Consider the following 72089-nt stretch of genomic DNA (forward strand, 5'->3'; position numbering starts at 1 on the left):
ATTCAGGTCACTGCCTGTCCTGAAGGTGTCATTATTTCCTTTCCCAGATGTCAAGACAAATGCATTAATTTGGATGCTATAACAGATGTTTACAATATTCTTATCTGGGCTGCATTGTTTTTATGCACACCATTTATTCACTATGCATTGCATTGTTGCTTTGTGTCAGTTACTATACTTGATTCTTGCAAGAGAAAACTAAAATAAACCTTTCCTTGGGGACTTCCTATTTTAATTCTCTATCTGGGCCTATGAACACATGATGACTGCACTGAACTCCTAGTAAGGCCACCAAGTAGGAAGAGTACTGCTTCTGCCAGGGCTTGGAGAAAGGAGCACTTGAGCGGCACTAAAGGGGGAGCAGCATTCCGAGGGAGAAGGGGTTGGGGTGGCATTTTGGACTCCAAGATCCATGCAAAGAACTCCCAGGCAGCAAGTGCTCCACACCCAGGCCTCGTCCTCCAGCAGTGACCAGGCACGTGCTGTAGAAAACACCAGCATACAGGCATGGGCCTTTCTAGATTAGTAACACTGTTGGATTCCAGCCAGCCCTGAGCTCCAGTTCACCCAACCATGAGTCTGGAGTGCATCTTGTGGGTCAGCCCACAGAGGATTCAATGCAGGGAGGGCAATGGGATGGTGTGGAGTGCAGGGGTGATAAGCCTGTTACTAGTTTCTAGCATCTCAAGTACACAAGGCAATTTAAGATTTAATTTAATTCGAGCTGGGTTATAAACTGCTATCTTTTACTAAATCCCTTTGGGAATAGCCTGGGGGGACTGTATTCCTGGAGCACTGCTATAAATTATTTCATCTCCAATGCTGCTACAATTGTGCAAAAGACTTCGTCTGAACAAATAATTCTGAAGGTTAAAGAAAGAAGGACTGACTGAAAAGCATGAGAGGTTTTGAACCCGTAGTGTGATAAGGAGTTGGGTTTCTGAGATAAAGCCTCTGAGAAGAGCATGCGGACTACGTGACAGTACTGTACAGAGAGCAGTCAGGAGACTAGAGGAGACACGGGGACTGCCTCAGTGACTCCTCTGAAGAAATACACAATGAAGAAACCACACAACATTTATTGCAAGTGAGATTTGAGTGCACACACCAGGTGCACTTTTTCCACACAGAAGCCAGCATCATAGCAAAAATATCTCATACTTTGGTCATGACACTCAAAATATATTTGAGAAACATTTCAACATATGTATTTCAAGTCATGAAATCCTGTATCTGTTTTCCACGCTTGTTCAATTGCATTATAAAAACACAATTGTGCTGCTCATTATACTCACTCAATATATTTAAAGCATTTTTGCTGAATTTTTGTTACCCAAAACCTAACATTCATAACTTTGAAATGTCTGCATGTTCCTCGCAGTAGTGCTGCTGTCAAGTGCTCAGGCCACGCCCCTCCACACCCTAGCTGTCACAGCCAGCCAGTATTGTTCCTATTTCACTATGCCAACCATCACTTCACTGATGTCCCAGAGTTTCCGCGCAACAGACTCATCCATAGCTTTGGGTAGTAGCTCTTCCTCTTTACAGTCCCCAAAGTACCTTCCAGACACCCCTTCCACCTCGGGGGAAGAGGCCAAATAAATGGAAGTCTGGGCACCTTCTGCTGGAGTTTTGAAGAAAGCCCAAGACACCAAATTGAAAAGGGGTCTCACCAACAGCGGGATGTGGATGTGCCGCCCGAGGTTGGTCCGCACCACCCCAGGATGCAGTACGTTCACAGTCACGTTTGTGCCTTCAAGCCGGCGGGCTAATTCTTTGGTAAAAAGAATGTTAGCCAGTTTGCTTCGGCTGTAGCAAAAGCTTTTATTATAGCTCTGCTCACTGTTGAGGTCGTCAAAGTTGATGTCTCCATATTTATAAAGTTTGGAAGAAACGACGATGATCCTGCTGGGAGCTGAGTTCTTCAGGAGGCCAAGGAGAAGATTGGTGAGTAGGAAGTGCCCCAGGTGGTTCACTCCAAACTGCATCTCAAACCCATCTTCTGTCTTCATGTAAGGGCACTGGAAGATTCCCGCATTGTTGATCAAGACATCCAGCCTAGGCTCTTCCTAGGTCAGAAAGAGAACAGCACCGTTAGCGACAGAGGCCTTCCACTTCGCAGCTTTCAACAGAAACAGCAATTCCAGAATTGAACTTGCTTTTAGACTACGGACCAGAGAATTGCTTAGGACACTGGCAACTCTTCATTCCGGAGGGAAAGGGATTCCTTTGCAAGACCCTGCTCAGGTAGGACAGTCAGATACGCTGCTTCACTTGTCAGCTCTCATTCCGGTCTATTAAACAAGTGCTTATCTGCCAGGACGTGGCATAAAGACAGAGCCTAAGACTTAATTTCTTAATTTCCTTTTTAACGTATTAGTATTTAGAAATAACTGTTTTTCAAAATTTCCTTAGGAAGTCAGCTATCTGATCAACAACACACCTTTTTATTATTATTATCATTATTATTAAAATAGAAATACAGTCAAGTTGAGGACAAAGCATTCCTGTGATTTCAATACATCCCCTTAATTTCAGCTGGAAATTAAATCAGATAATATTAATTAGGGAATTATGTTAAGGAGGATAACATCATAACAGTGGTACCCATGATATCTTAACAATTTTTACTACTAAAATTCTACAAAATGTTCTTCTGTAAGCTGTTAAGTGTAAGAAAAAAAAAATTAGATACTAAACAAGGATTTGGTCTTGTACTTTCTACAAGTGACCTATCTCCGACGTAGAAATCAAAATACAAAACCCCAAGGTGATCGCAAGGTATCCCACAAAAATCAGATCTAGAAACCTTTAGGTCCCACTGCTCTTATAATTAGTGTGTGCTAGGTTGGCCTTCTACGGTTTCTTTTTAAAGCTACAGAACTACTGTGTACTAGCAATCATACACAGCTCAACACAGGTCAGCACTGTTGACTGCGGCAGCCACGAGGATCAACACCAGAGGCAAAGCAAAACTGACCAACTCTGTAGACTCTGTAGTCCCCCAACGGCAAACAGCTCTACGGGAACGCAAGGACTTCCAAGTACTCCTCAAAACTGGAATACATAATAGACTAGGTCAAGTACACAAAAACGTAAGACTTTCCGCTTGCATGTATCATTCGTCAGAAGTCCTAAAACGTGGACTGTTCTCCCAGGGAAGTCTGTTCACTCTTTAAGTTCTATGAGGTTTGCCTTCTCTTGCTCTTTCTGGGCTCCCACATCTCCAGATGGACAGAAGAAAGCAATGTACACGTGCCAGGTGTGAGGACAGGGATGACCCAGGATTACATTCAGCGGAGGGCAAATTTTAGAATTCATCGGCCCCTTTGCCAAGGGTAGCAGAAAAAAGGTCTTCAATTTCACAACTGCTATCAAAGCGTACCTGTCGGCAGATTAAGCACTTCTCATGTGGCCTGTCTGCGCACCTTCAAGCTTTCCAACAGTCAACTTCAAAAACAGGGCTGGGTTCACCCATAGGGGAAAGGAAGGAGTGTTCCTCACTAATCCTTTGGAAGTGCTTCCCCAATTAATCATTTTGGAGCCATCATTCTTTGCTGGGCTTGTGTTATTTTAAGACTTTATCATTTACTATTCTTTAAATTCTAGGAGATAAACTACCTAAATACCAAGAATACCAAAATGTGGGAAATCTACCACTTCCTTCCCCCCACCCCCGGCTAATTATAGTTACTGAACTTCATGGCCAGCAAGGGTAAATGCTTAGACACAAGGTGGACTTAGTTATCTGTCAGAGGCCTTATCTCTGTTCAAGTTCTTCCCCAAGTATTCAAAGTAACAAAACAGCACAGGTCTCAGGAATGAGGGAGATACGGCTCCACCTGTATTTGGAGACTGGCCCCAACATTGTTCAAACACTGGCTTTATTTCTTAACATAATAATAAAGTATTAGCATATGAAAACAAAACCCCTAACCTGTAGGAGCCAGCAGAGCTGCATGCTGAGGTGCTGTGGGGTACCTGAAATTTTCAGAGGAAAGGCGCAACACCTCAACATCCACTAGCGGTAATTGGCTCACAGCTTCAAGACCACGCTGTGTATTCCTCCGGATGAGGACATCTCTTGGTGGAGCTGAGCTAGCCATTGGCAGCAAGTGCAATGGTAACAAGAGGAAGTGGTGGCGGCCGCCTCTAGCCTGATGCTAATCTTTCAGAAACTGGCACAGGGACCATCAGACATGCATTTCCGATCAGCAATCAGGAGCATGTAAGAATCAAGTATCTTTTCTTTCCTTGACATTGTTAGGATGTGAACGTTGGGTCTTCTGGACCTGTTCATACATGAAGTGGGCCTACGATGGCGACGGAAAGGTTACTGAGAAGGCTGGGCAAGGCGAGCGGCTCTGTCCTCATCAGGCAACTTACATGCTCACCACGGTGGCACCAGTCGATTTTTAATTTCTAGAAAATGCAGCTATGTATCTGTAAGTCAGGAGCAGTGCTACGAAAGAAATCGGCTGGTTCACTCCGCAGTCTGCGTCAGGCCAGGTCAAAACCAAAAAAGTCAGTATCAGAAACTCAATCCAGGCTGCCTCACAGGGGTGGTAGGAATCCAACCTCTTCCGGAAACAGCCCACAGGGCAAATTACTCAGCCTTCCTCTGCCTTGGGTGCCTCCTGTATGCAGGGTTACAGGGAAGGCTAGAGAACTGACACAGCCAAAAAGCACTGTGATTGTATGTAAGCCAAAGAAAAAAGAAAAAAAAAAAGGGGGGGTGTGTGCGGATCTAAATGCTTGGTAAGTCAGCAAACTTATGTTAAGTGCTGGATAGGAGGCTCCTGTGGAGAGCAGGACCAGGAAGCTGCAAGGACAGCACTGTTCACCCCCGCGGGAGGTGACGGGTGAAGAGAGACGCTGGCAAGGGCTGAGCCAGGACAACCTTCCCCTGTGGCAGAGGCTGGGCCAGGGAGCCTACTGAAATAGCACTTCTGGGGCCCCACTTCTTCCAGCCAGGGAAAACCTGAATTCAGCGCCGTCCCCATGCCACGTCCTTCCCTCCGAAGGCCCAAGGTGAAGCTCGAGCCCTCCCACCGGCCCGCCCCTCGCGGCCGCGCCCCCCGGTCGTCCTCTGCCCCCTGCTCTCCGCCTCGACGCCCTCGAACCCACACCTGCAGCATCTCCTGGCAGAAGGCGCGCACGGAGCGCAGCGAGGCGAGGTCCAGCTCCCGGATGACCAGCTCGCCCGCGCCCTCCGGCTCGGAGCCCACGGCCTCGCGGAGCTCGCGGCGCATCTGCCCCGCAGCCTCCTCGGCGCGCGCGCGGTCCCGGCAGCCCAGGATGACCCGCGCCCCGAGGCGCAGCAGCTCGGCGGCCGTGGCGCGGCCCAAGCCGCTGTTGGCCCCGGTGATCAGCACCGTTTTCCCTTTCATGAGGCCAGGGTCCCCGCCTCCGCGCAACCTCCGGCCTCTAGGCCCGACACGGCGCCGGGTTGCCAGCCACAGCGCTCCACCCAGTGCAGCGAGCAGTGCGGCCGCGGTAGCAACTGCCATAGCCGCCCAGCTTCAGGGCCCACCGGCCCCGGCGCGGGGTTCCCGCAGCCTCCGCCTTCCGGCCCGAGTCCCAGCTGCCACTTGTGCGCGAAGAACTCTGGGGCGCGCACTGTCGTCCCGCGTCGGCGCGCCTGGCCTGCCGGGACTTGTAGTTTCCTTCCCGAGGGCACCTGATTGGCCGAGGGACTCCCGCGCTCCGGGTTTGCCCCGGCGGTGGAATATGCCGGCATTCTAAAGCGCGCCGCTTCCAGGTTTTGGGGGCCTTCAGCAGCCATTGAAATTCGAAGTGGTAACTACAGGATGAAAAAGTTTTGCCATGACCAATTATGCTCCGGGTTACAGTTGCCACTGTCTGAGGGGAGTTCAAGCGAGTTTTGCTGGGACTCGGTTCTGTGCCCCAAGGAAGCCTGAGAAAGGTCTCTGCTAGGTGAGACTTAGGACATGAGCCGGTTGGAAATGGGTGGGTCTAGGGGTTCGTAGCCCTTGCCGTGCACCCGAATCCCTGGAGTAGTGGAGGAGCAAATGAAAGGAAAGCACGCAGGGCCAGGCCCTTGTCCTACATCCTGTAGTTCCAAGGCGGAGCCTGAGAATTTACCTGCAGCCTAGTGCTGCTGATCCTGGGAGCGCAGTATGAGGACATGGACGAAGCCCCACTGCGGTATTGGTTCCATTTGAAAAAGCCCTGCTCAGATGGTCTCAGCGCAGTGCTTGAAGCTTCAATTTATTCTAAGGAGATTTCCGAGCACACCCACGCTCAGATGCCTCCTAGACTTCCTCATGCAAAATTCCTGTCTCCATGGAGGGTAATGTGCATTGCACACTGTAAGATGTTTCCTGAATGCTCCACTTGTCTTAGAGACTTCTTCCTCTCTAAGAGCTGTAGTTTATGCTAAGCCTGCTTGTGCAGCCTCATCCATTCATCTACAAACCCACCCCGTGTAGACGCGGTGAGAGTCACAAAGCGTCTGGGTGTAATTTTGGCCCTCTGGGTGCTTACTGTGTAAGCACATAAAGTTCCCCCTGTTCCCAATTGCTGCCCATTCCCGATTCTTCAGGACAACTTGAAGAGATGGCCAACCTGGGAGGTCTGAAATCAGTTCCCTAGAGATTCTCATAAACCACCCTCTGCTCCCCAAATTTGGAAAGGACATCCAATAGACAAGTATGAACAGCGCCCATAAAACAGAGAGTGAAGGGTACATTCCAGTAGCAGTTTTGTTAGGAGTATTGAATGTGGAGCTCCGTGGTGGGACAGAATCCCACACTTGTGGAAGAGTGGACTCAGCAGCCGCAGGCATACGGAAGGGGGTTCTTCAGGGTGAACTCCCAGCGCGTCTGTTGTCTCCTCTTGCTTTCTACACTTCTTACACATCCTGCCAGCCCTTGCCCTGCGGTCTGTCCTGACCACTTCAAACCTGTTACTGGTCTCTACTCCATCAAAGTAAAAAGTGTAATTCTTTTGGCACTGAAAAACTTCCCTCTAGTGTTGGGTATTTGAGTTTGCACCTTTGATTTCTTCTACAAGATTATTATAATTTCAGATTTCCTGAGGGCTGGGATTTATGTCTGAGCCCCGTTGAATTCTTCACACGTTGGAGAGTTCCTAAGCATTCCACAGGGTTCTAGACTGGTGTTCTTTGGACTGGTTTCCTTCAGATTAGGAAGCAGAGCAAAAGATGTGAGATGTGGGTCCCAGTGAGCCTGAGCCAGGGTTGGGTATGTTATGTAGCCAGAGGAAGAGAAAGAAAGCAAGCAGGAGATGCATCCTTAGACATGCTGTGGGATTGTGCTGTGTGGCCTGTGCATGGGACTCCATGGAATGACCAGCGTATGCTGGGTGGGTCCCAAGGCCATGGAATTAGCAACAGTTCTGTTCAGAAGGCCACAGAAGAGAAGATACAGCTATTCGCGTAAATCTGAGATTAAATCCATCTCACAACTTATATTCTTTATTTCCTTGGACAAGCATATAACGTTTTTGAATTTTATGTTATTTGATAAAAAAGGAAGGTAATAATTATGTTTATCCAAACATTTAATTAATAAGACAATGAGGTAACATAACATAAAGTGACCATCTCATGGTCAATACAAGTTGTATTTTAGTTAATAACCAGTTTTGGGTGAAATACAACAAAAATCACAAGACAATAACCATGAAGGGCCAAGATCCTATGCTTCATGTTACATTTTGAAGCAGTGGCCAAGAGGTTTTTAGAGTTTAAGTTTTTCCTTCATAAAGTCATTGGGCCAACCTGTCAAGCCCAATGCCGGAGTTCTAACATGAAGTTTTATGTTCCAGAGGCAGCTAACCCATGCAATAGGCTGTCAAGAAACCTTCCCGGGGGTTTGATCTAGAGATCATCTTAGAAATACACCTTTCAGCATAACCAACTGATTTATTTCTGAATGAGCAGTGTCAAAATTGGTATGTGCGGGTAGTTGGAGTGACCTTTTCATTTAGTATGGGTTAAAAGGGTGGTCATAAAAGAAACAGAATAAAAGAAATCTAGGTTCTAAGAATGCACTTAATCATAGTCCACCTCTGAACACCCCTGTTCTAGCACAATAATGGGTAATCATTTATTCTATTAACAATTAAGAATGAGCAGTGTTATGGCGAAGCTTAGTTAGCTTCTCAAGCAGCCCCTTAAACATTCAAGTATTCAGGTTCTAGAATGATCCTAAAGAGTCATCACTGAGACTTATGGACTTAGGTGCAGTGGCATTCAACATCACCGACAGCTTAAAGGGAAGTAGCTTGAAGGTAACTTGAGCGTTCAAACATGAAGAGAAAACATTTCCAAATGTTTGCTAAGTCCTGAGGTCCAGTCTTCTGAAACACCTATCTAATTAGCATAAATAGCCCAAAGAAGTGGCATCTCTAATACCAGACTGTCAGGTGTTTTATTTCTTCTCCCAATCCCTAATTGCTGCATTTCTGATGAACGCCATAAGGTACATGAGCCACAATGGTGCCGCATTTCTGTCCCCCTTCAGTGTTGAACATCTGGTCGTCAAAAAAGATGTGGGGACGGATCTTCACCAAGATGGGACCTTTGGGGGCTCCGGCAAGGAAAAGAGCTTCGTCTATCTCTAGACCCCAGCGGCGAAGAGTCTTCAACACGCGGGCGCCTGAGCTGGCTGCGCTCCTGGCTGTAACTAGGTAGGTCCTGATGGGACAGAGTAACCGTTCATCTTTGGCATAAAACTTCTTCTGCAGTCTGCCTAAATCTTCCAGAAAGGCTTTCAGGGGACCCTGTAAGAGGAACATACATAAAGCTGTGATCCTGGGAACCAGAAGTCATTGGAAAAAATAGAGCCATACAAGAATTATATAAGAATTCACACACACACACACATACACATATACATACGTGTGTGTGTATATATGTATGTATATGTAATCTTTTACATATTGTGTGCACTGTGAATGAGCCTGGTGACACAGTGCTGAAAATCCATACAGTGCAACCATTCTTTCACTCCTGGAGTAAACCTAGGGCAGTCCTATCATTTATCTTCTAAAACCAGATATCTTAAGAGTGAAAGAATGTTCCAAAAATAATTGAAACAGGACAGGTGATACAACTATTTGTAGTAACTGGGATAGCTGTTCCTTCTAAACAAACTCTAGGCAGTCAAACTGAAGAGCTAGTTTAAAGTTTTCTTTTTGTGCATCGTGCCTTTTTACTGCATAAAGTGTCTTCCCTTACCTAATTCGATGATTTTCTTTGCCTGAATCAAACCTCATCTTATATTTACAGTGCCTCCGTATAACTTCATCTTTTCTGAATACTTAGTGTTAGCTGTATGTCCTATATAGAATATACAATCAGATTTTGTCATTTCTGAAACAATAGTTGAGCTTTTATTCCATATATAGATATTACATATATACTTTATATTAATCTGTTATGTATATATTATAGAGATAATATTGGTTCTGTATTGTGATTTTTTTATTACATCCCTGTGTTTAAAGACTTTATAGGGCTACACATTAATCTGCATCTTTCTTGTGTGTGTAGAGAAGGGGACATGGGTCTTCTGGTGTATAAGAGAACTTGCATTATTTCCTTCAACTTGTTTCTTTTGTAAATGTGATGTTGATTAGAACCCTGTTGATTTATTTTTTAAATTCCAGTCTCTAATTTCCTATTTATTTCATTATCTGATTGTTACCTATTTATCATGTGTTTACATTTTCTTCATTGAATTCTATTTCTGTTTATCAAATTCACATTTCATTTTTTGAATGGTTATTGCAACTGATGGTATCAGCACATTTATACTTCCACTTTCTTTCTCACATTTCTATTTTCATTAGTTACGTGATTTTCTGCATTGTGAAGTTCCATATTTTTTTTTTCAGTGACCCTGACTTCTACAGTGTTTGCGTTTAATGTCTGTGTTTCAATACAGGTATATTCTATGCCTCTCTACCATAGCACATTCACTTATTTGCGTGTTGGTCAAAATTTGTCCTATAATATTTCTTCTTGGAAGAATATCATATGGAAATAACCATCTCAGAGCCATAGTATGCTCTCAACAGTGTATTCCTCTTTATTCCAACTTTTGCCTGGATATGGGATCATTGGTTTCTATTATATTATATGGATTAATATTCTAATAACTTTTGCTATCAAGTGCTGCTGTGGGAAATTTGAGAAATGCTCGATATTTTCCCTAACACACACTCATTTAGTACTTCAGGATCTTTATGAACATAGCTCCCAGATTATTTATCTGTGTAGTTAAATAATGTTACAGGTCCATGTCTCACTGATGACCTTGCTGGGTCTTCTCGACTGCCCATATAGTCCTTTAATCTTAGTTACAGGTTAAACATTTAACATACGCAAAATATCTGATGATTCTGGATTTTTTTAACTTGTATGTTTTTCTAAATGTTCACGATTGCAGTTAACCATACCTTATTTAAATACAATTTCCTTCAGGGAGTCTGCTAATGTGTATGTTTTCTTTACCTGTAATCTGTTCTTGTTATTTGATCTCTAATATCTACTTTAGTGTTTCATTTCCAACACATTTTATCATTTCTTTTCTGATTTTTACATTTTGGGTTAATGGTTTTGCTTTAAGTTCTAAAAAATGTGGCAGATGTTCAGTCCCAATTTTTTTCTGTTTTGTGGCAACATTTTCTAGTTCGCTGATTTTGTTCTTTCTCTCCTTTTTTCTCCTCCTAATATCTCTGCATATGTTCCATGCTGATTCTCTTTGTACAACTCATGCCAAAGTAAGCTGGTTTCCGTTGGACAAATTGCTGATTTCTGAGGGGTAATTGAGGATAATACTTGAAGATGGCCTTGTTTTCAGCTGAAAGGTTGCCTCAATGTCTATTCTACTGAAAACTGTTTTCTGGAAATGATTTGTGTGATCCTTTCTCTGAAGTTGGATTTATAGCAAAAGTAATTAAGTATATTTTCTAAAGATAGAGGCTTCCACATATGTTTTAAAAAGTAGCCCATAGCTTGGTAGTTGGAAAAAGTAGCAATATTGGTGTGGTGTTAGTTGGTGGAACTAGCTTGGCCACAATTTGTCTTTCTGTTAATATTTATTTATTTTTATTGGAAAGGCAGATTTACAGAGAGAAGAAGTACACAGAGAAAGAGCTTCTACCTGCCTGTACACTCCCCAAGTAGCCACAATGGCCAGAGCTGAGCTCACCCAAAGCCAGGAGCCTGGAGCTTCTTCCGGGTCTCCCCTGTGGGTGCAGAGTCCCATGGTTTTGGGCCATCATTTACTGCTTTCTTGGACCACAAGCAGGGAGCTGGATGGGAAGTGGAGTACCGGGACATGAATAGGCGAGCATATGGGATCCTGGTGCATGCAAGGGAAAGTTTAGGCATTGTACTGGGTCCAATGATTTGCCTTTGAAACACAGAGGGAAACAGTTCTTGTTAATTCTGAATAAATTCCAAAGGAAGGAATAGGAATCGCTAAATTTATATCATGTTTCTTAAAGGCAGCCATCAGATTTTCTTCTGTCAAGTTTTATTATGTTTTCTTGTAGTTTATAACTTTGTAGAGTAATATAAATATAAACTTTATCAATTAAAATATAGAAGCAGTAGGGGAAGTTACTAAAAAAATAATGATTTTTAAGGAGTCATTTGAGCTAAAACATTTGGAATTTGCTTAACTAAGCTGTAAAAAGCCAGAAAAATGGTTACTCCCACTCTAAGGAAAAAAAAAAAAGAACATCTGGAAAAAAAAAACATAGCTTTTTTTGAGATCATCGGTAAGATGAGATCATAAGATGGGCAATTAGCATGTGACTTAAGGAAAACAGGCACATTTCAAGGAGAAGAGGAATGGCAGCTCTGGCATCCTTTGGGCACAGCATTAGAGAAAGAAATAGCAGACACTGCACAAGCAAGTATGAACTATTTGAGTCATGGAAAAAATTGATAAGGAAAAGTGTGGGCTGAAGAGGGATGATAGAAGCTCTGGGTTCAATAAACACAAAAGAGTCACATTATCTTTTAGGCTTTTGTCCATGGGCTATGGTAAATGTGCAAGAAAAATATCAGAAAGGTTACAAGATGAAAGAAGTCATGCTTTCTAGTACAACTTGGGTGATATGAGCAGATACCAATGTGGGAAAAGACTAAAACTCCACCTGAAACCCTAAGGAATAAACAGCTTATCCTTTTGGAAGAAGTATCTCACAGAGTTAATGCACTGCACCATGAGCAGGATCCACTGTTATTATGGAAGATGAAATGAAAGAAAAGAGTTCTTGTTAGAAGAAGGGAGAGGAATGTAGTATGTATGTAGTATGAATCCAGATCATTGAACATGCACTGTCACTGTGGGAAAGGAATGATCTCGGGGAGTCTTCCCTCTGTCCACAGGAATATGGGAGAGCAGGTGGAGGTGAGCAGCTGCTGGGAGGGTCAGAGTGTGGCAACCTTCGCTGAGGTTCAGGCAGAAAGCTGAAGGCACAGCCAGAAAACCAATAAAAATCTCAGAAACAAGTTTACACCATTAGATTCAGCTTCAAGCTGGAAAAGTTTGCTGCTTGTGTGCAACCACGGTAACAAAAACCTCAAACACGTTCAAGTCCCGATGATATTGATTCAATCCATCAGAATTTTTGCTAGCTGAGAAGGAGGCGAGTTCATGGCCAGATAAAATACTAATCAAATCCTCTGTATCTACACACTGTGACTGGCAAACTAGTAATGATTTGTGAAACCATAATAAATTCAAATAGAAAAAAAAATAAATTCAAATAGACAAAAATGCCATTTACTTTTCAGAAAAAAATAAAAAAAATTGTATTGGTGCCCTTGATGTCATCAAGCCAACAGAGGAAACTTACAATAAGTATGATTCACCTCGTTCAGCATCTGCTCTAAGGTTAGGCAACATACATGAGTAAAAGAGTGATTTTGGCCAAGACAGGGAAGATAGAAGAGTTGAAAGTAAATGTTGTCCAGTGATGAAGAAATGAAGAATGCCTTTTATCAGCAGTCCACATAGCTGAGGACAGACTTGGTAAACTTGAATGTGGATAAACAGAAATTATACAAATTGAAAGAGAATGGGTAAAAAGAACATAGAAATGAAATACTGTCATACACACATCATAGCCAAACTCCTGAAACCAAAAGAAATGTGCAAAATCTTTAAATCAACTGGAAAAGAAAAAAAAAAAAGAAGTATTACATATAGGGGTTTAAATAAAAAGTTTCCAAAGTGTTATTCCTCAGAATCAAAGAATTAAAAGGTAATATCTATAAAGTGCTGGAATATATTATAGAGTGAAACAGTTTTTGAAAGTGAAACAGCAATAAGGACTTTTTCAGTTAAGAAAAAAGAGGATTCCGTGCCCACAGATTTGTACTATATGAATGTTCAAAAGACCCGGGCAGAAGAAATACAAAAGCATGGAAAATTTTTCATCTATAACAAACAAGGCCTGTCCCTGAGAATGGCTTTAATGAAGAGGGATATATATATATATATATATGAAAACTTTGTCTTATCCTTATTCATTCTAAATACTACAAAAACCAAAACTAGAGGCATAGTATTATGAGTTTATAGCATAGATTAACTACACTTGTGTGACAAAATTAGAACAAAACACAGGAGGGGCAAAGGTTATACTTCATATGACAGGGTATAAAATGCTTTGCTACTAGACGGTGATTACTTGAAGTAATATAGAGTAAGCCCTGCAGTAACTGTTGAAGAAAAGCTTAAATGAGGTATAAGCCAAAAGTGGGGATAAAATGAAACACGAAACATACAATAATAAATCCAGAAGTAAAACACAAGAATAAACAACAGATGGAAGACAGATTTTAATCCAACCAAAGCAGTGACCACATTAAACTGAAATGGTATAATAAACAACACTGCAAGCAGAGATTGTCGGGTTATATAAAAAAGGCAGCACCAAGTCTGTTTACATGAAAAATACGTTAATTATAATGACAATTTAAAGTATAAAGACATGGAATAAAATTATACAAAGATACAATAAAGAAAAAAAGTTAATGAGCCAACAGCAGCTATAGTGATAATGGGAGTCCCAGCAGGAGTGCTGTGTATGGAAAGGATTTCTAGATATCCAGAAGACAAAATGTGTGGATATCAGACAAGAGATACTCAAAATACATGACGCAAAACCAATATCATAGACAAAAATAGGTGAATCCTCAGTTATACTGGAAGACTCAACCTTGTCTTTTCAATGAGAGCTAGAAGTAGACAGAAAACTGCCATTCATATAAAGTATCAGAACAGTAACACGTGTCTTCACTGGCTTAACTTAACTGACATTTATATAGCACTGAATCCATTAACGACAGAACAACTATTATTCTCAAAGACACAAAATCCATTAGCCAAGGTAGATCATATCTTATACATCCCAGCAATTTTTAAAGTTATAATACAAACTGTATTTTTTTTTTTTGTAACAGGGGGGTAAACTCAGATCAGATAATAAAAAAGACCCTCTAGATAATTGGTCATCAGTCTACTTATAAATAACCCATGAGTTATACAGGAAATCACAGGGAAACTTAAAAAAAAACTGAATGAGAATGCCACCATCACCTATGCAAATCTGTGGGGTAATGAGTTTAGAGGAAATTTTGCAGCATTGAGTTCTTATATTAGAAGAGAATGGAAAGGTCTTAAATTAGCAATTTCTGCTTCTATATTAAAAGTGTTAGGGGCAACTAGTTCAAATAAAATTGGTACACCTCCATCCAAACTAAATAAGTATAAAAAAGATACAAATTAATAATCTCAGAAATAAAAGTAAAGGTATATCACTATTACTAAAAGCATGATAAACTATTGTGAAAAAGAGTTTATGCGCGTAAGTGTAATGACTGAAATGAGTTAAGATAGTTTCTTGGAAAATATATTTTCATAAGCAGAGGGATGGAATGAGAAAAGTAACAGAAAATCTGAATAATAAATTGGTAACTGTTAGTATAACTGAGTTATTAGTTCAGTGCTTTCCAATAACAACAATAACAACAACAACAAAAAATCCAAGACCAGATGGCTTCTCTGGAAAAATTCTACTAAACATTTGAAACAGTTTGTATCATATTTTATTAAGTTAGTCTTACTCTGTTTCCAAAATCAGATTAAGATATTTCAAGAAATCTGTGGACATATATTCCTTAGAAGACATGCAGGCAAAACATTTTCAAATCTTCACAAATTGGATCCAGCAATAGATAAATAGGATGATGTTACATAGCAAACTAGAACTACGAGGCAGTGCAAAGCTGCTGCAACACTTAGTGAATGTGCTGATGAATTTACCACTAACTGTGAGAATCTGCATGTTTCCCCTGATAGGTGAAAAAACATATTTTAGTCAAAGTTTAACATCCGTTTATTAGTAAAACTCTCAAAAACTAGAAATAAAAAGTAAACTCTTTCATCCTGACAAAGGGCATCTTAAACTGAAGATAATGTGCAGTATGACAGACTACGTCAGATCCACAAACAAGGCAAGGATGCCTACTTTCTAGCTATTGCTAGACACTGCACTGAATGTACTAAAAAGATGATAAGGTACCAAAGGTTAAAGGTTAACACGTAAAGAGAGAAATAAAACTATCCTTATTGTAATAAAAATTATTGTGTACTTAGAAATAGCTCAATCTATTAAACTGTTATTAAGACTAGGTAATTTGTGTGGTACAGGTTGAGTACCTGAAAAATAATTATTTTTCCATGTGTTAGTGTTAAACAAATAACATTAAGTGTTTTAGAAGTACATTCACAATACTAATTTTAAAAAAATATGAAATGTTTAAGTATAAATCTGTAAAATATATTGTTTTTCAATGTGGAAACAAAAACCAAAACAAAACAAAAACAAAGAGGAAAATTTAAAAAAATGACTTAAATCATTGGATCTATATTCCACACTCCATGAAAGATTCAGTGTTTTTCAGGTATCTGTTCTTTCCCAAATTTGTTATGGATTAAATGCACTTCCAATATAAATTCCAGCAAGATTCTTGCTCCCCAACTGCTTATTAAATCTATGTGACAAGAGAGGTAATTTTAGTAAATACTAAGCACCCAACTTAAAACCTCTACTGAAGCTACAAAAAATCAAGAGTATGTAATACTAATAGAATGATGGATATCTACATTAGAGATATAGGTCAGAAAGACAATCTTTTCACAGACAATGGTGAAGCAACTAAGATTTCCAAAAATAGGAAAAAAAAAAAGAATCTTAAACACACACTTTAGTCAAAAACAGAATTGGCTCACGCTAGATTATAACTCGAAATATGAGAATAAACAAAGTAAAACATAAGAGAGATCCTTTATGACTTTGAATTAGGAAAAGGCATCCTAATATAATACCAAAAATACAATCCATGAAAGGACAACTGGGTAAGCTTAACTTTAACAAGTGTGTTTCTTTTTATTAAGACATTGGAAATATTAAAAGGAAAAAATTATGCAATAAGAACTTTTGCAAAGCATTTCTGATAAAAGATGTTATCCAGTCTAATTCGCTCCCAAAATTCAGTCATTAAAGATATCTAACAACAACAAAAAAACAGCAAGATAGTTCACTAAAGGAGATGAATAATGATCCAAGGCACCAGATAAGATGTTTAATATAATTTATTACTAAAGAAATCTAAATTTAAAAATGAAACTGCTAAAGCCAAAAGACATCAGAGATGTAGAGCAACAAAATCTCTTGATGGTCCTCTTAAGACTGCACAATGTCTTCATTGCTTTTTACACTCTTTTAGAAAGTTAGACATATTGTGACTGTGTAGCCTAGTTATTCCACTCCCACGTATTTATTCAAGTAAATAAATTCTGTTCACATGGAACTTAATATGTTAATATTTAAAGTGGCTTCGTTTGGAAATGCCAAAGACCATGAATGACCAAAATGTCCTTCAACAGGTAAATTTGTAAAGATAATATGTTACAGACACAGAATGCTGCTCAGCAATAAGAGAAGCAAACTGCTGACACATGTAGTGATGTGGGTGAGCTTTAGCAAACCACACTTCAGGAAGATGGCCCACATTGGTGGTTGGCACAGGCTGGAGATAGGAAGATATGTGACCACAGAGGAACTTGAGAGAACTCTGTGATTTCAGTCAAGTGTTGAGTGTTTTGATTTTGGTAGAGTTCTCACAACTGAATGTATTTTTTTTTTTTAATGCTTAGAACTATCCAGTAAAACTGATGATTTTTACTGTATGTAAGTTACACTTCCACAGCGTACTCTCTCTCTCTCACTCTCTCTCTCACACACACACACACACACACACACACAGAGCTGAGACAGAACAAATAAGGAGACACCCCTTGCCTTTCACTGTGCCGTACTGAAGGCACAGGAGCTGCTGCACTGAGAGGTGTCAAATTCTCTTCAGTTGTCCCATTTGCTGGTGACTTTCAGACTTAGCTCCATTTGAGAAAATTGGGACATTGTCATAATCAGGCTACAACACCTGCTACCAGTGAACTAATTTGATACAAAGAAACAGCGGTGTTTTTGTGCTGACATAGCTATTTGGCTGGCAGATTTACTAGAAACCTGTCGGATATTGTTACAGTAACTAGGTTTGACCTTCACATTACTTAATTCAGAAAAAGGTGATTTAAAGAGCAAATATAGGCAAGTGGTATTATATCAAACTAAAAAGTTGTGTACAGCAAAGAAAATAACAGGGTGAACTCAGTATACAAGAATGGGGAAAATGTGTGCCATACATACATGCATATACTTTAAACACAAACAAAACAAACAAAAACCTCAAAAAGGCAGTTAAAAATATACAAAGAACTTGAGTTAGGTATCTCTGTAAAGAAGATAACTATGAAAAGATACTAAATATAACTAATCTCATTAATCACCCAAGAAATGCCAATCAAACCATCATGAGATATATCACACCAATTTAGATGGCTATTAACAAAAGATAAGTGTAAGTGAGGAAGGACATGGAGAAACTGGAGTTTTCATACAGTTTGGGTGGGAATGTAAAATAGTATGGGTACCATGTTTGTTGCAGTTCTATTCATGGTAGCTAAGATTTCTAAAATGTAAATTTTCATTGACAGGCATGAATAAAAATATGTTACAGATAATGGGATATCATATAGTTTTCAAAACCATAAAATCCTGTGTTGGGGAACAACATGTATTATGCTAAGATAAATCAGTTCTAGAGCTCTGTTCTAGAATATAGTATGTACAGTTAGCAATGTGGCATTGTATGGTATGGTACTACTGTACAATTTAAAATTCTGGAGATAGGCAGATTTCCTACAAAATATTCTTAATAAACATGTACACAATAAATATGTACAGACACATACATAGGTAAAAATGTGTGGCTGTAATGTGAAGTTAGACACTAATAAAATTTTGCAGCTTCTACTTGGGTTATTTATACTTTTATGACTATAAACAAAAACAATATTTAAATTTAGAGTAAGTTGAAGAACTGAGATAAAAAGGCAATTCCTTGGGTGCATTCATGAATTAAAACAGAAGGGTTCATCAATTCAGATTCAGTTTGGAAAATACTTCGCTGTTTCAAATTTCCGTACCTTAAGAGTTGTGCATTTTGTGCTTTTCACACCTTGATTTTAATACTTCATGTTATAGATGGATTCTAAAACAGCTAATATTTTCTTCCAGTTTGATTACATATTCATTGTTTGTGCCTGCTTGTTGGAGGCTTATTTTGTTTTTTTTAAATTTACTCCAAGCACTTGGCTTCATAGGTTTCCTCAATTAAGTGATGGCTTTCTTGAGTTGAAGTCAAGGAGTGTGAGACTCATCAAATGCTTGCTGCTCTACTGAAAACAATCTATTTCTGAGAACCTATTTGTTGTAATCGATTATTTGTAAACTGCATTACCTTTGTTATTTATAATTTAGAAGGGGTGGATTTGTATAATGAAAAAAATCATAGAAGGATTTTCCAAAAGGATATAAAACACAATATTAAAAAGTCAGCTGGAGAGGTTTCAAAGAGAAAAAATTCACTAAAGATATGGAAAAAATTGTAAAGGATCAGAGAATTAGGAATGGCTTGCCTAAAATAAAAGTAATCCCAATGGAAAAAAAAATCTATATTCACTTGTTGGAGAATAAGTTCATTGGAGATTAGTGAGCCTACCTGAGCAGATGCTTTATTCTCAAACATTGTTTCGTGTTGATAGAGTTTGTCCATCCCGTGCTCCTTGACAGTGTGTTCACATTCGTCAGAGAAGAGGGCTGCATCCCCATCGAAGGCCACCCGGAGCTGTGTGTCACAGTAGGCCATGTCTTTGGCTCCATCGTACATGGTAGCAGAGGCAATACCTGAAAGACGAAGGAGACTGATGAATCTTTGACTTAGGGTCATGAAGTTTGCTTTCTCTCAGACCTGATGTTTTAACTCCCCTTCATAACCACACATCTTGGGGCAGTTGTCTATGCGCTACATCTAGTGGTCTCTACGTCCACAGACGCAGAGAACTGTAAATAAACCACAGGACAGTCACTGAAGATGCCTGCCTCCAGACAGGTCAGAGTTCTCAATGACAATTTAGATTGTCCATGTGGGAGCACCTTAGCAGGATCATCAACAAGGACAGTAGACTCACCTAGGACATCTGCCCTACAAATTACTATTAGTGCATACTTCTCTATTAAATAGAGGGACAAAATAAGACTAATACCTTCTTGTATTGCTTCATGTACTTTGTCAGAATCCGCAGATAGATACAAGTTGGTCAGATACGCCTTCAGATAACCAATGGGGCTCTTTCCACCAGTTAGACAGAAGCGATCAATAAGTAAGCCTAATAACATCCAAGAAAAGGTGTTACAGTCAAGACTAAACACTGGAAAGCCAAGTGAAATTTGCCTTAGAAATAAGTGAACTGTAATTTCAAGGCAAAGCTCTCTTAGAAATCTCCAAGACTTTGGAATTGCTTTGATAGTACCAATATTAAAAATATTTTCAGCTATTTAATGTAGCAGTGTGTGTGTTTGGTGCACTAACAGTTTATAGACCAACAAAGACCATGCCAATTTCCTCTCACAGCACTTGTATGGAAGACATTATTGCTTCAGAATTTATTTATTGACTAGAAAGAGAGAAAGAGACCCATATGTTTTTTTATCTGCCTGGAACAGCTGGATAAGACCATGACAAAAACCAAAAAGACAAAAATACTATTTGGGCCCTTTATCTGAGTGGCAAGGACCCAGGTTGTAGGCCCTCATCCACTGCCTTCATAGAGCAGCCAGGACTGACACTGGACCTCTGATATGGAATGTCTATTCCAAGTGGAAGCTTAACCTACTTTACCATCACATTGTTCCCTAAGGCAATCCTCACCACATAGAAAGAAATGGGGGCATAAAAATACATGCAGGCATGGTATGCACTTCTAAGTTTGATTCTTCTCGAGGCCAGAATAACAATGTTTTCCTTGAATTATATTCTCTAATTGAAAGATTTTGTTAAGGTGTCACTATAGGTTAAGTGTCTTCTACATTTCTTTCAATGACAGTGATGATTATAATCAGTTATACTAGAACTTAAATTATTTTTGTGAAAACAGCAAAACAACCAAAATTGTCATTCTATTCTGTCTTGAAATTTTAATGCAAGCATTTAGTAATAAATGTTTTTTAAATATGCACCAATTTTAAAAATACACATATTCTGGCTTTCAGTAAGAAAATATGTAAAATAAGTATTAATGTATGCTAAGAATGAAAGCATAAATTTAGATAAGTCTCTAGAAATTAACTGAAAGAATGTATCAAGAGCTTTGAGTTTATACTTTTTGACCCATATTTTTCTGTTTAAGATATTTGTTCTAAGGGAATATTCTGACTCTTGATTTATGTAGAGACAGTTCAGTGCGGAGATGTTGATTAAAGCAAAAAAACATTAACATGTGGTGATAGATATGTAAAATATAACATTCATGTAATAAAATACATAGTTATTAAAAGTTCTTTGCAGGTACAATATATAATAAAGTTGAGAGTTGCATCTGATACAAAGCTGAGTAACTTTAGTCAGTTGTTTGTCATCTGTAGAGTCCAACAGCCTGGGTGGGCTGCATCAGCAATTGGAATGCGATTTTCAAAATGCTTTCACTTTTGCACTTAAGCCGACATTGGACCTAAGTGGCACCGAAGTGGACGCTGTAAATGCTCAAAGATTTCATGACTCAGAAATGGTCTGGTGACACTCGGGCTTCAGAAATTATTTACATGCCACCGTTCACAGTTCACATTACAGCCAGACAAGGAGAACCACTGATTCTATTTATTTATTTATTGACTTATGTAGTTCATCTAATGATGACCACAGCAAAGAGAAATGCTCTCAGCACGGAGAGAAGGGAAGCAACAAACTTTTCCAGGTGCAAGCCTTTGCTTCCATAAACAAGACTTAACGAGAGGTTGAGCTTAATTATAATTTCACCAGCAGAATCACTGGTCAATAACTGATTCCTTGTGTGTCCAGCCTTGATGGACTTAATGTGGCAAGGAATGGATTGACCTAAATTGTCTACTAAAAAAACAATGAGAAGATAGGTCTCACAATGTCAGATTTCACTGCTTGACTGATTACTATTTGCCATTCATTTGAGCTCAACATAGTTGTTTTCTCTTTTCCGCTCATAATACTGTGAAGGAGGCATTATTAAAAATAACGTATATCTCAGTAAGACACTAGTCTTATGAATAGCATAATATACACTGAAACTATTTATATCTTGACTTCGAATACAGAAGCCCAATGTAGGCCTAGAATTTAAACAGGCCCGATTTAAACCCTTCTTTTTTTTTCACTTTACTTAGGGGACTGTGTGTATGACTTAGAAAAACAGATCAGAGGTGCCTCACTAAAGAAGTCGGGTAATTGTGTGATAGGGAGAGTGGGGACTTCTCTCCTTAAGTCCTGACACACTGGTGAAAAACTCTGGAGAAACAAGACCCAGTCCCATTTTCCATGTAAATAAGTCAAGACCATCTCGCTAGCATGAGCGTGCACTTGATGTGTGTGGGGGCAAGAGCAGCCTGGAAGAATCAGATTTTAAGAGAAAGAGAGGTGAAACCTTGAAACCTTAACACGGATCTGTGGTGAACGAGAAGCTTGATCACGCAGCGAAAGCCTTTAGCTTGACGGCTCCTTGAAGTCAAGTTCAGAAGTGAAAAACATAAAACAGAGAAATATATCGCAGGACCTGGGATTAAGACTTTGAAATTCACACTTGACAAGTTAAGTCCAGAGCTTTGAGCCCGACTCTGCGCTGAAGTTAAAAATGAACATGGCCTCTCCTGTTCTGACATAGGCAAATAAACATTCCTCACGCAGAAGGGGGTGTCCGTATCAAAGACACTGCAGAGGGTCAGCCACAGTTAGCAAAATAGCATGGCTTCACTCTCGCAGCGCTGCGAGCTGGTCTTCCACATGGTATTTATTTTACTTACCGTAGTGATTGACGCTGTTTATAAGCCGTACTCCCACTTGGGCATGGTTATTAGTCATCAGTACAATATCAAATAAGTCCTGTTCATCAGGATACAGATCACGGAGCCGCGAATTGACGTGTTGCAGTGCCTGAGGGTTGCAAACATGGGTGTGTGTGAAGAGGGGCAGGCTAGGTGGGCAGTGAGAGGCCGAGAAAGAGCAAATCATCAGGGGCAAACTCAAGCACTGAAGACACCTCACTGACAGATGATGGCTCCTTTAAGGCGGGCTCATGCCATTCATTTCTGTATTTTTAGCCTTGCATGCCTGGGACCTCAGTTAATACTGACTGCATGGAGAATGTTTGTTGAAAATTGTTACAACACTTGGTGTCCTAGAATTCTCTCTGGGAGAGAGGTAGAAAGATCAATCTTCTCTCCCTTTAATGCTTTGCTTATGTTTTGTTTTGTAAAATCTGCCTTCCTTGTTAATCTCATTAGCTTTTGTTCTGAAAACAAGGACTGTGGGGGCAGGTTTTGTTACACTGCAGAGTAAGCTGCTGCTGACAAGGCAGGCTTCCCCTATCTGAGCCCTGGTTGGAGTCTGGGTGCTCCACTTCTGATCTGGTTCAGGCTAACGTTCACCTGGGCAAATCAAGGATGACGGCCCAGGGACGTGTGCCCCTGGCACCGCATGGAAGACCCCAGTCAGGTTCCTAGCTCTTGACTTTAGTCTGGGCCAGCTCAGTCATTTGGGGAGTGAACCAGTGGATGGAAGGCCTTTCTTTGTCTCTACCTTTCTCTGTGTTACTGTGTCAACCAACTAAATCTTCATTTAAAAAAATATGGAATGCTTCAGGAAGTCACATACCACCCTTGCTTGGATGCCATGCCAATCATGCCTGTACTGTTCCCATGTGAGTGTATAGGGTACACAGAGGGCACACGTACTATTGCTCAAAGTGTTCCTTCAGAATTGTTTTTTTCTTCTTCCCATGTGTCCACTGATCCCCTAAGCATTTTGTGCCCACATGTTATGGAGCTGTCCTTTGCATGTGCATGGTGAAGGTATTCTTGTGTATTGTCTGTACAAGGTATGCAAGGAATTAGGGTTCACTGTATTACATTTCAGTGTTCATTCATGATCTAAAGTGCAGAAAGCATCTTGATGATCCTAAGGCGCTATGTCTTCGGCCAAATGGATCAAGTGAATTGCATCAAATGTCAACAAGGCGTTTTATTTCTACTCAAGACTGCAAAGTCCTTACATTAGCTGTTTCTTGGTGCCGTTGGGAGGAGGGGACACAGCAGCTCCTGCTAGAGCGAATGGCTGGCAGGCCAGCACCTGCATCCACAGCTGTGAGCCTTGGAGTCTCCTGCAGCCTAGATGCCCCCTGCGGAAGCCCAGCCGCACCTGGCTAACCCGGCCCACCAGAAAGGGCAGTGGTGTCAAGGGTGGCAAACGAACTGCCAGGTTGACTGGAGGGTTGTGGCAGCTTGCAGAGTCCCTACCTTGACAAAGCGAAAGGCGGGTCCGGGGGTCAAGATGACATTCTCGTTGGTGAGCTGGTACTCCATGTACTTTTCCAGGCCCTCCTCTTCGTAGATTTTCTGGTCGTCCGCCATGTTGAAGAGCGCCCGGGATGAGATAGCAATGGTGATGGCATTCTTGGGTTTGGGCTACAGAGAGAAGAAGGGACAGGCGGTCACACAGACAAGAAAGGAGCCAGGATGGGCTCAGCCTTGGTGACCAGGATAGAAAGCAGCCGTGCTAGGGACAATGGAGGACCCCTGGGTTTGGGGAGGAGGGTTGGGCCAGAGGCACTTACAGGCCTGGGACGTGAGCAGCTGGGCAGCTTCTCATACAGAGTCCTCACTGATGACCAGTAGGCTTCCTCATCGTCGTCCTCCTCTTCCTGCTGCTGCTGCTGCTGCAAAGGCTGCATTTCCGACCGGCAGTCGCTGTCCATCTGCAGGGAGGGCGGGTAGAGCACGCGGCGCTGGGAGTATGGCTTCCATTCACTGGGGGATGTGCGTGTGTACTCCCGTGACTGCGAGAGTGAGCGCGTGTCCCGCGGGTCCCGCCCATAGTCCCAGGACTGCGAATCCCTGGACTCGCGGGCCTCGCGCCCCATTCCTTGACTCCAGGTGTCTGCATTGTCATAGTTCTTGCTGGTGCGCCTGCTGCTGGCCTGAGTCTCAGGGGCTGTGGGCTGCCGCATGTCACGCGTGGTGGATGTACGTGGAGGCGTGTTGGGTTGCGGTCTTGGTGGCGATGCTTCGTGCTGGCTGGGGGAGGTGGATGAGGTCCGGGAGGTAGTGGAGCTGTTGGGGAGCTAGAGCAAGAAAGCAGGAGCTGAACTGGAGCCCTCCCACACGGGGGCTCCTGTCCCCATCTCTGTCCAGCCCAGGTGCACAAGCTGTTCCTACGCTGTTCCCCACTGGCTGATCCTCAGGGGGAGAGGCATGTTGGGTTCTAGGTAGTTCCTATTTCTATCAATCACAGGTTGTCTGCTTTTATTTCACTGACAGTTCTCCCATCAGCAGCTTACACATGAAGCTCCCATCAGCAGCTTCACCCTGAGAGCTGGGCATAGTTTAAAATATTCTGCTTTTTCTTGCCCCTGCCTGTCTGCCCTGGAACCTAGGGAGCCCAGAGGACCTGAGTCATAGACTTGCTTGCCCAGGGTCTCAGTGTGTTACTTCTCCATGGACTCCATGAACAACAGTCTCAGGTTCTCATCAGGACACTGCACAAACAAGGCCCACGTCCTCTCTCCCTGTGGCCATGGGGCTGATGCAGTGATGGCTACTGCAGAGGTCATGTTCCTGGTGGGAAGGGAGACCTTTCCAGAGGACACCGCTCTGCTTGGATGGACATGATGATGTTAAGCATCCATGTATTATTTCACTTATTCTGACTGTGTCAAATGGTACCCAGAGGGAGTTCTTGATAAGATTATTTAATGAGACCTGATACAAAAAAATGAATCTGATGGGAACATATGTCCTCTCCAGGGCTGGGTCTGTTTTGTTTCTCCTGCATGTAATACCTTAAATTTCAATATATATTTAGGATATATGTTTAACACGCTGGGTCTAGTTAAGCACCCCAGACACATTTAGTTTAATAATCTTAAGTTTGCTTTTTCTTGTCATGACCTTTTCTTTACCTATTCTGAGTGTCATGGGTACCCCATAAATATTTATGAAAGGAAGATAAGAATGGAAAGAGAGGAGAAGGAACAAAAGGAGGGAGAAAAGAAATGCTGTTCATTTTCTAAGCTAAGAGAACTGTGCCTGACTTTAGGCTGCGTGGCTCATTCTTGTGACACCCTAGGCTGCTTCTCTGTGCTTCGATTTTCCCAGTAGTAAAGCAGGACTTAGAGCATGGGAAGCGCCTAGGATGTGCAGGACACCTCCTCTCCTCCCCTTCATAATGCTAGCCTACCTTAACACTAGTGTTTCTGCTTCTGGGTTCGTCTGCTGATGGAGCTCTGGTGGAGGGGCTCCGTGACGTTCGAGACCATTGATTTTGCACAACATTGCCCCGAGAGTCTGTGTTTTGTGTTGGCAACTCTTGGGATCCCTGTGAAGGACAGAGGACGGCCCATGGTGTGATACCTTACCTGCTGTTCCTAAGCTGGCACTACTGAACAGCTGTGTCAGGTTACAGCGCCCCCTGGTCTCTATAGACTGTTTTGGAACAAAAGTCCTGTGTTACGCTAGCTGTAGCCCAAGATGAGAAGTAACAAAGTTGGGACCCACCCAGCAAAACATCTGGCAAATCTGAGAAGCAAATCTCATTACTAGTGTTTTGTCATCCACGGCTCCTCTTGTCCAAATCAGAAGAATTGACCGTGCCTCCTTCTGTTTTTCTAATTCTTCCCCTAAGTTTAGCCCTAGTAATCATTGTGGAAGAGACCTTTCTGTCAGTGTAACCAGACTGCAGAGGTGAGGGTAGCTGCTGGTCCTTACCGCAGGCTGCCACAGGGCTAAGGCACCTGCACAGGAGACATACTTTTTAGGAGGAACAGACAGAGGAGACTGGAGGGGCAGGTAGAGAGATTCTAGTCCTCACGTCATCCTTCCCCTCACCCGGCTGCCTGGGGCTCCCTTCCCAAATCAGTAGTGCAATCTCTGCTCACCCCGGTCATGGTGATCTGCTGGCCCTGATGCCACAACAGGCACATGTGAATATAAATACGGATTGTGCGGCAGGGGCTGGGAAGGATTGTTCCCTCAGCTGCACAAAGGCAGCGTCTACACGACGCGTGGCCACGCATGGGGCACCATCTCAGCGAGTGATTCGGATTGACTGCACGCCTCATCTGAAAGATTGTGCAGAAAATGGTCAATGCAACGGCCTGACGCCCCGACCCCCCCAGGTCTGAACAACAACCAGTCTCCTCTCCTGGGCTGAGCAGAGGAGACTGCTGTGGTCTCTGTGTCACAGAATCTCTATGGAGCTGGGGCGTGTGGGCAGGAGGGGAAGGGGCCCACTATTCCTAGCTTTTCCTTAGTCTCCTCATGAAGATACTGGGCTACGTCCCTTTGGCACAGCTGGAGACTGCTGACAGGTCTCCTGGAGCCTCCTTGCCTACTGACCTCTTCCACTGCGCTCTCTGCTCTTTGGTTTTCTCACTGGCAAGACAAAGATGAGCTCACCTGAGAGTTCAGACGAACTCCTGACTTGTCAGAATCCCTTCTTTTCTCCGTTTCGAGACTTTCTTTTGAGTACCTCATCCCGGCCTCATTCTTAATATGGAAACAAAAGATGTTTATTAACTTTTAACGTCAGAGGCATTGAAAACCTTGGGTTTGGGAATTAAAAGGTAAATTAAAACATAGAATTCATCTTTCCCAATGTAAAAAGAATTTGTAAACATTAGGTATTACCTTTCACATGTATAAGATACATATTTTATAAGTGGGGACTATATATTTCTGTATGTTATATTTTAATATAAATTTATGGGCTCATAGTCTTGAGATAAGTAATCACGTGGCAGTGCCATCAGACACGTCTCAGGGCTTGGCATGATTTGGATTTTGATTGGATGGTGCTTACACACAACATTTTTCTTGGCTTCTGTGAATCTTGTTGATTGGTTCTTATGGATTTTTTTTTCATTTGCCATGCAGAATGGAGTATTTTCCAGTTTTTATTAATATATGAATAATTTTAGTTCCAGTGATCTAAGCTTCAGCAATATTAGTGTTATTTTCAGTCTGTTGCCTTAATTTCATAGACATACTGACAGATGTGTCTTCTGTTCCCATCCAAATCCCCACACCATCTATACTGAGAAGGGATTTCTTATTGACTAGGAAGGGAGGCTGAGCTGGAAAGCATTAGGAGATAGGCTTCTTTATGGAAATGTTTACACACAACTGCAGCTTAATTTGACTTGGGGAAAACACTCCTTTGGACTGTTTCATGATAGCTCACTGACTTCAGTTGCATTAACGTTAGTTCGATCTGTTAATGAGGCCCACGTTCTAAAGTAGGTCAAGGTCCCAGACAGTAGTTTCTGTTCACTGTCCATGTTGCATGCCTTACATCAGGAAAAATCACAGCAACATCAGCTGCATGAAAAGTGACTGCACAGAATGGCTAAAGCTAAGTGGTGTGCTTTTTGTACTAATTCTAATATTTTTTTTTACATCTGTTCTCGCACTGCTCCTCCTAGCATTGAGAGCTATCATAATGTCCTATAACTTCTGTTCCAGATTATCTTAAATCTAATGCCATTTTTGTATTCTTTTTATCATTGTCTCATTCCAAAATTCAGGTCATCCTCTGTCTGCAGTCTTAGAGCACAGCCTTGTGAACAGGTTTCTATGATGTCTAATGCTTCCCACCTGTACGCATGTGCACTCTGTTTACTCAAAGCAGTGTTTAGAAAGCATGGTTCTTGCTTTGCCTTCTTCTCATTCGTTTCATTACAGACACAGGAGCCTCCTGGTGTACTCTGCCCCACATCCAACTTGAATGCCTTTTACCTTCCATATGTCTGTATGCGGTACCTCAACCAAATGACCTCTCTTTATTTTCATATTCTTCTTACTTACTTGTAACTTTGGCTTCCATTTAAGGTTCTTTAAAATCCAGCTCAGTGTGTCATGGGGGTAGTCCCCAGAATTGTACCTACTGATGCGTCCTTTGCACATATTTTGAATGATCACTGAATTGCCCTGTGTTTGTTTTCTCTTTCCTACTGTGCATTCTTCAAAAACAGATTGTGTTTTTGCCTCTTACCACTAACATATGAGCATATATGTTCAGTACATGCTGCCTAATTGGATTGGCATTCCATTTGTTTTATCTCCTTTACCTCTACTTCTGTCCTTCCCTTTTTAAAATGACATGCAGCTGTAAGTTAATATTATTTCATTGATGTAGGGCACTCACAGAGGTAAAGAATGGGCTGATAATTATATTTCTTAGGCTCCCTTGGAAGGACCTAGAGCATTTTTTTCACTCACCTTTTTTTTCTGTTTCAGAGATGTTTGACTCATTTCTTTATCTGTTGGACTTCTTTTGATGTTACACAGATTTTCATCTCCCCAGCTCCATTTCCTGTTGTTTCCTTGCTCAGTCTGGCTCTACATTTAGAATGTCAAATTTGTGACATCATATGTGTTTCCATAGTAACAAGCTCTGTGAGTACATGACTATAATTTTTAAATGCCACATATTTGACTATGTGTACTCATAATTATCATGTGTGTCTGCAACGTATCATCTGAACGTTCTTTAATTGATATTATTACCAATTCTTTCTTTTTGACATTTTAAGATTGTTTAAAATTTTAAATACTCGATCTTTTGTAAAGTGAACAAGTCTCACATATTTCATGATACAGATTTATGGGAGAGTGATACATCCCACCTAGCCCTCCCTCTTGCTCATATTCCCTGCCCACAATCCTCCTTCCTTATTTCCTTTGTTTTTTGCTCATCTTTACAATGGCACATTTTCATTTCACCTTGCAATCACAGATTTAACACAACATTAAGTAAAGATATCAACATATAACAAGTAGGGAAAAATGAAAGAAAAAATCAAGGTAAAACTGTCTATTATTTCTCAGAAGTAGGAAAAAAAATGAAAAGCAAAAAGCAAAACCAAAAACAAAAAAGCCCAAATACTATTCCTCAAGAATATCTACAAAGTCTGTAACAATAAGTTTAGGGCAAATATACAGTGTTTGTGTTTTGGGAACTGACTTATTTAACTAGTCATAATGATTTTCAGTTGGACCCATTTAGCTGCAAAAATAAGATTTCATTCATTTTATGACTGAGTAGTATTCCATATTGTATATATACCACATTTTCTTTGCTTGGTGATCTATTGATGGGGTTGATTCTATATCTTAGTTATTGTGAATTGTACTATTATAAACATGGGGTTGCAGGCAACTCTTTCATGTTCTGATTAAGCATTATTCTGACCATCATTTCAATCTTACTTGTGTTGTACAATGTCTGCTAACTTATTTCTGGATTTAGTCATTTATCGTTATTTAGCCTACCAGATGTTGGAGGACTTCTTGCAAATCTTGTAAAATCCCTGCCTGATACGTAGCAAACCCATCAGTGACATCTGGCTGGTAGTAGAATGTTGTCTTTTTTCTCTCTTTTTTAATTTAATTTTTTTCTTTTTAGGTTTTTTCCTTTCTTTAAGAATTTTTGTTTTTAAAGTACATAGTAAAGATCTGGGGAAGTTTTGCACAATTCCTGAACTCCTTGTGGGGTGAATGGTAACAGATGCTATAGACTGAAGCCTTGATTGAGAGGTGTGTATTCACTTCATGCACAGTGCATGTGTTGGTCTCTTTTTTATTGGTCAGTGATGTTGAGTTTTGGTGGTAATCTTGTTAATGGCAAAGCAGGTGTTGGTCAGTCTGGGGGCTACATGCAGGTGATAGTTACTCTTTACTCAGGGTCCAGGATTCTGGCAAGGATCAGTAAGATATGACTCATCAAGATGTTTTCTTAGGAAAGTACATGACTGCGAGAGAGTTGTTACCGGGTCCTTTGGGGCCAGCCGCACTACTCCCTCATCTCCATGAGTTCATTTTGGTGAGATTGATTTGCAAAGAAATCTTAAAGGAGAAAGATTGAGGAATCTTGGGCAACTAGGGCCTGAAAGCTGTCTAGCGTCTACTCAAGGACACCGTGCCATGCTTGATTCAAATCCAGGCATGGCTTTGCATAACGGTGACTTTATTCTAACCATGGAGTTTAGCGCTTTTAGCTTTGGTGTTTGGTGTTTCTTCCACACTGGCCACATCAGTGATGACACTCTCAATGTCTTTGCTAGTAATCAGTGTAGACCATTGCCTGTGCTGTTTCTTGTCTGTTTGCCTCATGTCTAACTCAGCTAAACACACACATGTCTCCCCTGTACACACAGAGTAGCAGCCCGGGACTCTAGAGTACAAGAATGTCCTATGGCTTGCCATTCTGGCTCTATCTTTATGCACACTTTAGGTATAGAAATGTGCTGTGGCAGCCTAGGACTGACGTATATTTATGGCTTCTGTTTGTAGGAGTTGATAATTAAGTTTGAAAACCAGGAGAAGTTTTTGATGTGTTTGATTAAAGTTTTTCAAGTGGCCTTGTAGTCAGCAGTTCATGTGGATTTTGGTTTGATTGTCTGCACTTGTATGCCTGGCAAGATGATTAATCTTCTTAGATCTCAAATTTGCCATCTATAGAGAGGAGAAAATACTGATGTAAACATAAAAGGGTGTTAAGAAATTATAAGGTACTTAACATGGTGTGTGGTAATCATGAGCCATAAATCAATATTATTTAAATTTTGTTCTTTTTGTAATTTTTGCTGTAACTGTATTAGAAAAAAATCTCTTTTTTGTTTTTGTTTTTTGTTCTGTTTTTTGTTTTTGCATTTTTATTTTGAGTTTTATGGTACAATTCTATAGAATCACAACTGCTTACAAAGTACTGTTGTAACAATATGGGGAAAATCAGAGGGAATTTTGGGAGTGGAGAATCTCAGAGAAAATCTTTAAATATCTTCATTGCAGTTATAATCTAGTTGTGGTCACAGAGGTTTTAAAAGTATTTGTTGTTCTTACTTACCTCTAAAACATCAAATATCATTGATGATCCTGCTCGTCTGGTAAACTAAAGGTGACCACAGGAGAAAGAACAGACAGCTGCAAGTAGGAAGACACACTCTGAGACTTTGATTCTGCCAAGCGAAGGAGGAAGATTTCTCAGGTCTGAGGAACAGAGATGGCCTGGAGTCTGATTGGTCCTCCTCCTGCACACAGATCAGCTTTTGTGTCTGTCCCCATCTGGGACTTCTCCATCTAACTGTAAGAAGTCCCTTGCTTACTGAGCTTTTCTGATACCATACGATCTGGGAAAAAGCAGGAGCCTAAGAATCTGTATTTTTTTCTATGGCAAAAATAAAGACTTGCTTGTATGGCTTCTTTCTGTGCATTTCCTATTCTGTTTTCCTTATCGTCTTCCAGTTCTTGACTTTGTTACTGAGGGTGGAAAACTGCACTTTGTGTAGGTAGCATATCTTCTTTTGTCTCACTTACGTTTCTCTGTGTGTTCAGCTTTGAAATCATGATGATAAGTCATTGTGATCATGGATATGGGGAGGCAGTAGGTGATAGTTTCCTGACATCCACGGACTGAGTTCCCAGGCTCTGACCGCAGCCCATTGAGTCTGCCCACTCTGGGCATTTGGAAACTGAACCCATGTGTCAACACCCCCTTGTTTTCTTTCTGGCTTTCACATAAATAATGCTTAAAAATGAAGTTGAGTGAAAAGTAGAGAATTGAGAAAAAAAGAAGACATTTGTGTTCTCATTATACTAACATAGTCATTAATAGAATTATAAATCTTCCAAATTTATTTTGCATTTTGTTTAAGTTTTAACATCTCCTTCTTTGTAAAAATACTATTAGAGTTACATGGCATTCACAACTCATTAAGCTGATTTATCCTACATAGTATTGTGAGAAGCACTTTGCCTGTTGTTATTTTGAGCAATTTTAATTTTAATGAGCTCATAGTATTAGAGTGGGTGTGCTACAATTTGTGTGATCAATTCTCTGTTATTGAATATTTGGGCTATCATGAAGGTTTTGTAATTATAAATGCTTTCCTGAGTATCATCCTTTTACAGCTAATTTTCACTTTCCTGAGTATTAACTATTCCTGCAATGACAACCACATTCACACATGCAGTTGGATGATTTCCAGCTTGGTCCATGCAAGTTCAGCCCTCCAAACCTGATTTCTACTTAATGTTACCACTTTCAGTTATTGATACCTCAGTGACCTATTTTTGAGGTAATTTGTTTGTGTTATCTTTTAAACTTTTGAAAAATTATTTTCCCTAAGGGCAGAAAGAGACAGAGATTGTCCTATCTAATGGCTCAGTTCTTAAAGGTCTAGAATGACTGGAGCAAGGCTGGGACCAGAACCGGTAGCCAGGAGTTCAACACAGCTCTCCTATGTACATGGCATAGTTATACTCGCTCGAGCCTTCACTCCTGCCTCGAATGGTCTGCTTTCTCAGGAGCCAGAAGCCGGAAGCTGAATGTAGCACTGAACCAAGGCGTTCCCTGGGGGACATGGGGACCCTCACCAGAATCTTAACCAGTGAGACCAAATGGATGTCCCTATTATGTGAATTCTAGAATTAAGTTAGACTCTTTCTGTCATGCTCCACTTCAGTCCTACAGCAGATCATCTTTGCTTAACATTTAGAATATATCCAAGTGTTATCACCTGTCACTCTAAATGATATTGCTGTCCTTGACCAAGTTGCCATCAGCTCCTCCAGATATTGAGCCCAAACCAGGTCATTGGCCTCTCTGTGGTGTTTTTTCATCTGCACTGATTTTATCAGTGTCGGAATCCTGGCTGTGATATTATAATAAAATGTTGCAAGATATACTGTCCTGAAGGGAGTTTGAGAAAAGGCTAATGGGATCACTCTATTTTTTTTTTCCACAAGTGTCTTTGAATCTCATTAATTCAAAGATATCTTAAAAGTCAGTAGCTTAGGGCCTGACACGATAGTGTAGTGTTAAAAACCTTACCTTGCATGTGCTGGGATCCCATATGGTCACCGGTTCTTATCCCGGCGGCTCTGCTTCCCATTCAGTTCCCTGCTTGTGGCCTGGGTGGGGGGGTGGAGGGGCAATCGAGGACAGCCCAAAGCCTTGGGACCCTGCACCTGCGTGGGAGACCTGGAAGAACTCCTGGCTCCTGGAATTGGATTGGCTCAGCTCCAGGCATTGCAGCCGCTTGGGGAGTGAACCATCGGATGGAAGATCTTCCTCTCTGTCTCTCCTCCTCTCTGTATATCTGCCTTTCCAATAAAAATAAATAAATCTTTTTAAAAAAAGTTAGTGGCTTGAACAATGTGTACATGCTCTTAAAAGATTATTGGGAGCCCAGCTGCAGGGTTTCTGATTCAATATTTGAGAACAAGACCCACTCTTTTTATCTAACAAGTTTCTAGATGAAGCTGGGACTGCAGATACGAGAAACACACTTTGAGCATCATTGAGCTTTATTAATTAAGGATTAATTCTCTGTTCTAATGCTTCAGCTTTGGCTGGTCCCTTGCTTCAGTATGAACTGTTTAAATCCTCCACTTCTCATCAAATCTCAGCTGTTGCAGTAAAGGTACTCACAAGTGGGACCTCTTATCACCTGGCCCCCGTCACCATGGGCGTTGTCTGTGTTCAACAGGCCGTCAGCCCCTGGCCAGCATCACCTGCACTCTGACTCCCCGCACATGAAGGGAGCTGTCCAAGTTGTAAGTTCCTATCCTTGGCTGCTTTTTACCATTACCTAGGGTCAATCAAAAACCCCGATGCTTAGGCCACAGTCACAGGTAAGTTCAATCAGACTTCCAGTGTAGGATCCACAGTGTAGCCATCATTGTGACCAGAAAGAGGGCTGAGCTCTAGGACCCGTGTGGTGTTTCTAAGATGCCTGATGTCCTCCACCTTTCCCCACTTCCGCATCTTGTTCTTCCCTGCCTTGTGTCTGGCTTCCAGGTATCACAAAGGGACCAGCAGCACCTCTCCAAGAGACTGACCCCTTAGTTACAGACCTCTGTCTTTTTTCCCTGCTCCTACCCTCTACCTCAGGTTCTCACAGGCTGTGTCACTTACTAGGTTCATTTTAGAAACTTGTAGTCTTCATCTTTTCCAGTGAACTTATCAGGATTTTTCTCTCAGTCCTTATCTATGCTACAGAGGAATCTAAGACCCCAAGAATCTTTTACTGAAAATCCTTTGTTTGGAATCATTCTTCTTCAAGGAACAAACTACAAATGGATTAGTCTGATATGCAAGTCCTATTTCCTGATCCAGCTGCTTCCATGCCAGAGTAGTTGTTTTAGACAACATAGGCTTTAGGCTTCGCTGATATGGTACACCTTTCCTTGAAGTTTACAGGCTAGCGTTAGAGAAAGTCAAAGACTCAAGTTTTCATATCCTCTTTATCTCCTCCTGGAGGGCTTGCTCTATTAATATTGTTGTGTATCAAATTACCACTAACCTAGTGCATTAAACCAGTGTCTATTTGTTATCTCACAGTGTTGACAAGTCGGAAATATGGACTCATCTGCATTTTCTGCTTATAACTTCCCAAAATTGAAACCAAGGTGTCAGCCAGCCCAGACATTTTACATGTTGGCTCTGAGGAAGAACCCGACAGGACTTGCCAGGCTGTTGGTGGAATTTAGCTCCTTTTGAATCATAATGCTAGATTTCATGTACTTGGTGTTATCAAGGACTCAGTTCCAACTACTGAAGGCCATCGTCGGGTCCTTGCTTTCTTAAAAGTGGAGCATTCCTTATGCTGAATCTTTCTTACACTGTGGATCTGCTAACTTTCTGTTATGCTGCCATTGGAAGAAATTATCTGCTTTTAATGAGTTTCGATAATTAGATTATGTCTACTTAGATCATCTCCTTTTGATTAACCCAGACTAAATTGATGAATCAGCTTACTATATCTACGTAATGCTTTTGTCATATTTAAGACCATAACCATTGGAGCAAGGCCGGTCATGTTCCTAGAGAAAGGGACTGTGAAAAGATGAGACCCTTGGGAAGGATCATCTTAAAATTTTGTCTATATTACTTTTATTTAACTTTTTCTAGGTGGGTTTTCAAAAGGGGGAAACAAATGAATAAAACCTGAGCTTGCGAGTTGGTGCGCGCTGTGAACCATTTCAGTGAATACAGTCAAATTGGGTCTAGTCTGGGCACTTGTTATGAAGACATGTTATATTTTCTGGAGAATACAGACTATGGTGGTAATACATGGGAATGTTTCTCGCCATGTTGCCAAGTCCCTAGGATTCATATGTATAGGTTTTTATAACTTATTTTATATAAAGTAAGCAGACATCATGAATTTCTCACTACAGATTTAGGCGTGTAGTGATACCTTCCGACCCATTCTTCTTTCTTTTTTTTATTTTTTACCATGACATACTTACCTTTCCCCTCACATTCACAGGCTTAATATGCTTGTAGGAAAAGATTTCACTATGTAGCCGTAGGAAAAAAGGTCTATTTTTCCTCAGGAGTGTAAGAAAATGCTGCAAACAATAATCACATCTCAGTATGTCCACCTTGCTCATGTGTGGATATTTTGGGGTGAGGGAGGGATAGTTTAATTTCCCCTGTATTCTTCTGAGGTATGCGAATATTAAAGTAGGCTTAGAATAGATATAAGAGGATATCTACATATACAAGAGAGCCATTTCCTCTGTTTTTTTTTTTAAATTGGATTTGTGAAAATGACCCGCTTCCTTGTCTCCTCAGCCTTACCTTCAAGTAAACCTACCTTCATAAATGAAGTTAATCAATGATCATATTTCCCCTATTAGGATCAAGAAGGCTCAACACTGACCAGCATTAACCAAACCCCAAGTGTCGTCTGTTACCTCCTCCTTACGGTGCATGTCTTTCTTTCCCCCCGATCTGTCATGGCTGTCCTGCAAACAGGACCTGTGTGGTGCCCCGTTTTCCCTCCCAGGATTAATGTGTGTACTGTACCTCATCCAGGAAGGCTGGCCCACGGAACAAGCGTGACTTGCATGTGTGGCCACTTGGCATTCAGGTTGCTGTGTCTGGGACATGTCCTGGACTCCACAGGGGCTGTCCTGAGACAGTGCATCTGCATAAGGTCCCAGTGTTTCCACAGTGCAGAGCCAAGGCCTCAGCAGAACAAGATGGTGGAGTACCTCCTGCTCCTTAGACATCTTTGGTCTGAGGGAGACTGAGTACTAAACCATGTTCTTTCTTAGATAGCTTTAACAAAAAATCAAAAACATTGGTTAGAAACAAAAAGAGAGGCTTGGGTTACACACACACACACACACACACACACCCTGTGCTGTGTTGTCACTGAAATAGTCAACTTTATGCCACTGTCACACGTATTTCAGAGATGCTTCTAATGCAGGAAGAAGGCTTATTTTGTCCCCTGGCTTTGAAAGTTCACAGATTTGGACTTGTTCCTTTGTGAAATGTTTGCCCATTTCCCGTGCCCATTTCTTGAGTGGCTTGTTTGTTTTGGTTTTTTGGTTGTTTTGAAGTTCTTTGTATATCCTGGAAATTAGCCCCTATCGGCCATATCGTGTGAAAGATCTTCTCCCACTCTGGGGTTTCTTTTTACATTGTTGATTGTTTCCCTTGCTGTACAGAAGCTTCTTAGTTGATGAGGTTCCCATTGTTTATTCTGTTCTCAATGCTATTGCTTTGGTGTCCGTCTTAGATAATCGGACCTAATCCAGGTCTTTGCCGGATTTCCTACATTTTCTTGAAGAGTTTGAAGGTTCTGGTGTAGGTTTAGGTCTTTTATCCATGTAGATTGGATCTTGGTGTTTGGTGATAGATGTGGGTCTATTTTTTGTTTCTACAGGCTATCAGCAGTTGGTCCAACAACATTTACCTAAAGAGGCCTTCCACTGCTTGAGCTGTCATCGGTCTTTTTGTCAAAGATTAATTGGCTGTATTGTGTGGGTTCCCCTTTGGTGCTTCTATTCTATTCCATTGATTTCCTTTCTGTTGGCTTTGTGCCAGTACCAGGCTGTTTTTGATAACCACTCGCTCTATAGTATGTCCAGGGTCCGGGATTGTGATTCCCCCTGCCACTTCTTATTTTTCAGGGATGGTTCTTGCTATTCGGGTTTTTGTGTTTCCAGATGAAATTTTGAATCATTGTATCCAGTTCCGTGAAGGACTGTTTTGGCATTGAATTGGAATTGCGTTGGAAAATGTTTATTGCTTGTGGGTAGTATAGACATTTTAATGATAATGATTTTGCCTATCAGGAGCACGGGAAGTTATTGCATCTTTTGAGGTTTTGTTCAATTCCTTTTTAAATAGTTGTAGTTTTCTTCAGAATAGGTTCTCCTACGCTTTTGGTTAGATTTATTCCCAAATACTATTCATACTCTATCTGCTATTTTTGAATGGTATCCTGTTGGTTAGGCTCTTCATCTTGGTGATATTTGCGTACACTTGGCTGTTGATTTTCGTTCCAAATGGCAAACCAAACATTGAAAAAATGTTCCAGCTCCCTAGAATAAGGGAAATCCAAATTAAAAAACATCGATGAGGTACACCTAAACAGCAAGATTGGCCCACAGAAAACAAGACACCAACGGACGCTTGCTGGCGAGGATGCAGGGAAAAGGGAAACCCTATCCAATGCTGGTGGAGCTGCAATTGTTCAGCCTTTATGGAAAATCAGTTGGAGAACACTAACCAACTCAAAATCTGCATTACCTATTGACCAGCAATAGCACACTAGGAATAATATCCAAAACACCTGTTTACGACAAACCACCATGATCCCTATGTTCATAGCAGCACAATCAGTAATGCAAAAACATGGGAAGCAACCGCAATGCCCCTCAACGAAGATTGGGATAAGAAAGCTTTGGTTCATCTATCCATGGAATACTACTCAGCTATTAAAAAAACAAAATTGAGGTTCTTGGTGGCTAATGGGCAAACTGGAAACTATAATGCTAAGGGAAATGAGCGAAGTCCCAAAAGATTAGATACCATTCGTTTGCCTTGATTTAACCTGTAATTTTTTTGTTTGGTTGTTTGTTATTTTGGAACTGTCATTGAGACTGTCTCAACCAGCTGTTTCGAAGAAGGGAACTTGCATTATTTTTAACATATTGTTTACAATACTATGTCAATTAATTCCATAATGTTGTTATGATACTGAGCCTTGTCTGGGGCTTTTAACTGGACCGGATCTATACTCTGTTAGACTATCTTCAGACCATAGAAGGTCTCCCCAAGAGGCCACTGAACTTTATCTGGACAATAGACGCTGAACTTTATGCTAGGCATGTGTTGGCAGCAATGATTCACACTGAACTTGAACTCTGTTATCAACAAGGTGGGAATCCACCTTGGGGGGAGGGGTATGGGAGGGGTGGGGGGAATCCCCAGCGCCTATAAAACTGTACTACATAATACAATGTAAGCAACAATAAAAAAAAAAAAAAAAAGAAAGTTCACAGATTTGGCAGCTCCATTTGTCTGCATTGATAAGAGCATTGACAAGCTCCTTCCTGCTAAAGTGAGCCAGGAAGCAGAGACAGTGTGGCTGGGCTGATTTGGGCTTGTATGACCAGATGTCTCACGAGGGGCACCTTGGAAGGATAGAGCCCCAGTGACCTTACCCAGTGCCCCACCTCCTAGACACCCTACCCCATCTCCATGCAGCAAAGGCTACTCATTCACAATTAGAGAACTGAACCATCTGCCCCATTGGGGATAATTGTTGTATATGCAACAACAATTGCTACTGAGTGGAACTTTACCTTTCCAGGTGGTATGCATACCTCCTTGTGACAAGCAAAAGATTGTCAAGAAAAGAAACGAGCGCATACTCTGCAGACTGGGCTTTTCATGTCTCTGGAAATTGGTCAACTTCACCGTTTGTTTCCTGATTTTCAAAACTGAAATGAAAATAATACTTACTCCTTAGAGAGAAAGGACACAAGGACCCAAACTGCCTGGCACAGAACCAGCACTCAGGTCCCCTTTGTTGAACTCATTTGCATAAATGTTTGTGGGGCTCTAGCTAGGGTTTTCTCTAGGCCTTGCAGCCACCCAGGGAAGGCCTTGTCATGAACTCTAGTGCTCCATGGACAGCAGACAGGGAATTTTGTCTCTTTATTTACCTTTGGCTTGTTTTGTATTTTGGGTCTTTGTGCTCTCTTGGCAACAGCTCTGTGGGAGGCGAGCAATTTGGTGTTGACTGTGTAAGCCGCAAGTGGCTTGTTCTTAGAGGGGCCTCCGCTCCACCTCCACTGCAGAATGATGACAAGCAATGGCTGTCCCTGGCACGTGCTGCTGAGGACAGTGCTGGGTCTGGCCTAATTTGCATCTGTTTTTCTGATGGTGATGCAAATTGAGAAAACTAGATTTTGTGACTTATTTTTTTCCCTTTGTTTTATTTTTGGAGTTTGGCTCTGAGATTGAATGTTTCTCTTCCTTCTCTGGTTAGAATCCTTGATGGGTTATGGTATGCTTCCCAGTAATACGAAGATAATCTTGCTTCTGTGGGTGGTGTCATCATTCCTTCCACAGCGCAGGTAAAAGTCCAGGATTCAGCCTGGGTTCCTGTCTCTTCCTTGCTGCCATTTAGTACTCTTTTGGCTTAACCTCTTTTGGCAAACCCTATCACATATCCAGCCTCTTACCGCAGTCTGTTTCCTGACAGTCTGTGGATTTTCCACCTTAAGCACTCAGCATGAAGGATTGTAATCATTTTCCCCATATTTTTCCACTAGTCCATGAAAACTTTGGGGGGGGGGTAAGGCCTATGGGTTACTCATCTCTGTGTCCCCACTACTTATTAACTCTTTTTAGGCAGGTGTAACATATTGTGTGCCAAACTGAAGGTTCTCTGATCAGAGAGCACATTATGATTTGAGGAAGTCCATGCAGGGACCATAAAACTAGAGCCATATTCCATCTCCATTATTAGCTTTACGCTCAAGTGAAACTGTGCTTATATACGTTTTTCCAGCATTGAGAAATGACTTAAGTGATTGATTACACTTAATGGTTACATAGCTTGTGAGAGAATATTCTAGGTCATGGTGGCATGGATGCTGCCATGCTGATCCACAGACACATACAACTTGCTGTGTTATTTGTTATCTCCCTCCAAAATGTTTGCCTGACAGCCTTTATTTTTATTATTATTTTTTTTGAGATTTAATTTTTGTTGCAAAGTCAAATATATACTGAGAGGAGGAGAGACAGAGAGAAATATCTTCTGTCCGATGATTCACTCCCCAGGTGGCCACAACGGCTGTTACTGTGCTGATCCGAAGCCAGCAGCCAGGAGCTTCTTCTGGGTCTCCCACACAGGAGCAAGGTCCCAAGGCTTTGGGCCGTCCTCGACTGCTTCCTCAGGCCACAAGCAGGGAGCTGGAAGGGAAGCGGGGCTGCCAGGATTAGAACCGGCGCCCATATGGGTTCCTTATGCGTTGAAGGCAAGGACTTCAGCCACTAGGCCACGATGCTGGGCCCCTAACAGCCTTTATTTTAAACCATGGAATTCTGTTACTTGAATAGAAACAGGAGAATCCTGCACACATCCTCTCTTTACTCTCCCAATTAGTCACCGAGTTCTATGGATTCCACGATGTCTAGCTGTGCTTTCTGCTCCATCGTTGTCTACTTCCTTCTGTCACCACTGCTGCAGTAAACTTCTGCATGGAGCGGAGTGATTTCTGTAAGCCCAGAGAGCTGCTTCTTTCGGAACAGCTCTGTGAGCAGAAAGTGTTTCGTGTCTTGGTTTGAAGATCTGTCTTTCTTTGAGACTGTAAGGGCAGAAAGGATGTTCATTTGACAAATCCATCATGTAACAGAAGTTCAGTGTGATATGAAATTTATCGATAATTATGAAAGAACATCTTGGATTGCTTTTTTCCAGATTAGCCAAACATGGGTATTTTATTCCATTTAATTTCTGTTTCAATAGATGAATAAATGGATAGACATAAGGGTGAAAAAATGTTTTCTCATGATTAGAGAGTAAGTGGGAAGCATTGTGCTGCTTTACCCCTGCTTGTGCCTGTGTGTACACAAAGGCATGTTCTATTGTTACTCAGTTTCAGTTTATTTTATAAATGTGTAGCCCCAAACCCAAAAATTCAAATAACTTGATCAAACCACATCATTAGCCAATGATAGAATTCAGCATGAAGCCTAGAATGGCCTGACTTGAAATTCTGTGTCATCTCTACCTTTCTACTCAAAAGACTGTGACAGATAAATGAAAAAGAACTGAAGAGTTGTTAGGCAATTAAAAAAAAGTTGAAGTAAATAATTTAATGTAAGTGAACGTAAGTGATTTTTAACGAGAAACCATTTTAAAGCGTTCAGGTCCATGCTGGAACCCCTGGGTGAGCTCGGCTCTGGCTCCTGGTCTCAGTGCCGTGCTCCTGCAGATCCTGGGAGGCAGCCTCGATGTCTTAGTTGAGTTACTGCCACCTATGTGGGATATCTGCATTGAGTTTCCAGCTTTGTGTATTTGGAGAGTCAGAAGTCTCTGTTTCTTTTTACTCTTCTCTGTTTGTCTTTTTCTCTCAAATAAAATAGCTTAAACATTGTGAAATATTAAAACTAAAAGACTTGAATGGTAGTGGAATTGTGACAGGCGGGAAAATCAGGAAAAACCAGAATAGAATTGCCTTTAAAAAATCAAGGGAAAACCAAACGGAACATTTAGTTATTGGGAAAACCGTCATCAACAAAGCAAGTGAACTTATCAGGTAGAGTGGTGACTGTTGAGGCAAGCCTTGACATTTCTGGACTTTGAAAAGGACAACTGGCTTTAAAAACATCAGAGTACATGCCATTTCAGATATTATCAGGAAAAATAAAGGCTCATGTAAGATAGCATGAGGAACCCAGGGCCTGTAAAGAAAAAACATTTGTGACTGATGTTGTACCAGGCGTCATCAACACTGTGGCCAAAGAACTGAACCCCAGTGAGGTAAGTCTTCTGCCTCTCTCCCCTGACAAGGATGGCCTCCTCCCCGAGTGCAGACAGGGGTCAGGGGAGACCCGAGGTAGAACGGGACTCATCGTGTCACATGTACCTTGTTACATGTACATGCTCGGTCCTGCACTGCCCACTCACAAACAGCAGGCAGAGGATAGACAGGGATGGCTCTGAGGAAGGAGAGAAGGTCCAGATGTTAGGAGTCATCATGTTCCAATTTAGCGTGCTGTTTTCTGCCTGTGCCGTCACCAAAGCTTTGTGTTTGGTTTATTTGTTTTATCACAACAGTGACGATGGAGTTAAAGGCAGCCTTTGAAAAGAGGATTTTTTGCTTGTTTCATTTATATTCTACTGTTCTTTCATGAAACATTTCTAAATATCCACGGGGCCCAATTCTTACAAAAATAAATCAGATAAATCTAGGGTCCTTGCCAAGTCAAATATCTACAATTTCTGGCAATTATGTAATTTCCAACTCTGTTGTAGTGACTATCGTTGATAAGTCAATCGTCATAAAGAGAAATATTCCAGACCAATCTTTATTAGTGTGTCCTTCACTGATATATGCAAAATCTTCTTCTTCTTCTTCTTCTTCTTTTTTTAAAGAAAAGCAGGGTTGTAGCTTTTTTTGGTCCCCAGTGAATGGCTTCTCATCATAACAATTTATATCTGGACAATGTCATAGTAAAATGTGAAAATGGTAAATTAAAACCAATGAAATTAGGTTCTGCTGTTATTAATAAAAGCTGCTCTGGCTTTCACCATACTGTTATGATGGCACTGTCTCATAATGCAACTTTGCAGTAATGTCTTTCTGGCATTGCGATTTGATTTGGTCCAGACAAAAGCAATATTTAGAAAGTTTCTCTGTGGAACTTCTCTGGGAAGAAGGAACTCAAGAATCGTGTGCTAATTTAAATACCTCCTTAAAGTTGAGGTTAAACACATTGTTGATTAAAAAGGGTTTTTATGGAGAGGGGAACTCTGCTGTTCCTTAGGAGTGGTATAAAATAAACAAACTGAAAATACTGGCATGCTTTTTCTTTCAGTCTCATGTCTGTTTGCTGCACATACACACTGCTAACACAAAAGCCTGGCTTTCAAATCATAATCTCCCCCCATGCTATGGGAACGATCCGCTGGAACTAGCTCTCCTCAGGGCTTGGAGCTCAGAGTGCTATGAACCTCTTTTTATTGGGGTGGCTACAGGTTATACAGGTTTTTTTTTTTCATACTCACTCATTTCTTTACTAGAAAGCAGGCTAAGAAGTAAGCAGGGTTAATTCCTTCTAGGTAAAGAAAGCCTTGCTGAGAAAGCTGACACTCCGAGTAGCCCTTGTCAAGGTCTCCCTTTCCTGCTTCTAGTTAGTAGTACTACCACTTAACCAGCCTTCCCGACTCCTGACCATGACCTGTCCCAAGACTGTGCTAAGGAAACAAGTGATCCTTTAATTGTACACGGCAGGGAAGGCTTCTGTCTTTGACAGAAATATCCAGTAGGTTAAGCCAGGCCTGATTTATGTGAGGGCTAAATAGCTTGATAGGTTTCTCTTAGTTTAGATGTTATCTTCACATGAGAAGGGTTGACAACCAAGATAAATGAACGTCCCTTCCTTACTTCACACTCCCAAGGAGGAAGGAGCATGCTGCTGGGTGCCTCTGCCAGAACAGGCTTGGGGTGTAGGTTGTTATCAGAATGCTCTCTTGATCAAAACTTTTATCTTTCAATTTCTCAAAAATTTTCAAACCCAGATGCATCTTGTCCTTTATGGAAGAAAAAAAATAAAAGCCTCTCTTTGTTGGTAATAGGGGAAAACCAAACCAGCGAAGAAAATAGAACTTATTTTAATGGCAGCTATTTCAGGACTTTGCTTCCCTGGGTGTCTGTAGGACTGGCTGAATAGCAACCTTCAACAAGGGCTGGAGGGAATCAACCTAGGGGGGTAAGAAAACACCAGCTGAGAAACCAGACCACCTGAAGAGAACTGGAAACAGATTTCCACAGGTTCTTAAGGCTATTGATACACATTCTTACAAAAAAATAGTAGAGCTAAAAAATATATGATAACCAAACCAGGATAACACTGGGTAAATATGCAATGTGTACACACACACACAAATGATTTTTGAAAGCAAAAGACATTTAAATTGCAAAAACTATAATGCAAAGATAATACTGTTCGACTCTCATGCATGGAAGAGGGTGGCAGCTGGAATTTGATGTACAATTTGTCCATGATTGAACATCAGAACTACCTAGACTGCCGGCTACTGTCACTGTTAATGAGCAAAATATTTTGGATTATTTCATCTTTTCAAGGCAAAAATCAGGAAGTGTTCTGGAAGAGAGATGTAAATAAAAAAGGACAAAAAAAATACACAAAGTGAGAGAAGCAAAAAGCAAAAGAAGGAAGGAAGGGAGGAAAGAAAGAAAAAGAGAGAGAGAGGGGAGAGAAGGAAGGAAGGAAAGAAAGAAGAAATAAAGAAACAGCCAGTGTGTTGGGCGCAAATCAGAAGTTCCCAGTAAGACGAAGTGAAGAAAGTAGGCCCAGAGATTAGTGAATATTTCTCCAAATGATGACTGATGATCAGAATTTTCACAGTGGAATCTCCTCTAAGATTTTAATGTCAAATTAACTCTATTTATTTAACAAGCATTGAATAGGAAAAAAAGGTTTGGGTGAAAAATAAGAAATCTAAATAAGGCATGGATTTTGGCTAGTAATAAAATATGTTTTGGTTCAGTAATCGTGATAAATATACTACATAATGTAAAGTGTTAATAATAGGAGAAACTGGGTGAGAACCACATGGAAACTCCATGCTATCTTAGCAGCTTCTCTGTAGATTTTCTGTATAAGAAACATAAATATACATATTAAAAAACAAAACAAAACAAATAAAGCTTCTCTGAGGTGAATTCTTGTGTCAAATAAGATGGATGCTACCCATTGCCCGCTCTCCTTTTACTTAATTTTTTAGATTTTTGGGAGGATTTATTTATTTTTATTGAAAAGTCAGATACACAGAGAGAAGAGACAGAGAGGAAGATCTTCCATCTATGGATTCACTCCCCAAGTGACCCCAACGGCAAGAGCATGCAGGTTGCCAAAGCTTTGTGCCATCCTTGACTGCTTGCTTTCCCAGGCCACAAGCAGGGAGCTATGTCGGAAATGGAGCAGCTGGGATATGAGCCAGCACCCATATGGGATCCCAAGGAATGCAAGGTGAGGGTTTAGCTGGGCTAACCACACTGGGCCAACCTTCTCCCTCTTGATCACTTCAGTGTCTGTCTGAAAATCTCTCTGCCATCTGTTCTCTTGTTCTGGAAGCCTTATAGATGATTTTTCTAGATTGCCACTGCTTTCACTGTTGCAGCATTGCACCTGGGGATGCTTTTAGAGTAGGATAGGATTCACAGGGCCCACATATTTCATTAGTTTGAAAATGAGGGCATTTGAAATCCCTACTGAGTGGGTTCTAACTGGGTCTGAGCAACAAGGTGGAAACAGAAAAAAGTCTGTCAATGCAATTACAGTGCTGGGCACAGAGTGGGTTTTAGAAGTGTGGGGTCTCCTTAAGTGTCTTCCTTGGGAGTGCTTTACTCAGAATTAGAAAGCTTTGGTTTTAGCTTGATGAACTGGTTTCTGGTTAATTTAGTTTTAGCCCCCGTGGAACTAGAGTGATGTATATTCAAAGGAGGAATTGTGGCTTTTTGAAAGGACATCAAGATAGGGTTGACTGGATGGCTGATTAACTTGGTATTTCAGACAGACAACAAATAATTTCACAATATAAACATGGTCCAAATATTGCATGGATCTTCTCAAAAATTGGAAAGGTCATACTTAAAAACTTTTTTAAGAAATGCTTTTTTTTTCTTTTCCCCTGAAAGTCAGATTGGATTATTGATACTATAATCTGACAAAGTGAGACATAAATAATTAAAAGTTGATTCTTCTGTAATGTCGAATTAAGTTCACTAGAATTAATATTGATATAATTACCAGATATCTGTTCCCAGTTCTCAGGAAGAACTACGTTATTAATAGGATAAAATATGTGTTTTTCTCATATTGTAGGATGAATGAGGCTATGTATGTATATGAGTATTATTGCCTATAAACAATGTATACTATACAGACCGTTTTCCTTTTCTTGTGATTGATGAATTGTACTTAAATATGAAGTAATTTCTTGATTTGTTTCTTTATTAAACAATTTTTATTTCTTTTTAAATTGACAACTGGTAAACAGTGAATTAGGGAATCTGAGGAATTTTAAAGAGTAACTTTTTCTTGATCATGTAATGATACATGCTTCTTGTAAAAAGCTGGAAAGTGCATAGTAATATGAATAAAAATACAACTGTGATATAAGATAAAAAACTGTAGTACAACATAATCCTAACTTAATTTTAGGTTTTCCAGAAAAAAATACCAAATAGGTAAATATCAGATAAGCTGGGATTATGTTTAATATTATTACTGATTATTATTATTATCTTAAAGATACACCAATATAACATGAATGCTTTTAACTTAAACATGAGTTTTTATGAAACAATGTGCTGGAGAATATTATCCCTTTTCCTTACTATTTTGCTTTTTTTCTGTTTTTAATATTTAAATAGGGCTGTTTCCATCCCTGAGTACTTTGTGTGTATTTTTGAAAGTGCCGTAAGTTTGATCTGAAGATCATAGTCTTTTGACAAGCCGAGGCATTTGCTGCAGGGGCTTTCAGGAGGAATGGTGGTCTCGGTGCTTTCCTGTCCAGCCTCTAGCCAGGGGACCCTCCAGGCTGTGGTTACAAGGCTCCTAGTTGCCCTTTTCCTTAGTGTGACGCGTCTTGTGGCTAGAACCAGGAGCAGGAAGTTTGATAAAGTTCTTTGCAGGTCTATACTCCCTAGGAGACCCTCCTGGGGTCCTCTCTTGGCTGTGGCTTGGTCACCAGGACTGATGGCAGCCAGCTGTCGATGCCTGTAGCTCTTCACTCTGCTAGTAGGCAGATTGAAGACTGGTGGGGATTTGAATGAGTCTGGAATGATACTTACTCTAAATCATATCTTCCTCGCTATTTTAAATATTGCTTGAAATGTTTAAGCAACGTGACTGCTGTTTTGTCTTCTTCCTTCTGACATTCATGCCTAATTGTTAACTGTTCCCAAAATCAAATCATGGAGGGATGTTTAATTACTCATTACATATCAGAATCCCAAGGATAGGTTCATTGACCAAGACCAGTTGAGCCTGAGTTAGAGGAATTGGCCTTTAGATATCAGAGTATCATGAGTATGAGATGCCAGGTAATACAAATATTGTTTTAGTGCGTGCTACTTTTTATTTGCTTTAAATTTATTTAGTTAATGAAAGGCAGAGCAGGATGGAGAGAATGAGAGAAAGAGGGAGAAGAAGGAAAAGAGGAGGGAGAGGCAAAGAAAGGAAGAGGGAGAGAAGCAGAGACATGCAAAGAGAGAGAGATTGGGAGAGGTCTTCTGTCCATTTGTTATTCCCCAAGTTTCCACAGTAGCCACGGCTGGGCCAGGCCAAAATCAAAAGCCCAGAACTCAATATCAGTCTTCACCTGCATGACTAGGACCCAGCCTGCTGCGTCATCATCTGTGGTCTCAGGGTTTGCATTGAGAAAGAATCAGAAATGAATCTGCGACTCAGACTTAGGTACTCTGCTGAAAAATGAGCACATGCTAACTTCTGTGCAAATCTCTGCTTCACATGATATTTTTCATACTATATATCTTGTGGTCATTGTCCTTTAAGGTTAATATTTGAATAGTGCATAGTACAGTGTACAGCATGGTGTCTCAGGACTTGGTATGGTTCCGATTGGCATTGTAGTGTAAAATACATTAAGGCTGGTTATGGTGGATCATTGCAGGCTCCCACCAAGTCTGCAGGTTCCAGGCCTGGCAAAGAAATATCAGTGTCTTAAAGTGTCACTGCTCTCTCTGATAATGACTGCTTTTCCCTACAATAAGGATCAGACTTTGAACAATTAGGGATTTCATTCAGGGGCCCCTCCACCTTTCATGCCTCCACCATGCCCTTAGTCCTTGGGGCAACCCCTGGTATTGAGCCCCACCATTGCTGTACATCTCGCCTGCTTAACTCACAGCTGCTGCATTACCACCTTCACCAGGAAGCCGCAAGTAGCTCAGGTCAGTGTTGCCAGCCAGGCTCATTGTGAACCAGGTCTCAAGCCTCCAAACCCATCCATGGCAACTCTTCATTCTGGATAAACTGAATTCTAAGGATGGATGACCTTGGGTAGACTTTTCCTGAGCAAAGGAGAGCACATGAGACACATATCTGGGAGCCCAGTGCACTTTCCCAGAACTCCTGAGATAGGTAACTGCCAGCTGGGCCTCTGTGGGAAGGCTGCCTCACAGCTTCGCTACTCTGTGTACTGTATTGGTGTATGCAATTGTACATGTGATAGAACAACCTGGGAGAGATGGCAGTTACTCAGCTGTTTTCACTTTCCTGCCAACCACCCCTCCACACTTGTACCTTTAGGCCTTCCACAGCGTTCTCCTTTCCAGGAGGCGGGCTGCTAGGGATAGTCAGGAAGGCCTGGTTCCATGAAATTAGGGTTTGCAGGTCAGGTACTAATGAAGACTCATGACTTACCTCATACCATCATAAAAACCATTGAGTTGTTTCTTCCGTTGTTGCTTTATACCTCTGTCTTTGGGGAATTGGTCCTTTTGTAACTGGTCTTGGTCCCCTTCTGCCAGTCCTGGATCTGGGAATAGCAGCTATTTCCCTGTACAACAAAAGTCTGGACCCCTTTTAGTTTTCAGTTGGAGCTGGGACTTCTGCATCTTCCTGGGTCAGGTCTCCAGAGACTCAGCTTTCTCTGGCTGACTATTTTAAAAGTTATCTGAGCTGGGGCGAAGATGGAGCCAGGCTGTTCCCCTTCAAAAATCAAAGAGACACTTTCAACCCAGTGAAGCTCATCTTCAGGCCAAAACTCCTCCAATGCAGTTATGCTGAGGAGGGGTAACTGTTTTAGGGTTTTTATCTTGGCCAAACTTCATTTGCTGAGACTTTGAGGGTATGAAAAACAAAGAAAGGAATCAAAGCAAGATGGCCCACTATCGGTTTTACAATGAAAAGAGCAAAGGTACTCCTAGTTACAAACTATGGTGCTGGGAACATGGGCTGAGTTGTGGCCCCATTAATTTCATGTGTTAGTGCACTAAACCTCAGAAGGCAATTGAAATGATTGCATTCAGCAGACTGGGCCCTAATACATTATGCCTCATATCCTAATGGTAAGAGTTTAAAGGGGTAAATTGGGAAGATGAGCATCTGCAAGTCCGAGACAGAAACGTCTACCAACATGTCCATCTCTGGACTGCCACCCTTTCAAAATGAAAGAAAATGAATTGCTTTAAGCCATGGAGTTGTGGCAGTTCAAGTGAGCCAACATACTTAGAGAGAGGCAGAGTAGCAGTCATCGCCTCATACTAACCAAATAGTTTCGATGAAACTGCAAAGACAGCAGTTTTAGGTGGGTCCTGGCAGGTGCTGGTCCTTGCTCAGGATGGCGGTTTTGTGGTCCCTCCCTAGTCATAGCAAGCCTGAGTGAAGAGAGGCTTTGCCCAAGTGTCAGGAGCCTTTAGAACTCAGTGTCCTGAAGAGCCCTTTCTGAAGTACTGGGCTGATTTCCTGTGAGCAGCTCCCAGTGGCAGCTCACCGCCCCCAGTTTTTTCGCTCTGCTGACTTGCATTCCAATCTGTTGCAAACTTGTTATAACCATCCCTCCTGCGGCTGGTTCAGATCTCATTGCTGGCAGGGGTAACCGCTGACTGCAGGCGGTGGCTGTTTTCTAGCTGTGCCACCTACTGATCCTTTCTCCATAAATTCATGCTTAATCACCTGCTACTCAGTGAAATGTTGAATTGTTCAAATAAACATTGGTGGGAGAGCTAAGATCAACAGTTCAGGCCTAGGTGTTAGCAGTCATCTCTCTGTGGGATTGGGGAGGCCCATCTGGTGGTCTGTACTCTGTTGTCACTCTCCAACCATCCTGTGCTTGCTTCACCCTCCAACCTAGTGCTTGGGAGTGTCCAGTACCTTCACCTTGAGATTGTTGTAGAGTTAATCCCATGCTGATTTCGAATCCACTGCACATCTCATTATATTATAAATATGTATTGGAAAGCCTTCTTAACCAGATTGTAAGTTTCTGAACTCATGGACTGTGTTTTGATTCATTTCTGTATCACTAGGGGCTGTCTCAGTGCCTGTCAGAGTAAATGCCAAAAAAATTGACCCTCATATACACTTAAGAAAAATGATGCTTACATATCACTGGCCAAGAATATATTTTTACATGGCACTAGCCAAGAATGTATTCTCATACACTTTGCCCTGTTTATGATATGTATGTGTGTGTGTTTCCTTAATGCCACTACTAATGAACAAATATTGAATGCCTACCATGTGCTGTGTGCTGCTTCTGATTTCGGAGTGGATTGCTGAATCTGACTCAATCATTGCCTGTAGCAGTTATAAGTCCATCAGAGAGAGAAGAGTGCATGCTTACATTTAATACAGCAGCTTTCATGCTCATTCCAGGAGGAGAGGGGACAGAACTCATTGTTCTCAGCTTCCACAGGTAAGACGGTTTATAGGGGCATTGAGAGAAAGGCTCACTGTTGGGGGGGATTGTCTTGCTGGTGCTGTCGTAACAGAACACCAGCAACTGAGTGCACTAGAAGACAGAGATTTGTCTCTACAACCAAGATGAAGGTATCTGCCTTTTAATGACTGTGAGTGAGAGACTGTTGATGACTTTCACCTGGCTTGTCATGGTTTGCTGGTGATGTTTGACATTCCTTGGCTCAGAGAAACATTTTTCCAATCACTGCTTTCATGTTTGCATGGTGTTCCCTGTGTGGGTGTCTGTGTCTACATTAGGGTATGAATGATATCAGAGGAGGGCTCACCTTTCTCTAGTGTGACCCCTATCTTCACTAATTATGTCTTCAAATAGCCTACTTCCAAATAAGGTTATATTCTGAAGTGTAACTTTTGAGTGGGAAGTATAATGAAACCCATAACAGGTCTATATTCAGGAGGCAGAGATTAATAGGAGAACTGTGCAGGAAGCTTGCTCTTACTGTCTCTTGATGTTTGACATATATAGTTACCCTGTCCAACAGTACCAGTGTTGGTCCCATGGTGCAGTCCTAGCTGTGACATTAATAGGCACTCCCTTGTGGATAACTCAAACTCAATGCTTTAGAGAGCCCTCTGTCATCATTGTCAGCAGTGTTGCTCCTTACAGCGTGAAAAGCGGCTAAGGCAAAAAAAGGCATATGACCTGCCCGAGCTCATGCCCTGCCTTTTTCTTGTTCTACACTCTGCTTCCAAAATGTTTTACCCTTGGTGTTCTAAGTGGGTTTGCAATGCCTGCTTGGAGAGATTTCCAATTTTAGTCTTTCAAAGAGTGTGGACTTGCACCTAGGGGGCACATTCTTGAAGATGCTCTTGAAAAGGAATGAGGAGGGGTCTGATTGAATTTTATTTGCTCTGCACGTGTTAGTAATGGTTGATCCTGTAAGTGTGAGGCCAAACACATCCCCATTTTCTCCAAGAACCATTCCTAATTTTCTACTTTATGAAATGTGTCAAAAATATGTCCACTGCTCCACTCATTAGCTTCTGTTTTCGCCTTCCTCCTTCCTACATTGCATTTCTTTGAAATCCCTCTAAGACCATTCACTACATTTTATCATGGCCACATCCTTAATTGTCCTATTTCCCCTTTGTGGTAATTGATTTTATGTATCAACTTGACCTGGCTATGGGAAAACCAGAGAGCTGGTTACATTGTATTTCTGAGTGTGTCTATGAGGGTCTTTCTGGAAGAGATTAAGGTTTGAATCTGTGGCCAGAGTAAAGAAGATCTACTGTCCCAAGGTGGGACAGCATCCAATTTTTTTGAGACCCTGAATAGGACCAAATGGTGGAGGAAGGACAAATTAGCTTTCTCTGCTTAAGCTGGGCCATCCATCTTCCCTTGCCTCTGGACACTGGCTCTTCTGGTTTGGGGTTTTCTGGCTTGCCCAGGGAATTAGACCATAGACTTCCTTGGACCTCAGACCTTGGAGTTTGGACAGCGTCTACCCCACTGACTGTGATGAGCCTGCAACTTGCAGACAGTGGAGTATGGGACTTGTCAGGCTCTATAATTACATGAGCCAAGCTTTTATAATAAATCTGTCCCTGTGTCTATACCTCTATATCCTGTTGGCTGTGTTTCTCTGCAGAACCCTGACTAATACACCTCTCTCCCTTTCTGTTCCTTTGCACACTCATATCTCCTTCCTTGAACTAACCTCTAAGCTTCTTGGAGCAGGGACTGTGCTTTCTCATCTTTCTGTGTAGTACAGCTGAAAAGGTGGATATTAAACAAATATTCTTGACTACTTTCAGAGATTTCTGGATGAAATATGAGATTTTGCAGACACAGGAAGGAAGCTTAAGTTTAGCGGAAAGCACACGCTCTGGGGCTGGATGGTCTTGAATCGTGCTCCATCATTTCATATCAGTGGATGGGGAAGGGTCACTTTCAAACTCTTTAAATCTTAGCTTCCCCCTTGGTGGAATGAGGCTCATAACAGCTGCCAGTAGGGATGGCTTAATTAGTCAGGATGACAGCAAGACAGCGCGCATGGGACGTGTGAGAAGTGAGTCACCGACCTGTTCCAGAGCAATGTTCACGCCATGCCTGGGATTTGCTTGAGGAAAATGTCATAGCCTGCTGCTAATGTGGTTCGGTAAACCAGGGTGCACCCTTTTAATCCATACTCTCACGGGTAGCAGCAGGTGGCTGCTGTGCCACCAAATGTGGGAGCCGTTGTTGGAGGTTCCCCGGTGTCTTTTAAGAAGTGGCATTATGTCTCTAGTTAAAGATCGAAAGTTCTGTAATCCCAGATTATATCATGAGGTTTATAAGTTATGAGGAATGTTTTGAAACTACCATATGGAATATTGCAGGCTGTGGTGAGTTTCTTTGTGGTCATTGTTTCCCATTTAACCATACTGATCATGATAATAAAAGTACATTCTCTACTAGAAAATAAGCAAACAAAGAAGCTAAATCAAAGGAAGAGGTTTCTGTTTTTCTCTATTGTGTAACATGATAACATAGTAACAGCGTGCTCTATTCTTTTTTGTTTTTTTAAATGTCCTTAATTTCATTTTATTTGTAAGGCACAGCTGGGAGAGACAGAAAGATCTTTCACCTGCTGGTTTACTCCCTAACTGCTTGTGTTCCCTGGGCTGGGCCAGACCAAGTTAGGGAGGCAGTAACTCAATCCAGGTTTCCCATGTGCTGGGCTGCAGCTCGCCTTCTTGAACTAATACCTGAACTAGCACTTCTCAGGGGACACTGCAGGAGTGAGACGGAATCAGAGCAATCAGACTCAAACCAGGTACTCTGACACGAGATGGGTTAGTCCAAGCTGATGCTTTGACCACGATGTCAAAAGTGCCATATTCTTGAGCATTATAAATCTCATAGATTTTAAGAGTTCTTTTCATAAGAAGAAATAAATATGGGGAGTAATGTATATGCTAATTAGCTGTGAATAGCGATCCCACAGTGTGCACATGTGATAAGTACATGCTCTACAACATGATCAATATATGTTTGTTTCCAATTCGTAAATAGCAAAATGAAAAATAAGTTCCCAAGTTTTTCACACATCGGATTTTTAAAAAAGATTTATTTATTTTTATTGTAAAGTCAGATATACACAGAGAAGGAGAGACAGAGAGGAAGATCTTCCATCTAATGATTCACTTCCAAAGTGACAGCAACGACAGGAGCTGCACCAATCTGAGCCAGGGGCTGGGATTCTCTTCTGGGTCTCCCACATGGGTGCAGGGTCCCAAAGCTTTGGGTTGTCCTTGACTGCTTTCCCAGGCCACAAGGAAGGAGCTGGATGGGAAGCATTGTCGCCGGGATTAGACCTGGTGCCCATATGGGATCCCGGTGCATACAAGGCGAGGATTTTAGCCACTGAGCTACCATGCTGGGCTCTGATTTTTTTTTTTATAACAATGTTATGCTCCCATAATTCTTTTGGGTGCAATCTAAATTTCCTACTTCTTGAGTCAATTCATCTTTGAGACAAAGGTACTTGAATGACTTGCTGGTTCTTTAATTTCTGCCAACTCCCTTCTCTGTCTTTTCCTGGATAATTCCTTTCGAAAGAATGTATAATTCTCCAATAGACTCCCCAAGTGAGTGCAACGGTCGATGCTATGTCATTCTGAAGCCAGGAGCCTCTTCTGGGTCTCCCACATGGGGTGCAGGGTCTCAAAGCTTTGGGCCATCCTAGACTGCTTTCCCAGGCCACAGGCAGGGAGCTGGATGGGAAGCGGGGCCACCGGGATTAGAACCGGTGCCCATATCCCAGGCGTGCAAGGCGAGGACCTTAACCACTGCGCCATCGCGCCAGACCCTGCTGCAACCTTTATGAACCTGCAACTTGACTTGGAAGATCCCATTTAGGATATATGTAACCAGGCAGAGGGACAAGGGTAACTAATCCACCATCCAATTAGCCTTTAATTCAAAAAGCAAGTTGATGCCTTCCTTATTTCAGCTGAGACTGACTTTACTTCTGAGTAAGGGCTGCGATAGAATGAGTCACTTGGTCCTTTCATCGATTCTTTCTATACCTTATAATGCCTGATGCCTTTAGAAGTTGAGGATAGACATGGGGAATGAGCAGCATGTATAACAGACAGAAGCTGGGAGGCTGTGTGTGAGATCAGCTATTAGGAAGGGACCCCGGCAGGTACTCCAGAAGCAAGGTACTGAGCTGCAAGACTGACTTATCTTTCCAGTTCCAAATGGTACCTCGTAATGCCTGTTTGCAGAGGGGAAGTTGTGGGACCTGTGACCTTAGCAAATTATTGCATAGTTCCCAATAGTATATCTTCTGTGGGGCTAGAGGGTAATATTAGGTGATATTCACAGTGATTAATTTAAAATGGGTCACAGCTAGGTAATTCATTGATGTTTCTCTTTTATTTACGAAACTAAAACATATTCCCAGGGACCCATATTACATGAAGGTTGAATTGATTTTCAGAACTATGCAAAACTAGAATTTGTGTTTTACTAAATATTGTTTAACATTTCTATGGCCTGTAATTATTTTTGGAAGTAAATCCTATTTGATCCTTTCATAATGCTTTAAAGAAGTTGTTTTAATGTTGATATTTTGTCATTAATTTCTCAGTCATAAATAACTAGAATACTTTTTAACACTTACTTAGCACTATTTTCCTTGGAGATACTTTATTTTATTCCTTTATCTCATGGGAGGAAAGGCATTAATTTCCATTTTAAGCCTGCATTTGGTATTAAAATTAGAACAACTTGTTCAAACCCTGTAGTTTTTGTTTTATCTTGTGCAGTTCTTGCTCAACTCTCATTGAACAACTTGGCTTAACTTTAGCTTTGGAAAGTAATCAAAATATTTTCTTTTCTAGTTTATCTATTCAGATCCAAACTCGTTTCTATTTTATTCCTTAGTAAAATTATTTCATTAGGCTTCTTTTTCCACAGCTATACAAATTAAATAATTTTTATAGTGGTTCATCTTTTGCACCACAAATTCCATGCTTTCATATTCAGCAGCATTGTATAAATGGGTGGTGGTTGTGTAAGCCCATCTTACCAAACCCTTTTGTTTTAGATTGTGAAGTTTCTGATTATTTTATCCTAATGCCTTCCATTTAAAGATTAGAAAAATGAAGTCTATGATACGAACTGTGCTCAGAGTCACATGACAGCTCAAAGCTGAGATATTTTCATAACTCTGATTTTGTAACTCCCTGTCAAGTGACTTTTCTGATATAGTGAACTAACTTGCCAATAGCACTTTTTTCTTTTAAATTATCCTTTGCCAATTTATTTATTTTTATTTGAAAGGCAAGGCAGGTTTACAGAGAGAAGGAGAGAAAGAAAGAAAAAAAGAAGAAACAGAAAGCAAGCAAGCAAGCAAGCAAGCTCACGCAAGAGCAGGCTGGATCCATCTGAAGCTGTGAGTCAAGGAGCTTCTTTTGAATCTGCCAAGTGGATGCAAGTCCATGTCCTTGGACCATTTTCCACTGCCTTTCCAGGCATATTAACAGAGAGCTGGAGTAAAAAGGAGCATCTTGAAATCAAACCATTGCCCATGTGGGATGCCGGGATCCCACTTAACCTACTACTGGCTCCCTTCTTTTTTAAATTCTAAACAAGACGTATTTCGTTATATCCAAGTCAGTATTTTATGTATAATTTTATGAAAATATAATTTTTAATTGGAAAGTCAGATACACAGAGAGGAGAGACAGAGAGGAAGATCTTCCATCCGATGATTCATTCCCCAAGTGGCCACAACAGCCGGAGCTGCACTGATCTGAAGGCAGGAGCCCAGAATCTCTTCTGGGTCTCTCACATGAATGCAGGGTCCCAAGGCTTTGGGCCATCCTCCACTGCTTTCCCAGGCCACAAGCAGGATGGGAGCTGGATGGGAAGTGCTTTCTCTGCCCTCCATGCTGGATAAATGGGGGCATGGATTCACAACTAAATTAAGATATTTATGATCATTCTCTGCCCATCTCCCCCTGACCCACACGTGCGCTCCACAACTGAATTTGAAGTTCAAGGAGCAGGAATGCATAATGTGGTGGCTTTAGATATTTCTAGCCTGTGGAGATTACTCTCATTTAAAATTTTCATTCAACAGACATTGATTGCAATCCAGTGACTAGCAGGCAGGGTTGGATATGTGATGTCTGAGGCATGCCCTCTCTGCACATTCATATTTGTGGACAAAGCTGGGGTGGCCACTTTCTGGAACAGGAAGCGGCGTGAGCCCCGCAGGAGTGAGCTCTTGTCTTTGTGTTTCTGTCCATCATAACTGATTATTCTGGTGCCCTTTCTCTCGTTGTTGCCCTCTGTTCCTGCTGTTTCCTTTTTATTCACGTTTACACCAACTTTGTTGTAGTTCTAAATCTTTGCAATTGTTGTTCCTTGGAAGAACTCGAGGTACTGTGCTAAGAACGTTTGTGCTAGCCAAGGAAAGTACTATAAAAAAAGACACATAAACAAGAATTACTGTTTTAGACAAGCTCATCCAGGACAAGTCATCCATGCTACTGATTTCTGGCACAGCTGTATCACTAACTATCCATATTCTTCAAATTTGAGGCTCCAGCACTGTTCTTACCTCATATACTTCTCTTCCCTCCTTATTTTCTGACATTTTCAGTGTTACCCAATAGTTTTTGATTAGAGGTTTCATAGGAGAATACTTGGTCTGCAGTGGTGCCCTCATTCAAATTGTGATTCATGTTGGTACCAGTACATTTGCTGTTAGAGGTTTCTGTTACAACAATTCCTACCCAGACTTAGAACTGCTCGCTAAAGCATTTAGATTAATTATTGAAACTGTAAACACAATTTGTGTTTAATGAAATGAAATTTCTTCACAATAGCAGTGGAGTCAGTGGGAGACAAGTTGGGGGCCTGGGCATTCAGAGGTGGCTAATGGCCATATTTTCATGCTCTCTGTCTCTCTCTTCATGGGAAATTAAAACAAAAACCATAGTCCATTTTCATGTTTATGCTAGACAGTCTGCCTACCTTGATTATCTCACTTAGTTTTTTAGTAATCCTGTTAAATAATTACTATATTCCCATTTCACAGGGGTGGAAAGTGAAGCTTACTAGGTTAAAGTAACGTCTAAGTGTTACAACAGTTGGGTGTCAGATAAAGATTAAACAGAAATCAGTCTGTCTCCAATGCTTGAGCTTCTAATCACTGTGCTAAATTTTGGTATGTTTTTTCCCCATAATTACATACTTTTTATGTTTTACCTAAAATGTGCAATAATAAATATAAATGAACTTACAAAAGTTAAATACTAAATCTCTGCAATAGTTACAAAAACAGTACAAAGTGGTATATTTGCAAAATAATAGAACAATAAAAATGAACTCTCATGCAGATTTTTACAAAGCTCTCTGTAATAGGAACAGATGCATATGAAACAGTGACACTACTGAAAATAATCCTATGGTAGACTGAGGATATTATTATTACATTGAATGTCATGTATTGATAAAGGATATAATGACAGAAGCTGTGGAAGTGCATTTTAAAACCACTTAACTGTGTGTCATCCATAGGTGATGGGTTTTAATGGTTGTTATTTTGTGGATTTACAATGTAAAAATTTTTAATGTTTACTTCGTATGTACAGATTGGATATCCTTCAGTCTATTAGAGCTCATTTTTATGTCTTAATGAGAAGAAAGCTCTTCCCTCCCTCTGTTCAAACCATGGAGTGCCATTTTTTATGTGATTTTGAACATGCATCTTTTTAAAAAATGCAAAGTAACTTTTACAGGAGTTAGTACTGTTAATTTTGACAGAGCTTTAGGTGCTATGGTCTTGTAAGATCTCTTCTACCTCTGGCAGTCCTGAAAGCAGTGGTGATCTTATTCTTTTTGGAAGATTCCAAAAAGGGTTGGGAGTGCATTAGTTAGCCTGACGGTAGGTCGGCTTAGGGTTCCTGAATGGTCTCAAAATGAATGAACAAAGATGGAACTCTTAGATCAGGTCTCAGCTTACAGACTTCAAGCAAATATGGCCCACATCCCTGTTGTGCAGCTTATAAACTTAGAGAAGCTGACTGGTTTGACATATCTCAGAATCAATGAGGAAGCAATAGTGAAAGCTCTGGGCACGCTGTCAGTAACATATTCTGTGCCCTGAGCTTCCCATGTTTACAGTTAGATCATCCAAGCTGCTGTTTTATTCAGCAATGGCTTCATTTTGTTTGAAGTGTAGCTCAATTAAAAAAAAAATCATTCAGCTGAAAAATCATGCTGTTTGCTATCAAGATAAAGCATATCATTTCGTAAAAATAAAGCTTTCTTGATAAGGGATCGCTCACAGAATTTCCAAATGGTGAGTGACCTTAGAAATGACCCAATCCAATCCATTATTTTTCTGCTCAGCACTAAAACCCAAACAGATTAAATGGGTTTCTCTGAATTATACCTCAGCTTGTTGGCCAGTTATGCTAGACCTCCTTTTCTATAATTCTAATCCCAGTCTTACAGATTTCTGATAAACTCCACATGAGGGTTGAAGTTAGGAAGCAGGCCTTTTGAACCACATCATAAAAATATTTTGTATGCACTTCATTTTTTCCCATCTAAATCACTGTTTATGTAAGAAATGTTACCTGGGGGAGAGAAAGAAAACAAAACACAATGACATAAAATCTTTAGGTTATAGACTCTTGTAAAAGTCTTGGGACCTTATCAGTAAGATGGAGATAGTGGTTACAACTTTCTCATTGTTAGGAGGATTATATGAAGTATTACATGCAAAACACATAGTGAGTTCCTGGTACAAATTCATCATAACACAAATGGTACCTCATTTTTAAAATCTTTATTTTATTAATTGAAAAAGCATTGTTACAGAGAGGGGGAACAATTCTTAGTCCCCCACACAACACACAACTTTTTCATCTACTGTTTCATTCCTCAAATGCCTACATTAGCCAGGGCTGGGCCTGGCTGAAGGCAGGAGCCTGCTACTTCAACCAGGTGTCCTATGTTGGTGGTAGGGAGCTGATAACTTGTCAGAACTGCTGCTGCTTTCCTAGAGGCAACAACAGGGAAGTAGATCTGAAGTAGAGCAGCCCAGACTCAAACTGTTGCTCGTTTAAGATGCTGGCATCATATTAGGCAGCAGCTTGATCTTCTGTGTCACAATGCCAGCCCCACAAAGGCGATTCTCAATGATGATCTTAATGACATAAAGTCAGTGTGGACAGTTTTGGCCATCACCACATTGTGCCATTCATAAATAAATGCATCCCAGTGGAACTGAGAAACTCTGTGAAAGGCAATACATTTCAGGACCAAATTGATATAACTTTTTTTAAAGTTAGTCAGTGCTCACACCACTGACAGATTTAGAGAACAAGGGTGGGAGGGAGAAAGAGAAGGAAGAGGAGGAGGACTGGAGAACAGAGGTGAATGTGAGAGAAAGAGGCATTAAATGACAATTGGCCAATGTCCAGAGCAGCCATTTCTCACTGTAGCCATTATCATGTAATCCCACGCTGATAACAAATAGCACTTGACTGGTACATCTCAGAAATGGGGAAGAACTTTGAATTGGTCCCTCCCAGGAAGACGTGCCCATCCTGGGAGATGTCCCAGACCATTCAAGAGGGTCCCATATATCTGTTCATCTGTCAGCACACATTTCTCAAGTCTTTCTGTCCAGAACAATATTGTTCCTGCTTGCCTGTTGTATCTTAGCTGTTTTTATTGCTATGTAAATATTTCTGAATTTGGATTTTTTCCATTGCAATCATGTCATCTTTGAGAAATTTGAGCATGCTAAGGGTACATGTTATCTGCAGTTGTGATGAGCTGATTCATTACCGGATGCTAGTTAGCCAAAGATAGAAGCAATTTTTATGCTATTAATCATGGTTTCTGAAAACTGTAGTGGATTTTGAAAAGGAAAATTACATCAAAGATTTCATCCCTTGCTGTCATCTCTGTGTTTAAAGAGTGTCTCATGCCTTTTAGAGGAATGCACGGTGCACTCTACAAACAATGCAGATCTGTAGGTCCATGGTTTTCAGGAATGCACAAGTAGGAATGCAGATACTGCATGTGTAATCTGAAGAGAAATGTGTTAACATTAGTAAGGACTGAAGATTTTTGTTGTTGTTGTTGTTTTCAAACAAAGTTTAAGTTTCTTTTTTTATTGCATTTCATGTTATGACATCTTTTCATAAGCTCTGAGGTTCCCCCAATCCCTCTTTGTACCCTCCCCCCATGGTGGATTACTCCACTTTATTGCAGTATTACAGTTCAAATCCAGTCATGCTTCTTTCATTGCAAGCATGTACCATGCCTAGAGTCCAGCATCTTATTGTCCAGATAAATTCAACAGTTTCTTGGGGAGACCATCTCTGGTCTAAAAGCAGAGCTGGCAGAATATCGTCCCGACCAATTAAAAGCCATAACATAACATTAACAACAGTTTACAACATTATGGAGTTAATTGACATGGTACTGAGTGACTGATATGTTAGAAAATGCAAGTTCTTAACCACATCCTGTGACTACTTCATTGACATTTCTATTTTAGTTTATATACAACCAGCTTCTGTCCACCTTAAAATGGCTATAGGATGCTATTCAGCTGTCTTGTGTAAGAACGGAAGATTTTTAAGACTGTATTTCTTTTTCGTCTGAAATGAGGAGTGTGCTTTACAGATTTGCTGTCCAGACTGACTCGTCTGAAGACAGAAACCAGGAACTCAATCCATGTGTCCAGTGTGAAGGGTAGAGTTCCACATGATTGCTTTATCACCTGCTGCCTCCCAGGGTACACATTAGCAGAAAGCTTTTCAGAAGTAGAGCCCAAACTAAAATTTGTGCTCTTCAGGAAGGAATACAGGTCTCCCAAGTGATGTGACCACTGTGCCAACTGCTCACCCCAGATTTGAGTACTTTGTAAATTTGAAAATAAAATCCCATTCATTATGTACAGTGCTCTAGGAGTTAGGGGTAACAGACTGTCCTGCATGTTGAATCTGTGGACTAGACATATAAAAGCTTTGAGCCGGGGCAATCAGATTCATTCTCTGATTGACCTCATGGTCAGTATCAACAAGTTAATTAGCCGTGGTTTAGTTCTCATTTGCAAAGTAAGAGAGCATGGGTTTATATTCATTTAGGAACTGTTTATGAGATGTTTGCTGTGAGGCACAAAATAGATTATGTACTAAAGTTTGAAAGATAAATGAGGTAAATTCACACTCTGTCGGAGCATAGAGAATAAATGAAAGTAATGCAAGCCAAGGCAAAGGTGGCTGTGAAGGCAAGTACAGATTCTTTCAGTAGCTGATGACACAGGATGAAGCATGTTGCCCTCCTCATCTAATATCTAGATGCTGGTGATGGTAGTATATTTAAAAGTTGACAATAAAGTCAAATAATAGTAGAATAGAAATGTCTTATAAATAGCAAACCCAAGCTTATGGGAATTGTTTCATGAGGCTTATATGCCTTAGAATAATGGGGATTGATATGTGGGTTACTATAATTCAAATTTGTACTCTATCACTTACATGAAATTGAGGTATTATGAAGATTAAATGTAGCAGTACATCCACTCATTCATTCATTCCTTCACCCTTACATTCACCCAAGTTGTTTACTATTGATTGCTTGCAAGGTACCTCTCTAGTACTGATCTTGGAATTCTCTCTATAAAGGCCAGATAGTAAATATTTTGGATTTTGTGGGTTACCTCATCTATTGCATCTACTCAATCTTGCTTTGTAGTGTGAAGCCAGTGATAGTGGATTCAGAAACAGTACGTTTTTTGACTCCCTTGTGTACAGAAATAGGAAGTGGAATGGATTTGGCCTGTGGGGTTTGTTTATTCTTGCTTATCATATTAGACAGGAATGTTAATTTTATGTTGACTTTATTTTAATGGGTAGAATAGGCAAAACACAAGTAAATTTTAAAAAGCAAGATAACTGCAGATAGTCTTTTTCTAATTGATTATGGAAGTGACTGTTGATCCTTCTAAGTGGAGTTGTAATTTGATGGATGGTTATTGAGTCCATGTATACAGAAATGTATTCCATTCGTTCTTTAATCTCTGCAAATGCATTTTTTTTTTCACCACTGAATACACAGTTGACTGACAACCGTGACACTGAATGAATTTGCAAATTCTCATTTTTAATCTGTATCTCAACAGGATTCCATGAACAAACTTTTAAATGTTCATCTTATGGGGGCAATGTGATGGTTTCTAGGCCTTTGAAGGAGGAAGCTGTTATCCACTGGTTTAAAAGTGAGTCTGTTTTTGCATCTGTCCTAGGACTCTGGGGACGAAGTAAGGTGGCCGCATCAGAGAATGCCCTCAAACGCTTCTGCCAAGACTCAGAATGTCCTAAAAGAAAGGCAAAGTATATGCATGCCTTTTTCCCAGGATGAACTGAAGACAGTAGGAAAGGAAGAATTACCAATGGAAATCAAAATAGCTTTTCTTCTTCTTTTTGTTTAAAGAAATGTGTTACTTTTTCTTTATTTTTTGTTTGTTTATGTGAAAATCAGAGTTAGAAAGAATCATTCACAGGTTTACTTTCCAAGTAGCTACAGTGACCAAGACTGAGCCAGGCCTAAACCAGGAGCTGGGAGCATCATCTGGGTCTCTCACCTGAGTTCTTTGGATGCAAGCACTTGGGCCATTTCCACTGCTTCTCTCAGTCATTAGCAGGGAGCTGGATTGGGAGTAGAGCAGCTGGGATATGAACAAGTATCATATGGTGCTCGTGTTACAGCCAAAGGCGTTACTGGCTGTGTCAGATGCTCACACATAAAATTCATTTTCTTTTATTCTTTTATTTCTTTTTTACCAACTATTTATTTATTTGAAAAGCAGAGTGAGAAAGCAAGAGTCAAGGAGGCACCATTCTCTGGTTCTTTCTCCAGTGACCACAATTGCCAGAGATGGGCCACACTGAAGCCCAGAGTCACGAGCTTCTTCCAAGTATCCCATGTGTGTTCAGGGAACCTAAACATTTGAGCAATCTCTGCTACTTTCACAAAAGTCTTATGAGTTAGCACCATTGCAAGTGGAGTGGTTGGGATGCAAACAGGCATCCAAAAGACATGCCTGTTTCACAGCTTTACCTGCTACATTACAAATCTGGTTCCTGAAATTTCATTTTCAATGTAAATTTATAGCCTGGCTTGCTTTTGAGCTCTCTGTTTGAAAGTTAGAGGAATGTGGAAGCTGTAGAATCTCAGATTTTGTGAGAGCTACATTTTCCAACTGTGCAGGATCTGATGGGACTGCACTATTCATCCCTGTTTTTATCTCTGCTCTCGTCTGAGTACACAGAGTAGGGGAACAGCCTCAGCCTCCCACCGCCCCCGCAGGCCATCACATCCACCAAAGCAGAGGAGAGTGCCCCGATGGCTCAATGGAGCCATGCAAGCGCTGAGTCTTACAGGATCACAGAAAGGATTAAGTGCAATGATCTGATCATAGGAGGTACTTTCATGTGTTTTTTGGTATTCTCTGTTAATTAGCACATATCAAAAGCACAGGACTGTTGTTTTGGGATTAGCTTATTTCATTACAATTTGCTTGTTGCATTTTGTGTGTAGTCGCACATTAAACCTATGATTATAAAGTAAATTGAACTTATGTTACTACAAAAATTATAGAAAAAAGAAAGAGGATGAAGGGAAAGAGGTCAGTATGATTATCTTCTTAGCATGGTATCTGTGCATGCAAGAGAGGGGGCTTAGCATGCTAAACTTCCCCCTGTGGTGCCTGCATCTGAAGTAGGTGCCTGATGTCCTGGCTGCTCCACTTCTGTTCTAGGACTCTGCTTATAACCTGGGAAAGCAGCAGAGGATTACCCAAGTTCTCGAGACCCTGAACCCATGTGGGAGACCCAGGGGAAGCCTTCGGCTCCAGGCTTCAGATCAACTCAATCCCCCTGTTGTGGCCATTTGTGGAGTGAGCCAGTGAATATTACTCTCTCTCTAGCACTTTCAAATAAAATAATAAATATCCAAAAAATGATTTCATCTATGAAACGCATGAGATATGTTTTCTTTATATTATAAACACTTTATAAATAGATAAAATCCTGGATTAAATGTACTTAGCATGCCTTTAAAACTACTTCTTTATGGATTTGTAGCCTCCTGGAGAGGCTAATAATTGCAGTAATTTGGAGGTTTAGAAATTAGGAAGGATAAAATATTAAAGAATTAGATTCAAGTTGAAAGTAAATAATTAGGATGTTTTTAATTTGTATACATAATATTTTATTTGACATTTGCTATGAATTATGGAAACATGGCTACATTGCCTGCTGTGGTCCGGCATATGAAGTCTATGGAGTGGATGCTGTGAATACTCCCATTTTATAGATGACACGATTAAAGAACAAAGTACCTGAGTGAAAGACCTGAGATGGAACTCAGATACCCTGTCTCCACTGATCTCATGCAATGACAATGGTCTGTGGGGTTTTTTGTAAGGGAGTTCATTAATGCAGGTCACAGGTCCATGCGTATCTGAATTATTGTTTAAACAAATCAGTTTTGCAGACTGTGATTTGATCACTTGCATCTAAACCCATGTGCAAGGAGCTGTGTTGTGGATGCTATCCAGAGGCATTTAAAGAATGCACCTGTGGAATCTTAGCTAGGAGATTTTCCAGAAGTTAGTCATGGAAAATTGCATGTTTTCTTCTTCTTGGCTCACATCAATACTTTCAGCAATTCAGATGTGTGAGCATCTGAGGATGTAAATGTGTAAGTAAACATTAATAGAGTGTTGTCCAATTATGTGTGATTGTTATGATCCTTTAAAGATTTACTTATTTTTAATGAAAAGTCAGATTTATAGAGAGAAGCAGAGACAGAAAGGTCTTCCATCTGCTGGTTCACTCCTCAAGAAACCACAGCAGCTGGAGCTGAGATGATCTGAAGCCAGGAACCTGGAGTGTCTTCTGGGTCTCCTATGGAGGTGTAGGGTCCCAAGGTTTTGGGCCATCCTCTACTGTTTTCTTAAGCCACAAGCAGGGAGCTGGATGGAATATGGAATAGCTGGGACATGAACTGGTACACATATGAGATCCTGGTGCAGGCAAGGTAGGGTTTTGCCTCTGAGCCATGGCACCAAGTCTGATTGTTATGATTTTTATGTCAAATGCAGAAGAATAGAACATGTTAGGAATAGTCCTTAGTGTTTGAGAGCTTCCTGATCTTTCCATAAGATTTTTGTCCTTTCCTGTCAAAGTTCCCTCCATCTTTCTAGCTGTACTGGTCCCTTAGTGTCATGCTCTTATGTGGGACTTTTGCTCCCTTTCCCCTGCCCTCTGGGATCCTTATTCTGGCTGCTCTACCGGTCTTACTCCCACACTTCTTCAAGCACCTGCTCAATTGTCACATAATCACAGCAACTCTCCCTGACACCCCAACTGGACTGTTCCCCAAGCTCAAGTCCCTTCTTGTGCTTTTCTTTTGGGGGCATGGGAAGTTGTCAAACCCTTTATTATTCTCGGGCAAAAATTTTGTTTCTTTGCTTATTGTCGATGTCCACTTCTGGAACCTAAGCTTAATGTGTGCGAGAAAGAGTTTTTATTCCAATGACATATCCTCTATGCTGATGAAGTACTAAGGGACCTAATAGGTAGCAGATTGGCTGAGCTTGTGTTGAGCTATGTTACTGACCACTGGGTGGCCACAGCTGCCTTCACCATCCACAAGGAGTCCAGTCCCTGATGCCATTGTTGGGTCTGAGAGCTCTGTATGCTGTTGGTTTTCTGGGTACAGAGTGACAGCTTATTTCCCTTGGTTCTAATTGTCTGAAGCAAATGAACCTTTGAAAGACTTGGTCAAATTTAATTCTTCAGGCTGCTTGTGAATCCACCCTCATGCATTCATTAATTTACCAACATTTACTGAGCACCTATGCTATTTCCAATGTATAAAGCACAGAGATAAATGCTAAAGGAATCCTTCTAAGGAATTGACCCAAATGCACTGGAAAGGGCAAGTGAAGGGAAACTCACTATCTTTTTTTTTCCTGATTTATCATTATTATTGTTATATTTTTTTGGGTGACACATTTTTAGGCATAGGGTTTTATCCCTCCATCTCCCTTCTTTTCTTCCTTCCCTTTATTCCCTCCTGCCTCCTCCCACCCATATTATCACAATAATATAGTTCCTTAGTATGAGTTATGAGTTTAACTTTTTGACATTTAAATGAATCATGACGTGATAAGGACTGGCAAATGTAGAAAACTTAGTATTGTAATATAGAGGTATGTTCATGAGGTTCTTGGGAGTCCTTTTACTCAGAGTAGAATCACATACTGCTTGGTAGCATAACTTCCCAGTATGCTATTTTTCTCGATTTTTCTTTAACAGTTAATGTGTATGGATATATACCTATGGATACTTGTACCTTCCCCATCTATGTTTTCTGCCCTGTATTCTAAACTAGTATGTTCAGTTGTTATGTGACATCTCCATTGGATGTTCAATCAAAATTTCAAACTGAACAAATCCAAAATTGATTTTTTTTCCCTCCAAGACCTGTTTCCTCTTTATACCTCTCTGTGTCAATAACAGTATCCCAAGAGATCTAAGGGTGAAAGCTCAGAATGATTCTTGACTTTTTCTGTCACAACTCTTCTCCCATCTAATTTATAAGCATGATTTTTTTTTCCTTTGGCTCTACCTCCATTTGACATTCATAGTCTCACCTTCTTTCATGTTACACGCTAGCGTGTTATCTCTAAACCTCCATCATATCTCCTTTGTCCACTGCCTAGCCTTCCTGCATTCATTTTCAGTGAGGCATGTTCTGTGTGAGGCAGGCAGAATGGTCTTTAGGTCTGTATACATTTCCCTAAACATCCCCAAACTCCTGAAAACTCTGTCGATGTTCTGTTTCCTCTGAGTGCTCAATGACAAGCACTCTCTGATTTAGTAAATGTCATTCCCACGAATATTTGTGTGTTAGTATCTATTAGTAAAGAAAATCTAGAATCATTTCACATGTTGTGAACTATATGAATCATATCTCAGGGTTTGAATCAATTGTTTTTTTTTTTTTTAACCGCTTAGACCTATCTTTTTAGGGAATTGTCTATTGGAATTCAGGTTTTAAGTTACAATATTAGAATATTCTGTAGAATGATAATAGCACTATTTAATTTATTTATTTCTGTGTCTATGAACTTTGAATTTGTTTTTCTTTTTTCCTAAATACTAATTTATATATATATATATAATTATTTTTCTCTCTTGTACATATGCATAATTATTTCTCCAAAACAGTGATCTGCAGACATCTTTTTTTCCCCATGCTTTTATTATTTTACAGTGAGAGAGAGAGATGTGTGTGTGTGTGTGTGTGTGTGTGTGTGTGTGTGTGTGTGTGTGATGTGTGAGATAGTGGGGAGAGAGAGATGTGGTATGTTCATGTGTGTGAGAGAGTGATAAAGAGAGTGTGTGTGCTAGAGAAACCAAGAGAAAGAAGTGTGCATGTGTGCATGAGAGAGAGAGAGAGAGAAAGAGAGAGAGAGAGAGAATAGAGAAAACTGGAGGATTTACACTCCCTGAAATTAAAACATATATATATAGTTCTCATAGGTGAACTGTACAATGGCGACTAGCCTGTCAAGAAGTAAAGATAGGGCCCGGCGCGATGGCGCAGTGGTTAAGGTCCTCGCCTTGCACACCTGGGATCCCATATGGGCGCTGGTTCTAATCCCGGTGGCCCCGCTTCCCTTCCAGCCCCCTGCCTGTGGCCTGGGAAAGCAGTCTAGGACGGCCCAAGGCTTTGGGACCCTGCACCCACGCAGGAGACCCGGAAGAGGCTCCTGGCTTTGAATTGGCGTAGAATCGACCGTTGCGGCTCACTTGGGGAGTGAATCGTCAGAAGGAAGATCTTCCTCTCTGTCTCTCCTCTCTGTATATCCGCCTTTCCAATAAAAATAAAATAAATCTTTTAAAAAAAAGTAAAGATACATTGCATTATGTATCTCTACTCCTGAATAAAAGGAGGGCTCCCAATGAAATTGTCAACTATACCTTGCCTGTAGATACTAGGCTATCTACTGTTGTCTATAACTAAAATGTTACGACACACTAACTAGTATAATGTTGGACTTGTGAGTTTTGCTGAAGGACTATGCTATTTTAATAATACAGGGGAAAACAGGGACAGTGAGAATGTGGAGTAGAGGGGGCATTTCTGTGCTCCATAGGAACTGTATTATAAAGAATAATAAAATGAAATAAAATAGCATGTGGAAGAAAGGCAAATCTCATCAATGAATACCTTGGAAAGCTGGATATCCATATGAAGAAGAGTGAAACTAGACATTTATGTCTCACCTATATCAAAATCAACACCAAATGGATCAAAGTTTATAGGTAAGTCTTGGAATTATGAAACAAGTAGAAGGAAACATATGGAAACTATTTAAAACACTAATGTGACATTAAGTCAGGTGTGAGGTCTGAAAACATAGGTGTCAAAGGCAAACTAGACAAATGGACTGCTGTCAAGCTAAGAAGGTTCCACACAGAAATGGAACATATTGATAGGGACAATCTACAGAATGGGAAAACATAATTACACACTACGCTTCTAACAAGGGACTGCAATACAGAAGATCTAAGGAAAAACTCAGCAGCTAAGAAGCAACACTTTATAAAGAATGGGCAAATGATCTGAAACTGACATTTTTCAAAAGAAAGCGGGTTTATGAGAAGTGTTTCAACATGATCAGTCTGGTAACTGCACATCCATACTCTAATGAGATGCTTACCAAATGAGACACAAAAGGATATACTATTGTGTGATACATTTCCATCTGATCCTTATGTCTACAGGGATTTATTGGGAAAGGAATAAGAAAGTGAAAAAAATTGTATTTTGTAGCTCACTTTGGGTTTTAATTAATGTTTGTATATATAAAAGCTTTATATATAATATATATTACTATATATAATGAGTTATGTATCTGTAATGGTTTTATAGATATATAAATGAAATACTCATCAAAATGAGTGTTAGCCATCAAAAGGAACATTTAAATTCCATATGTATTACTGTGTTTTATTATGTGCACCGTATAACTCAATAAACTTGAAAAAATAATCCCCCCCACCCCGAAAAAAAGAATGGAGCCAACTTGGCCCAAGAAGAAGCTCTTGTACAAACATAGTTAAAAAGTAATAAGTTCATGGACCAAGGCAGGGGATGGGAATATTAAGAGAGCAAAATTGGGAGCAGAAATTTATGGTCAAGTCAATTTGTCAGGAGTCCCACCCAGTCAGTCTGGGTCATTCGGTATTCTTTGACAGAAGAGCAGGGTTTGAGAACGAATCTTGGAATCTGCTAAATTCTTTCTGGCTACTTAATAGGTATAGGGGATTCAGATGATAGTGAGGTGTTGCTGGATCCTGTCTTATGTTTATTTGTACAATGCAAAGACTCAGCAGCCTAAGCTATAGTTTTCCTTAAATATATGGGTGCAAGTAGGAGCCTGTATTTCTTCCTATATAAAATGGAGACAGTGTCATGTAATAGCATTTTTGACTTTGAAGGAAAGTAGTCCCTTTTTAACTGCATTATACTTGCTCTCATTGGTGCTTCTGTATTTTGAAATCCTTTTTTTTTTAAAAAGACTTATTTATTTTTGACTTGGAAAGTCAGGGTTACAGAGTGGGAGGAGGAGATAAAAGAAAGGGAGATTGATAATCTGCTGGTTCACTCCTCAAATGTCTACAATGGCCAGAGCTGGGCAGTGCTAAAGCTGGGACGTGGGCGCTTCTTCCAGGTTTTCTATGTGTGTGTGCGAGGCAGGGACTTGGATCATTCTCTGCTGCTTTCCCAGGTCACAAGCAGAGAGTTGGATCTGAAAGTGGAACAGCCTGGATAGGAACCTGCACCCAAAGGGCACGCCGGCATTTGAAGGTAAAGGATTGGGCTGTCATGCCACCATGCCAGCCCCTATATTTTGACATTCTTTCGCATTTCTACCTTTTAGCAACTTAAAATTCATTTCGTGGTAATGTGTAAATATTATAAGAGGGCTGGAATTTCTCTTAGCATATATATATGTCCTAACAAGTTATTATATTCTGAGAGTATACTGGTTGCTTAGAGTTTGCTAATTGTAGACACACACACACACACACACACACACACACACACACACACACACACACACACACACACCCCCCTTAACACTTGTTGGAAGAGAGCCACAGCCTGCCAACTAAACAATATGAGCATCTCTTCTTGCTCTGCTTCATCTCTCTCGTCAGCACCCACACAAACTGCCAAAATTATCCTCTAGGAAACAGCTGAGAAATGGAAAATTGCCTCCTCGTAGGTGCTTAGATACAGGGAGCCCATCAAGGACCACCTGTCAGCACAGCCAGGTGAAAACATAGGCAGTTGTGTGACCAGAGAGCTTGATGCAGCACACAAATTAAGACAGCTGAGGTGATAAAGCAATAACAGCACCTGATTGCCTATTATATTTGATCAGAAGGAAAACAAAAAGAATGATAGGTTGGGGATATGAAGAGAATGTGTGGGTGAAATTGATTAATTTTTTTCCTGATGAGCAGCAATAAGTATGACTAAAACTTCTGAGATTTTAGTGCTAGTATGATTGATGGCTGCTCATTTCATCCAGAGGATTGGAAACAGACCAATATGGGGTAAACTGTCAACAGAATTCTGCACAGTGCAAGGGGGTAACTTGGAGTGCTTGCTGGTGGGGCATGATAGCGTTAGCAACCAGCGGAGATCCTCACATCACGCATCAGTTTATGC

General features: G+C 40.9%; 2 protein-coding genes across 10 annotated transcripts; both read right to left on the reverse strand.

Annotated features, from left to right (window-relative positions):
- Nucleotides 1-1064: 1064 nt before the first annotated feature.
- On the reverse strand, nucleotides 1065-5574 carry RDH14 (retinol dehydrogenase 14). The gene is made up of 2 exons (XM_040992870.1): nucleotides 5130-5574; nucleotides 1065-2069 (listed from the first exon to the last, which is right to left on the reverse strand). The coding sequence occupies exons 1-2, from the start codon at nucleotides 5508-5510 to the stop codon at nucleotides 1452-1454; spliced, it is 999 nt and encodes a 332-aa protein (XP_040848804.1). The 5' UTR covers nucleotides 5511-5574; the 3' UTR covers nucleotides 1065-1451.
- Nucleotides 5575-8404: 2830 nt separating this feature from the next.
- NT5C1B (5'-nucleotidase, cytosolic IB) lies at nucleotides 8405-29028 on the reverse strand. 9 transcript variants are annotated; one of them, XM_040992866.1, is made up of 10 exons: nucleotides 28996-29028; nucleotides 27175-27264; nucleotides 25958-26095; nucleotides 25182-25184; nucleotides 24336-24842; nucleotides 24019-24186; nucleotides 22528-22657; nucleotides 19746-19868; nucleotides 19202-19386; nucleotides 8405-8769 (listed from the first exon to the last, which is right to left on the reverse strand). In XM_040992866.1, exons 1-10 carry the CDS (start codon nucleotides 29026-29028, stop codon nucleotides 8437-8439), a joined length of 1710 nt encoding a protein of 569 aa, XP_040848800.1. In that variant the 3' UTR covers nucleotides 8405-8436. The 9 variants fall into 9 exon arrangements, with proteins under 9 accessions (XP_040848800.1, XP_040848797.1, XP_040848795.1 ...); XM_040992863.1 differs by lacking the exon at nucleotides 25182-25184 and adding an exon at nucleotides 26655-26786; XM_040992861.1 differs by lacking the exon at nucleotides 25182-25184 and adding an exon at nucleotides 26655-26837.
- Nucleotides 29029-72089: the final 43061 nt, after the last annotated feature.

This window comes from Ochotona curzoniae, unplaced genomic scaffold (assembly GCF_017591425.1).
Source record: "Ochotona curzoniae isolate NIBS_2020 unplaced genomic scaffold, NIBS_Ocur_1.0 contig_883, whole genome shotgun sequence".
Taxonomy (NCBI): Eukaryota; Metazoa; Chordata; class Mammalia; order Lagomorpha; family Ochotonidae; genus Ochotona; species Ochotona curzoniae.

What these genes read in the sequence shown, in the direction of transcription:
- NT5C1B (XM_040992860.1), bottom strand. Translation starts at nt 29,028, where the DNA reads ATGAGTCAAACATCTCTGAAACAGAAAAAAAAG. An exon ending in GAGTTCGTCTGAACTCTCAG is followed by an intron (nt 26,838 to 27,174) that starts GTGAGCTCATCT and finishes ACAATCTTTCAG; the next exon opens with ATGAGGCGTGCAGTCAATCC. An exon ending in AGAATAAAGCATCTGCTCAG is followed by an intron (nt 8,770 to 19,201) that starts GTAGGCTCACTA and finishes TTCCTCTTACAG; the next exon opens with GGTCCCCTGAAAGCCTTTCT.
- RDH14 (XM_040992870.1), bottom strand. Translation starts at nt 5,510, where the DNA reads ATGGCAGTTGCTACCGCGGCCGCACTGCTCGCTGCACTGGGTGGAGCG. An exon ending in TCTGCCAGGAGATGCTGCAG is followed by an intron (nt 2,070 to 5,129) that starts GTGTGGGTTCGA and finishes TTTCTGACCTAG; the next exon opens with GAAGAGCCTAGGCTGGATGT.